Below are 72,089 nucleotides of genomic sequence, written 5' to 3'. Positions count from 1 at the left end.
TTAAGCACATTTGTTATACTTAGTACTACATAGCTGTCTAAGTAAAGGCTGTTGTCTCATTCTCACGGGGAATGATGAGCTTTTGTAAGTAGTGGAAAAATTAGGTTACTGTGTGTCTGTGTGTGTGAGTGAAAAAGAGAGAGAGAAAACAAGAGAATAGCCCAGAACTTTACTAACTCTAGAGCCACTAGCCACATGTGGCTATTGAGCACTTAAAAAGTGACTAGTCACAATGGAGATGTCCTCTAAATGGAAAATACTCACTGAACTGTAAAGACATAATGAAGAAAAAAAAAATATAACAACACTAAGGAAAAACAAAAACACTGCATTTCTACTGGACAGTACTGACCTAGGACTGTTCCTGGGGAGTGGGACTGGGGAAATTTTTTGATGAAGAGGACAGGGAATGGGGATTTCCACTTTTAATTATTTTTCAGAAAGCACTTAATTTAAAATTTTAAAAATCAGAGTAGGAATCCAAGCAAAATTTATCATTTAGTTAATATTATGTGTCAGTCTTAATGTCTTAGTTTTCACAAATGGTACCATGGTTATGTAAGCTGTTAACCAAAATAAAACCAAAAAAATCTGCTGAATACAGGAACTCTGTACTATCATTGCAATTTTTCTGCAAATCTCAAAGTATTTAAAAATAAAAACCTAAAAAAAACAACACTGAGGGAAACAAGCACTCTAACAAGATGTATCTTCTGCTTAGAGATTCTTACTTGGAGTCTCAAAGTACTTACTGTAAAGTAACTCACCTACCCACAGTTCCTTGTAAACACGTTTGCTTGAAACAAGGCAGCTAGGATTACTAAATATCATATTCCTTAGCTCCCACCTGAAATTCCATCAATTCAGAAAACTCCCTTCTCGCTTGGTGATTAGAAGCTGCCTGGCTGCTGCTTAGGTACCAGGGATTTTTGCTGGAGTAGGAGGCTTGCTCAGAGAAGAGGAAAGCTTCCACCTCTCCAAGGACTTCACTGAGGCCTGGGCAGCTAGAAGTTTTCAAAGCCCCTTCACTTGCTCCTTGCTCCCTCATCGGCTCCTTGCTTCAGCCCTCAGACTAAACCAACACTAAGGTCAAGAGGTTTTTGCTAAGATCTCATCGTGAACTTTGAGATTAAAAAAATGAATCAAAAATCAATATTATTAGTATAACAACCTTCACCTATATTTGTGCAGGTGTTACTACTTACTTAAAGGTTTCCAGAACAAGAACTAAACTCAGCATGCAAATGAGTAGGAATGGCAGGTAAAACTGGATAACAAAATTTAAAACAGATTTGATATAGATATATAGATACATGGCTATTTCAGAACTGGCCAAATGAAGATAATTTTAAACACTGCATTGGAGTGTAAAATACTTTCATTTTACATGAAGTAGGTTTAAAAAGCATGAAATGTAGAAATTACAAAGGACAACATGTCAGATTGTCATAAGGCATGTTGTTAAGTATAAAGCTGCAACAAAATATTTTCCAAAGGTGACCCACCGACAAAACAAGTATATTAAAAATAATGTGGGTATTTAAACAGACATTCTACTACCACAACCACACCTGCAGAGCTTAAATCATTTTTTAAAACATCACTACTTTCTCTGGAAAAAGAGTCACACCATAAGCAGAAGGAGCTTAACTAAGAATTATGAAAGAAAAATGCTACTATGTAAATGAGTGACCTTTATAATTACAGGCAATACAACTGAAAAAAAGATGTAGAGGATCTAAAATCTTGAAAGTCACATTTCTGATGCATTCTCTACTGCACAGCTTTTCCACTGAAAACTGGTTAAAATCTGAGCTCCCCTTAAGCTTGAGAAATCTCTAACCAAGTGTCCTAGCTGCCTCTCTCTCCTTTTCCCCTTTCCAGCTGAGTTCCAGAAAAGAATGATGAAAATCTTTAAAATTACAGATCTAGGGCATCTCTACTTATCTCTGGAAAGACTTTCTCAGTAGAAATCTGGAGAAAAAATTAATTTGTATTCAGTTCAAAAAAACTTATGTGAAAATTAAATTTAAATGGAAATAAGCATAAGGGGATGTTCCCAAATAAATGAATGACAAGTCAAACCGCTTGGAATTTCTGCCTTGGAAATTCTAACACTAAAAGTGATAGGCAGATAAAACATGGCAAGATCTTAAATTTTCAGTCTGAAAAGATCAGGGAGCCTCTTTGGGCTCAGAGATCTAGAAGAAAAATTTCTAAGGCACTTCTAAGAGAAAACCCACACAATCAATCTTTGTATGTTGTTTTTAATTAAGTTACCACTTGTCATCACCCAGACCCTTTGGGGGTTCCTTGATAGTTTGTTATCTTTCTGCCATCTTCCTCATTACAAATCAATGATTCAGAGTTGATCCTACCATGAAAACCAGGGTCCCAATCCCTGCTGGAACCACTCTTGACACGTCCAGAGTGATGCTGCACACTACCGCTGGCTGTGACCTGAGCTTATCCAAAGTCTTCATTTCTTTCTGTGAGGAGGAGGGTGGACAGGAAAACGTTGTGATCATACTTAAATCAATCTCTTTGTTACAAAAAAATGGAAAAAATGATTCAAACAGTTATAGAAGCACATAAAATGAAAAAGTGAAACTCTTGACTATTTGCCCCTGTGGAATAACCATATTAACTTTGGAATATGCTTCTGGAATATTTTACAGTAAAAGAAAAAAATAGAATTACCTATACTATTTTAGAATCTTTTTCTTTTTATTAGCAATATAGATTTCTCCTTTGATAAGTAACACAAGCTCTGTGAAACTAGGGATTTTCTCTGTTTCCTTCACTGCTATATTTCTAGGAACTAAAACACTGTCTGGCACAAGATCAGATCAGATCAGATCAGTTGGTCAGTCGTGTCTGACTCTTTGCGACCTCATGAATCGCAGCACGCCAGGCCTCCCTGTCCATCAACAACTCCAGGAGTTCACTCAGACTCACGTCCATCGAGTCAGTGATGCCATCCAGCCATCTCATCCTCTGTCGTCCCTTTCTCCTCCTGCCCCCAATCCCTCCCAGCAGCAGAGTCTTTGCCAATGAGTCAGCTCTTCGCATGAGGTGGCCAAAGTACTGGAGCTTCAGCTTTAGCATCATTCCTTCCAAAGAAATCCCAGGGCTGATCTCCTTCAGAATGGACTGGTTGGATCTCCTTGCAGTCCAAGGGACTCTCAAGAGTCTTCTCCAACACCACAGTTCAAAAGCATCAATTCTTCGGTGCTCAGCCTTCTTCACAGTCCAACTCTCACATCCATACATGACCACAGGAAAAACCATAGCCGTGACTAAATGAACCTTTGTTGGCAAAGTAATGTCTCTGCTTTTGAATATGCTATCTAGGTTGGTCATAACTTTCCTTCCAAGGAGTAAGCGTCTTTTAATTTCATGGCTGCAGTCACCATCAGTAGTGATTTTGGAGCCCAGAAAAATAAAGTCTGACACTGTTTCCACTGTTTCCACTGTTTCCCCATCTATTTCCAATGAAGCGGTGGGATCGGATGCCATGATCTTCATTTTCTGAATGTTGAGCTTTAAGCCAACTTTTTCACTCTCCACTTTCACTTTCATCAAGAGGCTTTTGAGTTCCTCTTCACTTTCTGCCATAAGGGTGGTGTCATCTGCATATCTGAGGTTATTGATATTTCTCCCAGCAATCTTGATTCCAGTTTGTGTTTCTTCTAGTCCAGTGTTTCTCATGATGTACTCTGCATAGAAGTTAAATAAGCAGGGTGACCATATACAGCCTTGATGTACTCCTTTTCCTATTTGGAACCAGTCTGTTGTTCCATGTCCAGTTCTAACTGTTGCTTCCTGACCTGCATATAAATTTCTCAAGAGGCAGATCAGGTGGTCTGGTATTCCCATCTCTTTCAGAATTTTCCACAGTTTATTGTGATCCACACAGGCAAAGGCTTTGGCATAGTCAATAAAGCAGAAATAGATGCTTTTCTGGAACTCTCTTGCTTTTTCCATGATCCAGCAGATGTTGGCAATTTGATCTCTGGTTCCTCTGCCTTTTCTAAAATCAGCTTGAACATCAGGAAGTTCATGGTTCACATATTGCTGAAGCCTGGCTAGGAGAATTTTGAGCATTACTTTACTAGCATGTGAGATGAATGCAATTATGTGGCATTGTTTGAGCATTCTTTGGCATTGCCTTTCTTTGGGATTGGAATGAAAACTGACCTTTTCCAGTCCTGTGGCCACTGCTGAGTTTTCCAAATTTGCTGGCATATTTTAGGTGTCAAAAAATGTTCACTGAATAAATGAATGAGATCCTCCTTCCTGTCAGATCAGTCAGAAGTTCCATGGGGTCAGAGATGTGTCTATTTGGTCTCTGTGATCCCAGCACCAGAGTACCTGCCACAAGGTAAGCACTTGTATCTGTTGAACTAGCAAAACAACTCAGTGATGAAACCACCTAATTTTTTTTAACTGTTCCAATGTGTTGGCAATACCATAATAATCAGCTATTCCCCAATTCATGGAAAAAGTCTCTCACAAACACTGTTGCAATAGTTGTTTATATATATATATACTTGTTTAAAGATTTTTTTAGGATAAGAATCCCTTTTGTGGTGCAGTCATTGACTTGGTATAAATACGTTCTGAAACTGATTCCCTCCAGAATTTCATAAATTAAAAACACTTAAGATTAATTTTCCAACTTGTTTAAAAGCCACTGCCTGGAACTCTGCAAAATGATCTCCAGTAGAAAAGGAATGCTTCCCAATCCTATCTGGATGCAGCCTGAACACTGTAACCAACAGGAGGCCTGCATCCTTGGTGACCAACAGCTCCTGCATGCAACACAGTAGCACTTTAGTCATCACCCGGAGAAGGCCGTTTTCAGGCAGGTCTCTACTGTTGATTCATTCAGCAGAAAAGAGAAAGAAGACAGGAGAGTAATAGACTTCCAGGGTGTGAGGTGGAAGAAGATGCTGAAAAACTAAGAGCTGGACAAGACCAGAAACAGAGGATTAAGAGTATTTTTGAGTTCCCCACAAGTGAAGGCACAGAGCTCTATCTGAACTCTCCAATGGAAAAGTTTTTCCAGGAATTTACCTTTCTACTTATTTAATTTTTTCACTGCAAAGATATTAAGTAAATCTCTATTATGTGTCAGAGTTGTGCCATAACTGGGGAGGAAAAGAACAGGCAAGATGGACCTACTCTCCACCATCTTGGCACTGAAGCTTAAGGACCATTGTCAAAGCATGAAGGGGTCTGACTCTGACAAATAAAGATGGCTAGAGACCCTCACCTACTTTGCACCAGGGAACAGAACTTGTGGCCCAGTCACTGCTCCTTCTTTTATGAAAAACACTGCTCCATTTCTCTCCATGAATGGAGAGGTCAGTTAGAGATCTTCCCCTTTGAGTACCCCCCAAGCAAAACTGGTCAACACACACTGAGCGTACTTCCTTTTTCTCCAGGATCATCTGCCACACCACAGGCCTTGCTGGGTCATCTTCCTAACTGAGGCCAAGGAGAGATGTGCATTGGCACTTACTGTTGGAGAGTCAACATTCAAAGAAGTATAAACCTTGAGGCTTTGAGGGAATCAAGACCATCTAGTCCTACTCCAGTAGTTTCCTAACCCATTCCATGGATCACCGAGCTCTTTGAGAATCACTGACTCCTTTAAACTTCCTGTGTTGAAAAAGAGTAATATATACACACATATATAATATGTGTAATATATACACATGTATCTCAGCACATAATTTCCCCTGTATTTTCAGGACTTTCATGGACACACCATGTAATTGAATATCTGGATTTCCAGAGATCCCATATTAAGAATTCTTACTCTCTGTAAAAGCCCACTGGAGCTCTAATGTCCCAGTTAGCAGTCTCTGAGTTGAGTGGATGGAACGCAGAGGCAATGTAATGCCTGTGTATTACCACACAGGTCCCAGCTCAATCCTCGAGTGAGCTAGTTATCTTTAAAATATGGAAAACCTCTGCTCGGTGGCCAAGCACAGAATTTCTCAAATCAGTCAGCTGAGCCATCTCATGTTTTCAAAGACAACACCAAGCCCCTAAATGAAGTGGTTGAATCTGGTGGCATTGAAAGGTGACAGCAGCCCAGAGGTTGTTAGGATTGCTGCCCCCTGTTGATGGAGCAGTAATACTCATATGGATCCTCCACTTCATATACATTTTCCTCATTGATATAGATGTCTTCCTCTGGGTGCATCCCCTCTGCTGCTGTATTTGCCTACCCTGAAGGAGAAAGGTTGGTCAAAGTGATGAGGCTGTGGAAATAAAGTATTGCAGTTAAGCATTTTCTGGACAACATGTAATAGAATGGAGAGAACGGGCTTTGCTGAAGAGTTAGCAACCAAGGCAGTATACGATCCTTGATCAGGTCCTGAATAGGAAGGGAAAACATAAAATAGCAATGAAATAATGTGGGGAATATTCTGTACAAATTCAAATTAATCTGAAATTTCTTAGGTATAAAGTGGAATTGTGTTATCTGCGAGAATATACTTATTCTGAGTAAGTACAGACTAAAGTGTTTATGTGAAGTGTCAAGATGTCTGAAACACCTATACAAATGGTTCAGAAAAAAACAAAATTGTATATGTAAAGAGAGAAACAAAGTAAATGTGACAAAATATCAAATAACATGCACAAATTGCATTGTTATTTAAATTATTATGTGGGTTTAAACAATTCCAAAAAGTAAAAGGAATGTGTTATGGATCCAGTGAGACTTGAGTTTGAATTCTACCTCTGTTGCTTACCACCCATATGATCTAGGCTAAGTCAGATTTGCCTTTTCCATTTATTCATTCAAAAACTATTTAGTGTGTTACACACTGAGCCCATGCATCAAGAGATGTAACAGTGAACAAAACACAAAAAGCTCCTGGAGGCTGTATATTAGTAAACTCAGGGTGTTAGGGTCCTCACCTATACAATGGGAATAAGTACTCTTCTCTCACAGGGCTGCTGTGAGGATTGCTGTAAGGCTGCAATCCTCAAATATTTATGAAGTGTGTATGAAGAATCAGGTGTGCACTAGGGGATACAGTTGTTAATGTGGCTGATAAGTTCCTAATTTTCTATGGAGTTTACATTTATAAGTAGAGATAAAACACTAAGCCAATAATTTCATAAAGAATGAACTAGTAGTAAATGTAAATGTAAATATTACCTATTGATGTTATAATATTTCAGGTTTCAGCTCTAATAAATACTGGTTATAGATCATATAGAGCCATGATGATTAGATGTTCTATTTGGTCTTATTTGACTTTTTTACTGCAGACTACTTTGTCTTCATAATTACAACATCTAGTGTGTGAGAATGCTAAATCACTTCAGTCGTGTCCAACTTTTTACGATCCTAGGGACTGTAGCCTTCCAGGCTCCTCTGTCCATGGGATTCTCCAAGCAAGAGTGGGTTGCCATGCCCTCTTCCAGGGGATCTTCCTGACCCACGGAGTGAACCTGCATCTCTTATGTCTCCTGCACTGGCAGGCAGGTTCTTCACCACTAGCACCACCTAGACTTAGTCTAAAATTATTAGTGGTTCAGATAGTATTCAGTGGACAGAATCATTTTTTTCTTAAAATATATTTCATTCTGCCCATGTCCCAAATGTCATAGTAACCCAGTAAAAGTTATATAACCTTTGTGTGTGTGTAGTGTAGTGTAATTAGGAATGGAGACTAATTCTGCAATATGAAAGACAAGCAGTTTTCAGCTCTGTTTGTACAATTACCTAGAAAGTTTCTTGAACAATAAAGGCTTCCCTGGTGGCTCAGATAGTAAAGAATCCACCTGCAATGCAAGAGACCTGAGTTTGATACCTGAGTCGGGAAGATCCCCTGGAGAAGGGAATTGACACCCACTCCAGTATTCCTTCCTGGAGAATTCCATGCACAGAGGAGCCCGGCGGGCTACAGTTCATGGGGTCACAAAGAGTTGGACACAACTGAGCAACTAACTCTTTCACTTTTTCACTATGATGAGATCTCATCCCCAAAGATTCTAAAGTATTTGCTCTGGGGTAGACAAATATGTTTAAGTGCCCTAGATGATTCTAACAGACAGAGTTCAGGAGAACCAGGCTGGGTTATGAAAAGCTCTGAGAGTAGATGCTGAGCTTCTCGTTCAATTCTGTAACCAACAGCCTCCTAGAACCTGGGTGGAGTAGGTGCTAAATCAGCTGTAGGGTCACTCAAGATCCCCACCTTATCCTACCCTACTCATGATTCTTACCTTGAATTTTGTATCTTCTCTTTTCTATCAGAATACCCTAAGTAGAAAGGCAAAGAAAAGTCCATTTAAAATGCTTTAATAAAATAAATGAGGTAAAAAACAAAACAGGCTAACGGGAGGCAAGATTGTTTAGGGAAATCTGGTCTACCAGTTAAGATTGAATTACATCAAACCACTGATGTGTGTCTTGGTTTATTACATAAACTGTGGTAGAAAGTAATAAAGATGTATTTTCATATTTAACAAATATAGGGAGTGCGTACTACATATCTGGTAGTATGTTAAGCACCAGGGACACAAAAAATGAATTATGAGCCCTGACATCATTAAGCTTGTCTTCCAGTGGGGAGGCACTTAAGAAAAAAAATTAAATAGAAAAAATAAAATAAGTTCAGACTGTGATGTGACAGAAGGAAAAGTACTGCAGCAAAATGGATTAACCTAGAGATTATCATACTGAGTGAAATAAGACAGAGAAAAACAAATATGGTATCATTTATATGCGAAAACTAAAAACATTACAAATAGCTTTACAAAACAGAAACAGACTCACAGACACAGAAAACAAAATTATGGTTGCCAAAGGGGAGAGGGGAGCAGAGATGAATTAGGAGTATGGAATGAACAGATACATACCACTAAGATGATCTTTAAGCTCAGTTCTGGAAGAAGAGAATGAGTCAGCCAAATGAAGAACCAGGGTGAGCATCTGGATCGAGTAAAGCCCTGGTAAAGATGGTGATAAGTGGCTGAGACTGAAAGCATGACTGGAATAAAAGAGTGGCACAAGATAAGATCTGAAATGGAGGCTGGGCTAGATACTATAGGACCCTAGAAGTCATAATCAGGAGCTTGGGTTTTATTCTAAGACATAAGAAATAATTGAAGGCCAGAAATATGATATAACTGGGTTTCAAGAAAATCACTTTGGTTGCTATGTGCAGAATGAACTAAAAGGAGGTATGAAAAAGAGACTGGGTAAGGCATGAACCGCCTCAGAGTAAGGTAGTGACAGAGAGGCACAGATCATGAATGGATTTTAGATATGTTTTGGGAAAAGTGCAGGAAGTGAAGCTGGATTGTGTGTAGTTGTGATTGTGTGTTAGGAGTGAAGAAGAAGAGAATTCAAGGAGGGCTTCTAGCTCAGGCAACTAGTTGGGTGGTAGTGAAACATTATGATGAAGACCCAGCGAGGGGAGGTACGGTTTTAAAAAGGTGGAATATAGACTCCAGAGTTCCTTTTAGGACACGGTAAGGTGGGAGACAAATCAGTGGAGATAACACCTGAACAGCTGTACAGTCAGTACCAACACCCTTGAGGGCTGAAGACAGAAACTAAGGATGACATTTAAGTCTATGGAAATATAGGTTATCATCATCCAGAGGGTATGGAGAGAGGAAAAACACCAGCTCTGGGGAATCTCAACACCTAAAGATCATGCTGAAGGAGAGAAAATTATAAAAATGACTGAAAAGGAGCGGCCAAAGTGAGAGTGGTGTTTCAGAAGTCAAGAGAAGGAAGACTTTTTTGGAATGAGTGAGGGTCAACTTAGTTGAATATTACTGAAAGATGGATGTACTGCAATGAAGACAGAGGTATCTATTGGGTTTATCAAAATGGAGATCACTGAGCTTGAACTAAAACTACTTCCATGGCAATTCAGGTGTAGAAGCTAAATGGGGCTGGGGGTGTTTGAAGAGTACAGAGGAATGAAATGTAGGAATAACTCATCTGAAATATGCCTGTGAAGAAGAGGAGAGAAACGGGAGTAGCTGGAGAGAAATGTGTGAACTAGATCTTATTTTTATGCTAATAAAAAAGCATAAATAGGAATGGAGAAAGAGATGATTCTGGAGAAAGCGATCAAAGGAAGAAAGAAGTCATGGCTATGGCAAAGTAGGTGAAACAGGCTTTTAATAATTCATCAGTGCAGCGAGAAGAGAGAGAGGTTTGAGCAGCAGTGAAATATGTGATGCTCATCTCAGACACTGCACTAGGAAGATACAAGATTGCTGCACATTTCTGAGTGCCAATTTATGGCTTTGATGTCATGATTAAGAACCTGTTACCCTCGTTGTGTGATTTTCTCTAGCAGCTTCTAGGGGAAAGACTGCAAATTGTACACAACTTTCCCATCTATTCTTCTAAGTAGTCATGTTTTGAGTTTTGGCAGTAATCATATGTGTGTACAAAACATGACTTCTATTCCTCATCAACCTCTTTCCACACCCTTTTAAACAAACCATAATGGTCCCTAATATCCAGGCTTTGGCAGAACTCAAAAAGTGGGTGTTATCATTGCTCCTTATCAACCTGTAGACTCCATATTTGTGTGGTCAATTCTCAAACTCCACTGCTACCTCTCCATAAACTTGGGTAAGTGGGAGTGAGTAGCTTCTTCCTCTGAGCAATTCATTTACCATTAAAGGCAGAATAACAAAAAGGTAAGCAGGATAGCCCTGGTTTCAAATCCTCTATCAATTAACAGTGTCACGTTGGACTAAAAGTTACTTAACTTTTCAACACAATGGCTCTCCAACTGGTAAATGAGAACAATATCAGTATCTTTCTCAACCGGGTAATTACGAGGGTTAATGCACATAAAGCACTTGGAAGCATAATGCACATAAGCCACACAGGATGAGCAGCTCATCCCAGTTTTCCCTGGACTGTCCCAGTTTTAGCACTGAAAACCCACATATTCAGACCCCCATCCCCTTCAGTCCTGGGAAATTTTGTAATAGTTTGTAATGCTACACACAGTTAATGTTTACAGATGAGTAAGAAAGGCTACTAAAATAATAGCAGTATAAGGCCTTGGCCTCTGCCCCAAAGAGAAGAGAGTATATTACAATTATTAAAGTATGTGAGGTTTTTGGAGTGATGGAAGTGTTTGGTCTTTGATTTTGGTGATGGTTTCCTAAGTGAAATTATCTACAAAAGTTCATTAAATTGGACACATTTTAAATATACAGTTTATCACATATAAATTATACTTTTTTTTTTAATAAACATAAGCAACTTAGAAGCAAAAAGTTTTTTGAGTGCCACAATGGAGGAAAATAACAAATACTGCAACCTTGACCATGACCCAGGGTTAAAGGAACCTGCTACCTATCTTTAAAGAACCACACTTAAGAAATAAATAAGATAGAAAATGCATAGAAAGAAGTGATTGTTGATTCATGAATTTAAAAGATTTATGTTTTTTACAAAATAAGAAAACAGGTACTAGAATCAACCTGCCTGACTCTGAATTCCAGCTTTGCCACTTACTGATTCTGAAACCTTCCGTAAACCTTGATAGTTTACCGTCTCTAAGTGTTACTCTCCTCTGCTGTAAAAAATGGGGATAACAGTACTACTTACCTTATAAGATGGTGACGATGATAAATATAAAAACATGCTTGTTACATAGTAAGCACTGAATAAAAACGAGCTATTATTAATCCTGTGGTTTGAAAGGACTAAAGAGTATTCATTCTAATCATTAAACCTAATAATTATAATACCTAGTTTTGGGTTGGTTCCTATATTAACAGCTCCTTATCATAGGGAGAAAGAAGCACCATCAAATAACTTTCATTTGAGAATTAAACCACCAGAGTTAAGAATCAGAGCCAGGAAAAAAAATTTGGGAGGTGGTCCTAAGATGGCAGAGGAATAGGACAGGGAGACCACTTTCTCCCCCACAAATTCATCAAAAGAACATTTGAATACTGAGCAAATTCCACAAAACTTCTGATTGCTGGCAGAGGACATCAAGCACCCAGAAAGGCAGCCCATTTTCTTTGGAAGGAGATTACGTGCCTAACGGCAACTCCCAGCAGAAAAGCAACCCAGATGCTCGCATTGGCCACAGCAAGCAGGTGCTGGACAGGGAAGCTCAGGCTGCATTGCTTTGGGTAAGGAATGGGCCTGAATGCCTTGAGGGCAATCTGAGGGATCTAGCTTGAGATAGCAAATCAGACTGTGGGATAGCTATCCTGCAAAAAGCCCTAACCTAAGACACCACCACTCAAGAACAAAGGACTGAGCAGTACTAGCCAGCTGTGGACTGGCCCATCCCCCACTGGAGACAAGCAGGCGAGGGCAGGCAGAGCCGGAAGAGGGCAATTGCGATCCCAGAGATGCATCCTCTACCAAACTGCAAGCAAGCTTCACTGCATTCCAAGACTTCTTGGGATTCTGGGTGGTTGACATCCACTGGGAGGGTCACAACCGGAGATCAGCTTCCCAGAAGACACAGATAGCATACCTGAGAAGGTGCAGCCTTTGTACATCCAGAAAACTGAGCGACTGGGACAGGGGAGGTGATAAGACGCAGCCTCCAATGGCGGGGCCGTGGCGGGGTGGGGTGGGAACTGAGCTCAACAAACACCTGGTCACCTGAGCTGCTCGGACCTGGGAAGGGCACAAAACGCAGGCCCAACCAAGTCTGAGCCTTTGTGGACTACCCGAGAACCTGAGTGGCTTAGACCTGGGAAGTGCTTGCAACCCAGGGCCTGCCACAGACAGTTCCCCACAGAGCAACCTAGAGCCCGAGCAGTGTAGACTGGAAAAGCACACACGCTGTGAGCAGGGGCAAACCCAGTGTGGCCGAGACACTGTGAGCACACCCCACACATGCCAGTGATATTTCTTTGCAGTGTTCCTCCCTCCCCACAGCACGACTGAACAAGTGAGCCTAAAAAAAGTGACCTCCACCGGCCCCTTGTGTCAGGGCAGAAATTAGACACTGAAGAGGCCAGCAAACAGAAGAAGCTAAAATAAACAGAGGGAACTGCTTTGGAAGTGACAGGTGCAATAGATTAAAACCCTGTAGTTAGCACCAACTGCTTAGGAGGGGGTCTATAAATCTTCAGAAGTATAAGCTGGATGAAGGAACTATCTGAAAATGAACTGACCCCACACTGTCCCCAACAGCTCCAGAGAAAGTCCTAGATATACTTTTTACTATTATCATTTTATAAATTTTCTTAATTTTTTTTTATTTTAAAGTCCTCTATTACTCCTTTAATTTTCATTTTTATAACCTACTATTACCTTGCAAAAAAAAAGACCCTATTTTTAAAGCAAACTTCATATACATGTATTTTATAATTTTTGTTACTGTTTTTTTTTTTTTTTAAATATTGTATTTTTGAGAATCTAACCTCTACTCTAGATTTCTAATCTTTGCTTTTTGGTATTTGTTATCAATTTTGTACCTTTAAGAATCCAATCTTCAGTACCTATTTTTTACTTGTGAGTGAGATTACTGGCCTGATCGCTCTCTCCCTCTTTTGACTCTCCTTTTTTTCCACCAGGTCACCTCTATCTCCTCCCTCCCCCTTCTCTTCTCTACCTAACTCTGTGAACCTCTGTGTTCCAGACTGTGGAGAACACTTAAGGAACTTATTACTGGCTGGATCTGTCTCTGTTTTTGATTCCCCCTTTTATCCTCCTGGCCACCTCTGTCTCCTACTCACTCTTCTCTTCTCTGTGTAACTCCATAACATCTCTGAGGGATCCAGACTGTGGAGAGCACATAGGAAATGATTACTGGCTAGCTTGCTCTCTCCCCTTTTGATTCCCCCTTTTCTCCTCCCAGTCACCTCTATCTCCCTCTTCCATCTTCTCTTCTCCATGTAACTCTGTGAACCTCTATGGTGTCCCTCACTGTGGAGAAACTTTTCATCATGAACCTAGACGTTTTATCATTGGTGCTGTATAGATGGAGGAGTCTTGAGGCTACTGTAAGAAAAAGACTGAAAACCAGAGGCAGGAGGCTTAGGTACAAATCCTGAGACACCAGAGAACTCCTGACTCCAGGGAACATTAATCAATAAGAGCTCATCAAAAGCCTCCATACCTAAACTGAAACCAAGCACCACCCAAGGGCCAACAGCTCCAGAGAAATACATACCAAACAAATTCTCTAGCAACACAGGAACATAGCCCTGAGCTTCAATATACAGGCTGCCCAAAGTCACACCAAACCCACTGACATCTCAAAACTCACTACAGGACACTTCATTACACTCCAGAGAGAAGAAATCCAGCTCCACTGACCAGAACACTGACACAAACTTCCCTAACCAGGAAACCTTGACAAGCCACCCATCCAACCCCACCCACAGTGAGGAACCTCCACAATAAAGAGGAACCACAAACTCCCAGTATATGCAAAGGCCACCCCAAACACACCAATATAAACAAGATGAAAAGCCAGAGAAATACTCAGCAGGTAAAGGAACAGGATAAATGCCCACCAAACTAAACAAAAGAGGAAGAGATAGGGCATCTACCTCATAAAGAATTCCAAATAATGATAGTGAAAATGATCCAAAATCTTGAAAACAAAATGGAATCACAGATAAATAGCCTTGAGACAAGGATTGAGAAGATGGAAGAAATGTTTAACAAGGAACTGGGAGTAATAAAAGAGTCAATATATAATGAATAATGCAATAAAAGATCAAAAGCCCTCTGGAGGGAACCAACAGTAGAATAATGGAGGCAGAGGATAGGATAAGTAAGGTAGAAGATAGAATGTTAAAATTAAATGAAACAGAGAGGAAAAAAGAAAAAAGAATTAAAAGAAATGAGGACAAACTCAGAGACCTCTGGGACAATGTTAAACACCCCAACATTCGAATCATAGGAGTCCCAGAAGAAGAAAACAAACAGAAAGACCATGAGAAAATACTTTAGGAGATAATAGTTGAAAACTTCCCTAAAATGGGGAAGGAAATAATCACCCAAGTCCAAAAACTCAGAGAGTTCAAAACAGGATAAACCCAAGGCAAAACACCCCAAGACACATATTAATCAAATTAACAAAGATCAAACACAAAGAACAAAAATTAAAAGCAGCAAGGGAAAAACAACAAATAACACAAAGGGGGTTCCCACAAGGATAACAGCTGATCTTTTGATAGAAACTCTTCAGGCCAGAAGGGAACGGCAGGACATACTTAAAGTGATGAAAGAGAAAAACCTACAGCCCAAATTACTGTACCCAGCAAGGATTTCATTCAAGTATGAAGGAGAAATCAAAAGCTTTACAGACAAGCAAAAGCTCAGAGAATTCAGCACCACCAAACCAGCTCTCCAACAAATGCTAAAGGATCTTCTCTAGACAGGAAACACAGAAAGGGTGTATAAACTCGAACCCAGAACAACAGATTAAATGGCATTGGGATCATACTTATCAATAATTACCTTAAATGAAAATGGGTTGAACGCCCCAACCAAAAGACAAAGACTGGCTGAATGGATACAAAAACAAAACCCCTATATATGTTGTCTACAAGAGACCCACCTCAAAACAAGGGACACATACAGACTGAAAGTGAAGGGCTGGAAAAAGATATTCCATGCAAATAGAGACCAAAAGAAAGCAGGAGTAGCAATACTTATATCAGATAAAATAGACTTTAAAATAAAGGCTGTGAAAAGAGACATAGAAGGACACCACATAATGGTCAAAGGATCAATCCAAGAAGATATAACAATTATATATGCACCCAATGTAGGAGCACCACAATATGTAAGACAAATGCTAACAAGTATGAAAGGGGAAATTAACACAAGAATAGTGGGAGACATTAATACCCCACTCACACCTATGGATAGATCAAATAAGCAGAAAATTAATAAGGAAACACAAACTTTAAATGATATAATGCACAAGTTAGACCTAACTGATATCTATAGGACATTTCACCCCAAAACAATGAATTTCACCCTTTTCTCAAGTGCACACGGAAACTTCTCCAGGATAGATCACATCCTGGGCCATAAGTCTAGCCTTGGTAAATTCAAAAACATTTAAACCATTCCAAACATCTTTTCTGACCACAGTGCAGTAAGATTAGATGTCAATTACAGGAGAAAAACTATTAAAAATTCCAACATATGGAGGCTGAACAACACACTGCTGAATAACCAACAAATCACAGAAGAAATAAAAATATGCATAGAAATGAATGAAAATGAAAACACAACAACCCCAAACCTATGGGACACTGTAAAAGCAGTGCTAAGGGGAAGGTTCCTAGCAATACAGGCATACCTCAAGAAACAATAAGAAGTCAAATAAATAACCTAACTCTACACCTAAAGCAACTAGAAAAGGAAGAACCCCAGGGTTAGTAGAAGGAAAGAAAACTTAAATATTAGGGCAGAAATAAATGCAAAAGAAACCATAGCAAAAATCAACAAAGCCAAAAGCTGGTTCCTTGAGAAGATAAATAAAGTTGACAAACCATTAGCCAGACGCATCAAGAAACAAAGGGAGAAAAATCAAATCAGCAAAATTAGAAATGGAAATGGAGAGATCACAACAGACAACACAGAAATACAAAGGATCATAAGAGACTACTATCAGCAACTATATGCCAATAAAATGGACATCTTGGAAGAAATGGACAAATTCTTAGAAAAGTACAACTTTCCAAAACTGACATTTCCAAAACTGAACCAGGAAGAAATAGAAAATCTTAACAGACCCATCACAAGCATGGAAATTGAAACTGTAATCAGAAATCTTCCAGCAAACAAAAACCCAGGGCCAGACGGCTTCACAGCTGAATTCTACCAAAAATTTAGAGAAGAGCTAACACCTATCCTACTCAAATTCTTCCAGAAAATTGCAGAGGAAGGTAAACTTCCAGACTCATTCTATGAGGCCACCATCACCCTAATACCAAAACCAGACAAAGATGCCACAAAAAAGAAAACTACAGGCCAATATTACTGATGAACATAGATGCAAAAATCCTTAACAAAATTCTAGCAAACAGAATCCAACAACATATTAAAAAGATCATACATCATGACCAAGTGGGCTTTACCCCAGGGATGCAAGGATTCTACAATATCCACAAATCAATCAACATAATACACCACATTAACAAATTGAAAGATAAAAACCATATGATTACCTCAATAGATGCAGAGAAAGCCTTTGACAAAATTCAACATCCCTTTGTGATAAAAACCCTCCAGAAAGCAGGAATAGAAGGAACATACCTCAACATAATAAAAGCTATATATGACAAACACACAGCAAACATTATCCTCAATGGTGAAAAATTGAAAGCATTTCCCCTAAAGTTAGGAACAAGACAAGGGTGCCCACTCTCACTACTACTATTTAACATAGTTTGGAAGTTTTGGCCAGAGCAATCAGAGCAGAAAAAGAAATAAAAGGAATCCAAATTGGAAAAGAAGAAGTAAAATTCTCACTGTTTGCAGATGATATGATCCTCTATGTAGAAAACCCTAAAGACTCCACCAGAAAATTACTAGAGCTAATAAATGAATCTAGTAAAGTTGCAGGATATAAAATCAACACACATAAATCCCTTGCATTCCTATACACTAACAATGATAAAACAGAGAAATTAAGGAGACAATTCCATTCACCATTACAACGAAAAGAGTAAATATTTAGGAATATAGCTACCTAAAGAAACAAAAGACCTACATATAGAAAACTATAAAACACTGATGAAATAAATCAAAGAGGACACAAATAGATGGGAAAATATACCATGTTCATGGATTGGAAGAATCAATATAGTGAAAATGAATATACTACCCAAAGCAATCTATAGATTCAATGCAATCCCTATCAAGCTACCAATGGTACTTTCATAGAACTAAAACAAATAATTTCACAATTTGTATGGAAATACAAAAAACCTCAAAAGCCAAAGCCATCTTGATAAAGAAGAATGGAACTGGAGGAATCAACCTGCCTGACTTCCGCCTCTACTACAAAGCTATAGTCATCAAGACAGTATTGTACTGGCACAAAGACAGAAATATAGATCAATGGAACAAAATAGAAAGCCCAGAGATAAATCCACGCACCTATGGACACCTTATCTTTGACAAAGGAGGCAAGAATATACCATGGAGAAAAGACAATCTCTTTAATAAGTGGTGCTGGGAACACTGGTCAACCACTTGTAAAAGAATGAAACTAGAACACTTTCTAACACCATACACAAAAATAAACTCAAAATGGATTAAAGATCTAAACATAAGACCAGAAAATATAAAACTCCTAGAGGAGAACATAGGCAAAACACTCTCTGACATAAATCATAGCAGGATTCTTTATGATGCACTCCCAGAGTATTGGAAATAAAAGCAAAAATAAACAAATGGGATCTAATTAAAATTAAAAGCTTTTGCACTGCAAAGGAAACTATAAGCAAGGTGAAAAGACAGCTTTCAGAATGGGAGAAAATAATAGCAAATGAAGCAACTGACAAAGAATTAATCTCAAAAATATACAAGCAACTCCTACAGCTCAATTCCAGAAAAATAAATGACCTAATTAAAAAATGAGCCAAAGAACTAAACAGACATTTCTCCAAAGAAGGCATACATATGGCTAACAAACACATGAAAAGATGCTCAACATCACTCATTATCAGAGAAATGCAAATCAAAACCACTATGAGGTACCATTTCACGCCAATCAGAATGGCTGTGATCCAAAAGTCTACAAGCAATAAATGCTGGAGAGGGTGTGGAGAAAAGGGAACCCTCTTACACTGTTGGTGGGAATGCAAACTAGTACAGCCACTATGGAGAACAGTGTGAAGATTCCTTTAAAAACTGGAAATACAAAACTGGAAATTGCGATATGATCAGCAATCCCACTGCTGGGCATACACACTGAAGAAACCAGAATTGAAAGAGACACATGTACCCCACTGTTCATGCCAGCACTGTTTATAATAGCCAGGACAGGGAAGCAACCTAGATGTCCATCAGCAGATGAATGGATAAGAAAGCTGTGGTACGTATATATGATGGAATAATACTCAGCCATTAAAAAGAATACATTTGAGTCAGTTCTAATGAGTTGGATGAAACTGGAGCCTATTATACAGAGTGAAGTAAACCAGAAAGAAAAACACCAATACAGTACACAAATGCATATATATGGAATTTAGAAAGATGGTAAAAATAATCCTATATGCGAGAAAGCAAAACAGACACAGTTGTATAGAACAGTCTTTTGGACTCTGTGGGAGAGGGTGAGGGTGGGATGATTTGTGAGAATGGCATTGAACTATGTATATTATCTTATGTGAAATGAATCACCAGTGCAGATTCGATGCATGATACAGGATGCTCGGGGCTGGTGCTGGGATGACCCAGAGGGATGGGATGGGGAGGAAGGTGTGAGGAGGGTTCAGGATGGGGACCACATGTGCACCTGTGGCAGATTCATGTCAATGTATGGCAAAACCACTACAATATTATGAAGTAATTAGCCTCCAATTAAAATAAATAATGGGCCAAAGAACTAAATAGACATTTCTCCAAAGAAGACATACAGATGGCTAACAAACACATGAAAAGTTGCTCAACATCACTCATTATCAGAGAAATGCAAATCAAAACCACTATGAGGTACCATTTCACACCAGTCAGAATGGCTGTGATCCAAAAGTCTACAAGCAATAAATGCTGGAGAGGGTCTAGAGAAAAGGGAACCCTCTTACACTGTTGGTGGGAATGCAAACTAGTACAGCCACTATGGAGAACAGTGTGGAGATTCCTTAAAAAACTGGAAATAGAACTGCCTTATGATCCAGCAATCCCACTGCTGGGCATGCACACTGAGGAAACCAGAAGGGAAAGAGACACGTGTACCCCAATGTTCATCGCAGCACTGTTTATAATAGCCATGCCAGATGTCCATCAGCAGATGGGAAGCAACCCAGATGTCCATCAGCAGATGAATGGATAAGAAAGTTGTGGTACATACACACAATGCAGTATTACTCAGCCATTAAAAAAGAATACATTTGAATCAGTTCTAATGAGGTGGATGAAACTGGAGCCCATTATACAGAGTGAAGTAAGCCAGAAAGAAAAACACCAATACAGTACAGTAACACATGTATATGGAATTTAGAAAGATGGTAACAATAACCCTGTGTACGAGACAGCAAAAGAGACACTGATGTATAGAACAGTCTTTTGGACTCTGTGGGAGAGGGAGAGGGTGGAATGATTTGCGAGAATGGCATTTAAACATGTATAATATCATATATGAAATGAGTCGCTAGTTCAGGTTCAATGCACGATACTGGATGCTTGGGGCTGGTGCACTGGGACGACCCAGAGGGATGGTATGGGGAGGGAGGAGGGAGGAGGGTTCAGGATGGGGAACACATGTATACCTGTGGCAGATTCATTTTGATATTTGGCAAAACCAATACAATATTGTAAAGTTTAAAAATAAAATTAAATTTAAAAAAAGATTTATAAAAAAAATAATAAAATAAAATAAATAAATTTATATTTAAAAAAAAACATCCAGCCCTCATGGACCACTTTGGTGTGAGTAGCTCTGAATGTCCCCCAAATTACTCAAGCATGAGTTATTTCAGGGTTTACTCAAAGTGAAATTAATCTCCAGTCTTTTAACTGTTCATGTAGAAATGCTTCTAAATGATTAAAATTATCCTTACATTTAGCCTTTGTCTAATTCTTCTGGGAAAACCAAAATTTAATTAAGTTGTGAAAAAGAAATATAACACAGGTATTGATTCAATATGAAAAAGAATTTTTATCCTTCCAAAACAATTCTAAAATTTTTATCCTTCCAAAATAATTCTAAAAATCAAAGTGGTTTGAGGACAATTTAGCATTTTGTAGAAACTGGTAACACTCTCAAACAATACTATTATATTTGCAAACTCTAATTTCTAAAAAAAAAAAGCCTCTTTTGCTACTCCCTCCTTCTCTTTTTTCCTTGTATTTATTTCTGCCCTGACTCATTCTAAAATTCAGAGCCTTCCAGTTGTCAATATAAGTACCTAGAACTGTGGCACTGAGGTAGCAAAAATATCATAAATTATATGGCTATTAATTTTCTTCTGGTGCCTTCATAGTCTACTCAATACCATTGCTTCTTCTAACTGCTAAAATACCATCCTGCTCCCAAAGAAGGCATTTAATGCCCTGTATTTCCAGAACCCTGAGAAACCAAATTTGTCTATAATGGAAAAATCACATTCACCTCCATTTTTCTATTGGATAAATAGAAACCTGTACACACCATGATTTGAAACCTTGAGGACCCTACGCAATATCACGTTTGGAGTCACTTTATTTAAAAAAAAAAGGGGGGGGGGGGACAATCATGAAATGCTTCCATGTTAAGTCCTCTAAGTCCCAGATTAGATGTCCTAATTCTAAGTTGTTTTCAGGTATTCTTGACAGCCTTGGTAACTGAGGTAGAAGTGTTTTTTCTATCTTGCCAATGAGAATTCTTGATGGAAAACAGGATTCATGAGGTCTAAAGAGAATGTACAATTCTAAGAAGTATGTTTCATGTTTTGAAGAGACCTCTACAATGATCAGAAAGTTTGAGCCAATTTAGTATAAAAAATTAGGACTCTGTGACAGAGGTTGACTTTACACAGTTGACCTAGTGTCACTCTACCCAGTGTCCCTGACTCAGAGGAATGCCTGGGAAACTGACTGAAAAATTCTGCAGCTGATTGACAGGACTCTTACATGGTATCTGGTCACTGTCTGCTATAGTCAAGGGCATAACACTTTAGAATCCGGATCCAGGACTCAGTGATAGTCATCAATAATGTAGACATAGTCTTCTGCTTGGATAGGCTTCAGAGCTGCATTTTTCAAAGCTCCAATACAAGTATCTTTCAATGGAATCACACTGTAGAAACAATAACATGAGTAAGAGAAAAGATCAATTCTCAGGTATGAGCAGCATATTTGTTTATATTCATTCAAGCCTGGGTATTTGCATTTCTCAGAGCCCCATTCAAACATCCTATGAAATGAATAGAAGCTTCCAGAATTGTGAATATGAAGTTACAGGAAATTATTTTTAATAAGGAGGTAGAAAGTCACACCTTTTGGTTTCAAAAATCTCACACTGGTCTCTTTCAAGACACTCGTGCAATAGAACACAAAAATTTATAATCTAAGAAGACAAATACCACACATCAAATTGAAGTATTAAACCAGGATACACAGTCTCAAAGATGGCCAGGAAATGGTTTGGCTGGTGTTTTTCTACCTGAGGACTATGACCCTTTAGTGAATGTTATTTAGTGGTATGTATCCTGTATTTAAGATAAATATATATATATAACAATACAAAATATCAGAGCATATCAGATGTAGTAAAATAGTATTGCTTCACCTAAGCATGTTCTAGATCCCAGAGTCAAAAATCACACCCTGCCTTAACAGTCAAAATTAGAAGGCCATGGGTTAGATGAGTTTTACAACATGAGTGCTCACACATCAAGTGTACACAAAGGTCATCTGTGGAGTTTTGATATCAAGGCTTTTTTAGAGGTTGTCTGTAGGCACTATTTTTATTGCCTAAGCCTGCTCAGAAAAGAAATGCACTGAATCAGAGCTGAGTGAGGAAATAACATCATGAGGAAATACACCTTTTTGTTTTGTTTTGTTTGCTTTTCTATATTATACAGCATCTTCTACAATAAATATTTTCTTTTCTATTTAGTTGATTAAAAACTGAAACTTTAAAAACGTAACATTGAAAAAACAAAAATAAAATAAAAGGATGTTATCATTCATGGTTTTCTGTCTGTAGGGAGTACTTTTTTTTTCCCCTCTTGGAAGACAGTCAAAAACACCTAAAAGTCTGGTTTTGGACTCTAAGAGACCTCTGTGTGATATGACCTTGGATGTCACTTAACATCTCTAAACCTGTTTTCTAATTAGTAAACTGAGAATAATACTACTGCCTGTCTCACAGGTTTATTGCTGTGAAGGGCATGTTTGCAATAATAAAATCCAGCATCTATGGAACACTTGCAATATGCTGGAGATTATTCAAGGCATATTTGGTGCACTGGCTCATGTGATTAACTCAGATGTAGGAAAGACTGGGTACAAACATCCAATGAAAGAGAACTAAGAACAATGGATGGCAGTTAAAGAGGGACGAATTCGGAATCAAAGAAAGACTTGGCTTAAAGCCCAAGCTGGACCAGATGAAGCAGTTTATTTTGCTGGAAGTAGGTAGTGGTTTCCTACCTTTACAGAGGCTTTGGGAAATGACTGCAGGGATGCATACAAAGAAGACTTAATTTTTGACTGGGTGAAGGGGTAAACTTGCAAAACTGTAAATTGAAATGCCTGTGAGGCCAGACAACTAATGTAAATGAACAGAGCACTCTGGGTATGGAATAATAGGGGATGGTGGGAACTGTGGGGAGCTGGAGGCATGTCCCTACCCCCTGCCTTTGCGGGTCTTCAGCCTGGAGGTATCTTCCTGCAGATTTTTGCAGAGCTGCCTTCTGCTTCTTTGAGGCTCACTCACATAGCCTACTGCCCTGCTCCAGTATTCCCCATGGTATTTCTCTGGAAGTTCTATGCTGCTGCTGCTGCTAAGTCACTTCAGTAGTGTCCGACTGCATGCGACCCCATAGACAGCAGCCCACTAGACTCCTCTGTCCCTGGGATTCTCCAGGCAAGAATACTGGAGTGGGTTGCCATTTCCTTCTCCAATGCATGAAAGTGAAAAGTAAGGGAAGTCGCCCAGTCGTGCCCGACTCTTAGCGACCCCATGGACTGCAGCCCACCAGGGTTCTCTGTCCATGGGACTTTCCAGCAAGAGTACCAGAGTGGGGTGCCATTGCCTTCTCCAGGAAATTCTATAAGGCCCTGCTTATTCATTTATATGTTTTCTGTCTGTTCTGCTCATCTTTTCGGAAAATAATATTCAATACACATGCAATAAACAAAGCACTGAATGAAAATCAAATAAAAAACTAAACAACCCATTCAAATGACCCCTGAAACAATATCTGCAATTTAGTTCTCTTGCTCTAAGAGATAAGGTTTGAGGTGTTATTTCTGTAGCAGTTATGACACAATTCCAGGGAAATATAGAGGTGCTTGGAGAAGGAAATGGCAACCCACTCCAGTATTCTTGCCTGGAGAATCCCAGGGAAGGAGGAGCCTGGTGGGATGCCTTCTATGGGATCGCACAGAGTCGGACACAACGAAGCGACTTAGCAGCAGCAGCAGCAGCAGCAGCAGCAGCATAGAGATGCTAAAATCATCACTGGAAAGTTTAACAGCAATGGAGGTGCTCTATATACTAGATTTTTCAGGATCCAGAGTATAAAATGGAGAACTTGGAAGGAAAAGAGGAGAGGGACAGAGAAATTTTCCTTATGTTTACTAGATTAAGAACATCAAAAAGCATTATTAACACAAACCATTTCAAACTTACCGTAGTAGCTCCGCCTTGCTCCCCAGGCAAAAATATCCTAAATTGAGGGGGAAATGAAGAGAAAATTAAACATGCAAGCCAAAGAGTTCATGAGATTTTTTTTCTAAACCAGTATATTATTACGATTATTACTTTAATATGAGCAAAATCAGTACAGCTCTCAGAGTCTAAAAAAAAAATAATTTAGAAGAAAGAATATTTTTAAAAAGGAGAAAACAAAATTAATCTGACCCTAACCTGATAATTCCAGGTAACTTCTCTTGAATCTCTAAGGAGCCAAGTAAGCCCCTTGGTATAGAGTATTTTGTGATTCGTAGGTTTAGTGTATTGACCTACATGCCCTAGCTTACTTTAATGCCATTATATTTCACTGAAAAAAAACCCCTGAATATTGCACTTCTCCCATAGAAGACAGGTTTTACACACACAACTGGTGGAAGGAGACCACGAGGTGCTGGATGACTGTCATTGAAACCCTTTGTTCTTCTCCTAGCTCTGAAATCATGTACCCTCCTAATGTCTCTTGTGCTTCTTCTATTAAGTGGGTGTTAAACCATCAACAGTTTTACCCCTGATAGGGATAAAATATTGTTATTGAGGGAATGGGAAAAGAACAAAATGGGAGGGAACAAATGTTGTACATTACAATGGCTTTTGGCTTCCAAATCTCAACTTTACACAACCAGTGCTTATTTCTCCATATTTAATTTCTCCTATGGAGAATTTAAATATCATGTTTATGGAATGATAAATTTAAGATAAATAAAAAATTTAAAAAAGATCAAGGCAAGAACCAAGAAGTTAGGTGAAAATAATATATTGAATATACAGCCACATGTATTTGCCACAAGAATACTCCTGTGGGCTCAAGAATATTTCTGAATATTTCAGTCCTGAGGTGACTTACTTCTCCTAATCCAGAATACCACAAACATGACCAACAATGCCAAAATAGTAACCAAGATTCCAATGTAGACTCCCATGTTGGTGCTTATCCATGTTTCCTGTGCCAGCACCACAACCTACGGAAACATCAGCAGATCAAACACAAAACAGAAAAATAAAACAATCTTTTTAGAGTTATAGGCAGAAAACATTTCAGAAAATAATATACCCAGATAAATTATTGTTTATTGGCCCCTGGCTACTTCTGGATCATGAGGGGTAAGACAAAATGATGTACAGTTATAGCCTTATGATGAAATTCTAAGACAACTCAAAATTCAAAATGTATTTGGGGGTGGTGGAAATGTTTACATCTTACATGTGGTGGTATTTAGAGAAGGGTACAGATTTGTTAATACTCAAATGGTATGCTTCAAATGAGTGTGCTTTATTATTATAAATTATACATACTGTAAAAAAAAAATAAGCTCTTTTCATAAATAATTCTCTTCAGTTCAGTTCAGTCCCTCAGTCCTGTCTGACCCTTTGCGACCCCATGAATCACAGCACGCCAGGTCTCCCTGTCCATCACCAACTCCCGGAGTTCACTCAGATTCAAATCCATCGAGTCAGTGATGCCATCCAGCCATCTCATTCTCTGTCGTTCCCTTCTCCTCCTACCCCAATCCCTCCCAGCATCAGAGTCTTTTCCAATGACTCAACTCTTCGCATGAAGTGGCCAGAGTACTGGAGTTTCAGCTTTAGCATCATTCCTTCCAAAGAAATCCCAGGGCTGATCTCCTTCAGAATGGACTGATTGGATCTCCTTGCAGTCCAAGGGACTCTCAAGAGTCTTCTCCAACACCACAGCTCAGAAGCATCAATTCTTCGGTGCTCAGCTTTCTTCACAATCCAACTCTCACATCCTTACATGACCACAGGAAAAACCATAGCCTTGACTAGACGGACCTTTGTTGGCAAAGTAATGTCTCTGCTTTTGAATATGCTATCTAGGTTGGTCATAGCTTTCCTTCCAAGGAGTAAGCACCTTTTAATTTCATGGCTGCAATCATCATCTACAGTGATTTTAGAGCCCAGAAAAATAAAGTCTGACACTGTTTCCACTGTTTCCCCATCTATTTCCCATGAAGAGATGGGACCAGATGCCATGATCTTCGTATTCTGAATGTTGAGCTTTAAGCCAACTTTTTCATTCTACTCCTTCACTTTCATCAAGAGGCTTTTGAGTTCCTCTTCACTATCTGCCATAAGGGTGGTATCATCTGCATATCTGAGGTTAATTATATTTCTCCCTGCAAGCTTGATTCCAGCTTGTGCTTCTTCCAGCCCAGCATTTCTCATAATGTACTCTGCATAGAAGTTCAGTAAGTAGGGTGACAATATACAGCCTTGATGTACTCCTTTTCCTATTTGGAACCAGTCTGTTGTTCCATGTCCAGTTCTAACTATTGCTTCCTGATCTGCATATAGGTTTCACAAGAGGCAGGTCAGGTGATCTGGTATTCCCATCTCTTTCAAAATTTTCCACAGTTTATTGTGATCCACACAGTCAAAGGCTTTGGCATAGTCAATAAAGCAGAAATAGATGTTTTTCTGGAACTCTCTTCCTTTTTCCATGATCCAGCAGATGTTGGCAATTTGATCTCTGGTTCCTCTGCCTTTCGAAAATCAGCTTGAACATCTGGAAGTTCACGGTTCATGTACTGCTAAAGCCTGGCTTGCAGAATTTTCAGCATTACTTTAATAGTGTGTGAGATGCATGCCATTGTGCGGTAGTTTGAGCATTCAATGGCATTACCTTTCTTTGGGATTGGAATGAAAACAGAATTTTCCAGTCCTGTGGCCACTGCTGAGTTTTCCAAATTTGCTGGCATATTGAGTGAAGCACTTTCACAGCATCATCTTCCAAGATTTGAAATAGCTCAAATGGAATTCCATCACCTCCACTAGCTTTGTTCCTAATGATGCTTCCTATGGTCCGCTTGACTTCACATTCCAGGATGTCTGGCTCTAGATGAGTGATCATACCAAAATGATTATCTTGGTCATGAAGATCTTTTTTGTACAGTTCTTCTGTGTATTCTTGCCACCTCTTCTTAATATCTTCTGCTTCTGTTAGGTCCATACCATTTCTGTTCTTTATCGAGCCCATTTTGCTTGAAATATTCCCTTGGTATCTCTAATTTTCTTGAAGAGATCTCTAGTCTTTCCCATTCTGTTGTTTTCCTCTATTTCTTTGCATTGATTGCTGAGGAAGGCTTTCATATCTCTCCTTGCTATTCTTTGGAACTCTGAATTCAGATGTTTATATCTTTCCTTTTCTCCTTTGCTCTTCACTTCTCTTCTTTTCACAGCTATTTGTAAGACCTCCCCAGACAGCCATTTTGCTTTTTTGCATTTCTTTTCCCTGCGATGGTCTTGATCCCTGTCTCCTGTACAATGTCACAAACCTCATTCCATAGTTCATCAGGCACTCTATCTATCAGATCTAGGCCCTTAAATCTATTTCTCACTTCCACTGTATAATCATAAGGGATTTGATTTAGGTCATACCTGAATGGTCTAGTGGTTTTCCCTTTCTTCAATTTAAGTCTGAATTTGGCAATAAGGAGTTCATGATCTGAGCCACAGTCAGCTCCCAGTCTTGTTTTTGCTTACTGTATACAGCCTCTCCATCTTGGCTGCAAAGAATATAATCAATCTGATTTCATTGTTGACTATCTGGTGATGTTCACGTGTAGAGTCTTCTCTTGTGTTGCCTCCTTTACATAGCTTAATTTTAAATCTAAAGATGTCCCACCAGGTAGGTATTTTAATAGAAAGGAAGTGAAAATCAGAGAAAAAGATTAAGTCTCAAGTCTCCTCCTACATAAGATTTTAATCTCTGGAGTCAGAATCCCAGATTAACTTTTATTTAGTTGCTCTGTGACCCTAGCAAGTTATTTAGCCTCTCCAAACCTCTTTTTCTGTCAAATGAAGATTAAATAGGGTTCTTGGGAAAGGTACTTCAGGTACCTCCTGATAAACACTCTGAGGAATACAGAGGAGGGTGACCTAGCCTCTGACCTGTCCTTGCCTAAACGGAAAGCAGTCAGTACCTTGGGAGGGAAAAGCTGTGTTATCACCTTACTTGTGGGAGGGAAAGCAGTTAGAAGGAACACAGGGTTACAGGAAGCAGTCTTTGCTTGCTTTTTAAAAAATATTATGTTACATAAAAACTGGAAGTTCATTTTAGAGTGTGCAGCTCAGGATAAAGAAAGGAAAACAAAAATCAACCATAATTTCAACATCCAGAAATAGTTACTATTACCATTTTTCATTACATACTCTTTTAGAATTTATCTTTCTAGTAGTTTTCTTAACAGACACAGTTACTGTATCCAATGTGTACTACAGTATATACATCATTTTACCTTGTATCTATAATCTATATATAATAAATATATATATTTTTTCATTTTTGGCAATGCTACATGGCTTGTGGGATCTTAGTTCCCTAATCAGCCATCAAACCTATACTTACTTCATTGGAGGCATGAAGTCTTAATCATTGGACTGTCAGGGAGGTCCCAATGCTATCTGAAAAGTTAGTTTTTTCATTTAACAATTGACACTGTCTTCTCATGGCAGTAAGTACACTGCAGTGACAACATTTTTAGTGGCAATAAATGGGCATGCTTAATTGATAAGTTATTAATCTCTTATTATTGAACATTTAGGTTGTTTATAACATTTTCATGATTATAAACAGCAGCAATGTATATCTTGTTTTATACATCTTTATATATATGTTCATTCTCCTCTTAAGATACAGCTCAAGAAGTTGACCTACTGGGTGGAAATATATGCTGCTTGGTTTCAAGATACCTGGGAGACACCTTGATATCTTCACGGTCAAGACACAAAAAGCCCACGATTGTGCTACCACCTATTGTGAACTTGCTTCTGTATTGCTTACATTATATAGGAGAGATTAATTGCTACTGAATATACCTGTCCTGCAGGTAACTGAGGTCAAAAACAATCTTCTCATTCAGAGTGTTTGTTTCTTTTTTTTAAACTATCACAAGTCTGACTGACATAACATTTACATGGTGGCAGTTCTGCTATTTAACAAACACAACAAATTCAGCTCATATCCATCAGATCAATCAGTACCCATATCATCAGAGTGATTAAAATCTTTCATATCATTCCTATGTGGTAGTGTTCTCATTGTCACTAAGTTATGCAACAGAAGGCCATTTGACGTCACATTAACCCCACTTTGCTTGAACTTGAATATCTCTTACAATGTCTATGCTGCAATTTCTCACTACTTGCAATCAAGATTACTCTCATACCTGAATCTGTTCATGTTTTTTTGCTTTTAAGAGTTATTTGCACATAGTGAAAGGAAAGTTGTTTCACCCAAAGGAGCCAAAAGTGAAAAATCTCACTGATAAATTCTTCTAACTTACACACAAAGATGAGGCTTTGATGTACATCATAAGACTATAATCCCTTGGATTTTTCCCAAGCTAACTGTGGGAAAAGTGCAAGAACAAATTAGATTACAAAGTTGTTAAAGACCTTAGGACCTTAATATGTCATCATATGGGGAGGATCATATATAGAAAGACTCAGCAGTGGCCTCAAAATTTCTCTATAAGAGGAAAATTGGATTGGAAAAGGATATTAGGGGGCCTATGTTTAAGGAACCACACTTTCACTGACATAATATTTTTGGTGGGGATGGCTCCCATTCCACTACATCAATTCAAGGCTTGTTATTTCTCTAACAATGATCTAAGTCTTTTTTGGTATGTAATGTTAAGTCACTATGCCTGAATAATTCACTCTTTTTTTCTTATTTTCTGGTCAGGGGAAATTCTGTCTTGGGTGTATATGTGTGTCTAGAGAAAAATATCACTTTTCAGGTATTTCTAACAAAGTAGTACATCTATATAGACTTTTTAAATTAATTAAAATATCCATGATATTAAAAGATGCTTACTCCTTGGACAAAAATTTATGACCAACCTAGATAGAATATTCAAAAGCAGAGACATTACTTTGCCAACAAAGTTCCGTCTAGTCAAGGCTATGGTTTTTCCAGTGGTCATGTATGGATTCGAGAGTTGGACTGTGAAGAAAGCTGAGCACCAAAGAATTGATGCTTTTGAACCTGTGGTGTTGGAGAAGACTCTTGAGAGTCCCTTGGACTGCAAAGAGATCCAATCAGTCCATTCTAAAGGAGATCAGCCCTGGGTGTTCTTTGGAAGGAATGATGCTTAAGCTGAAACTCCAGTACTTTGGCCACCTCATGCAAAAAGTTGACTCATTGGTAAAGACCCTGATGCTGGGAGGGATTGGGGGCAGGAAGAGAAGGGGACAGCAGGGGATGAGATGGCTGGATGGCATCATCGATTTGATGGACGTGAGTTTGAGTGAACTCCGGGAGTTGGTGATGGACAGGGAGGCCTGGCGTGCTGCGATTCATGGAGTCGCAAAGAGTCAGACACGACTGAGCGACTAATCTGATCTGATCTGACCCCTATTTAAGAGTCAAATTCTTTTCTTCCTTTATTTCTTAAATTAGAAAGAATCAATCTGTGGACTAGTCTGACAATAATAATCTCTAAATATAACTTGATTCCAGAAGAGACATATAAGTGAATCAGGCTAATAAAATAGGAAGGAATATGCTTAGCTTGATTGTTATGCCAGTGGGGATCTTGAGACGGTGTCACAGTGCCATTTCCATCTGCTCAACAAGAAAGAAAATTAATAAGAATTACAAAAAGATATTGAATTTTCCTGCAAGCACCAAATATATTCACACTGCCTTCTGGTAATGAAGGGAACATTGAATAATCATATGGCCTAATGCTGTAGGCATCCCAGGAATAATACCAAGTTAATAAAATTTATTACTTTAAGTAGTAAGGTTGTGTTTCTTAACCATTTTGTCATGGACCCTTTGAAAAGGAACCCTTTTTCTTTTCTCCCTATTGGGGAGAGGGAAATGCATGCTCACAGAAAATTTACTGACAATTTTAGACAAGTCAGAGTGACCCATTCTCAGAACTAGGTTAAAAATTACCACTTACAGATAAATAATCAATATTTTCATGGCAACTGAGAAACTTGCAATGAGTGCTCAGAGGTCATTACACATCCAAAGAGCAGAACCACTCTGTTCAAAATGAACATTACATTGATTTTACATTCAAAATGTGAATGAAATGCACTAAGATACCTCAAACAGGTGGCATCCAACTCCTACATTATATGCCAGTGTGCCCAGACACTGATCCAAACGTGCTTTAGAAAATATGTTACATCACTCCCAAGGCCAGTATACCTTATACTACCTAAACTCCCAATATAAAAGGATACTATGCCTTAAAGTTTTCAATGTCCAAATTTTAATAGTGTTTTGATATATCTCTTTTGTCCCACTGAACATATACTTTTGGCCCTTCTAAGCAACCATAGGTCAAATACAGGATTCTCTCTTTACTGAGTATCTATTACACACAAGCACTTTACATCCTTATACCCATTTTCTTAATCCGAAATTTTAGATGAGGTGCTGAAATGGTTGAAGTTTCCAACTCTACTGAAGGACAAGAGCCTCAGCTCATAACCACCGCACACACTATGTTCCCATCCAATGTAAATTCTGCAGGTCTCAGAGATTCCCGTCGTACTGACAGAGCTATAAAACCATCATTTTCTAATGGTAGTGAAAATGAAGTAACCATATTCCCCCCAAGTTTTCACACTTTACACTACTGTATCTACAATTTAAACATTCCAACACTACTTCTTCAAGAGACAAAGACAGTGTCTACAGTCTAGTCTCTGTGTACGATTTATGTTATAACCTTAAATCCTTAAGCTATAGAATGAGTGATGTTGTAAAAAAAAATAGCATGGACTTGAGTCTGATGAAACCTGACTTCAGTTCTGACATGTCACTTACCAATGTGACCTCGATCAATGTCCTTTACATACACATTACATATATATGCATGTAAATGTATGTATTTATATTTCTAGCTGGGGTAACCTTGAACTACAAGCTCTTGATAGCACCCGTCTCATAAAGTTATCACATTAGATGATGCATGTAAGGTGCTTAACACCATATTAAACAAATATCAGGTATCACAATTATGTTGCTATATAATAATAGGAGCAAAGGGGAAGGGACACCATGCAATGGGTTTTCCAAATAGCATGTCCATCATTCCTTACAAACATGTAGTGAGGAATGAAACAACTTGCCCATGGGCATGCAGCTTGAAACTCGGGCAGTTGAATTGGAAGCTGTTTGTCCAAAGTAGACAAATGTCCTCCTCAGTCTGGCAATGGCAAGAAATAAACCTGCCCTGAAAGAATTAAATGAGATAATGCACAACAATTTGCTGGCACATGCATCTGAAAAAGTAGGTGCAGACTCTATGAAAACCAAAATTCCTTCTGGACTAACATTCTTGGCTTTGTGAGGCTTTTACCCACTGAAATGTGACTCAGGCACTATGAGGATTTAGCTGAAGGGCCTCAGAGATGCTGCCAAGATGGCAGCAGTCACAGAAGTCGTGGGGACACAGCTGCTGCAATGTCTGTTCCATGCTGCCAAGTCTACTTGACCAGGTTTTAGTGACATATTTTAGAGAACAATTTCCCATTTTCCACTTTGATCTTCCTTTTAGCCTAAAAGTGTGGGGTGCAGTTGCCCCAACTGCTCTTACCTGTATTTTTATCTGCTTTCTCCTTGTTTCTGTGCCAAGAAACACTTCACACCAAGGATTCCACTTTCAAAACCAAATGTCACTATTAGCTAATTTCAAGTAAATTGGTCCCTCTCTGAGTCCCGCTGCATGTCCATTTTCAATTAAGAGCTTCCTTGAATGATTGACAAAGTAGGCCACTCTGGGTGTTTGCTACAGATTAGCAACTCCTGAGCATGATGAATCATAGGCACAAGTCTTAAAAAATCTGACCTTGTTTGGATGCTTTACAGGTACATGGACAAATAAGCCAGTTCTGCATTACAAAGGGGTTCACATGTGGCACTTTCCAAATTTACCACCATGGGTAACAGAGTTAGCTTGGAAAGATGACAATTCAATATCATGTTTCTCCATTATAGGAAAAACAAACTAATTTTACATCTCAAAAGAATATAGACTTTCCAAAATTAGGGAGAACTGGGAGACTTTTGGAGTGAAATAGCACAATCCTAGTCGGCCATGCCTCTTTGGCTCTGGTGTCCATGTCCTCAACCCAACTCAAAGTGTCCATGTGAAATGAAAGCTCGACAAGGCAGCAGGGGAGACTCCTGGCTGTGTGTAGTTTCTGGGGCTTAGAGGAAGCATAAACAGGCGACCAGTTCCATCTGGACCAGTTTGGATTTAATTGTTTTAAGGCTCTGTCCAGGGAAGTATGCCTAGAAATAAGTTTAAAGACAAGGCTGATTCATTTATTTAGAAAAGTGTGAATATGCATGTGGATGGCCCCAAATCATACTACCTGCCTATGTCACTCAAAATACATATTTCTGGACATTCTAAGTAACGGTCATAGTTGCCACTCTATCATTTATCTTGTAACTGTGTCACTAGATCTTTATCTCAAATAACGCTTGTAAGAATAAGTAGTATTTCCTCCATTTTCCAAAGGATAAAAACAGATTCAAAGAGGGTAATAAGACATTTGTTCAAGTTGCATAGCTGAGTGGAATAGCCATTGTTGGTATTCAAGTCATGCTTGTCTTATTTCAGAATATGTGCTCTGAACAATGTGCTAATATTTATCAAAATTTGAATGTTCCCAGATGTTCAGGAAAGAAACTGAAGTTACCTGTTGAACAAGAGTGCCATGGTGAGCTGGTTATGTTTGTTTCATACAGGGTAGTAGGCTGGCTTTCTGCTGTCTGAGTTGGAGAAGACAAAGAAGCTATAGGAATGACAAGAATGGAAAAGTGGTGTTCAATTAGTGGAGGAAAATTTACACCCGCAGCAGAAAGAACAAACAAAACTAAATCAGAAATTACCCTTTGACTCTTTCTTAGAAATGTATTAATATATGTCCTTGAGGTATTACCCTGATATGAAGGCATTTCATTATCATGAATAAATCTGGTCTAGATAATGATCTGAGAGCCTAACAACAGAATTATTTCACTTTTTATACTTCTTTTGTTGTTCAGTTGCTAAGTGGTGTCCTACTCTTTCCAGCCCCATAACTGCAGCATGCCATGCTTCCCTGTCCTTCTCTGTCTCCTGGAGTTTGCTCAAGCTCATGTCCATTGAGTCAGCAATACTGTCTACCCATCACATTCACTGCCACCCTCTTCTCCCTTTGCCTTCAATCTTTCCTGGCAGCAGGGTCTTTTCCAATGAGTCCGCTGTTTGCATAAGGTGGCCAAAGCTTTGGAGGTTCAGCTTTAGTATTAGTCCTGGGGTTGTCATAAGAATTAAGGGGCTTAATACGTATAAAGCAGTTAGCATGTTTCCTGACACAGGAAACAGAGTAAGCATTAACTTCACTGAAATCTTATCCTCAAGTTTTGGGTTAGGCTTCAAAATGGATTAAATGATCTCTGTTCAGATTTTTGTCATAATTCTATGTTAAACTGGGCCGAATGCACCATCCTTCTAAGATGTCCATGACCAGTGGTCTGGCTTTTTTTTTTTTTTTTTTTTGCTATTAATGATTCCTTTGAGAATCCAATAAAAACCATAGGTCCCTCTCACTCTGAAAATTCTTACAGATACAACAGATGAATATAAGAGGGCACAAGTGGTTCACAGTTTCCAAACTGTGAAGCCAGGTTTGGAAACCTATTAAGAATCCCTACCCTAGATTGTACACCTGCCTTAACACAGTGTCCTGAATGGTGCATATCCTTACTTTACAAACTTCTGTGCTTAGAAGTACTTTTGCTTACCTGGCTGGAGGTCCTCTGTGGGTGCTGGCATTGGAAGAGCAGAAGTAGAGGACCTCACTGTCACTGGAGCAGTGGTGACTGTCATGGTTGGAGTAGTGGTATTGATTGTTGTTGGCACAGCAGTGGTGGTGGTTGTTGGAGCAGTGGTGACCATTGTGGTTGAGTAGTGGTGGTAGTTGTCTTTCTTGTAGTGGTTCTTCTTGGAGTAGTATTAATGGTTGTCTTTCTCATAGTGGTGGTTGTTCTTGGAGTAGTGGAGGTGGTGGTGGTGGTTGTTGGAGTCGTGATGGTTGTTGCAGTCGTGGTGGTTATTGTTTTGGGAGTAGTAGTGGTGGTTGTTGGAGTAGTGGTAGTCATTCTTGGAGTAGTAGTAACAGTTGTCTTTGTTTTAGTGGTGGTTGTTCTTGGAGTAGTGCAGATGGTGGTGGTGGTTGTTGGAGTCACAGTGGTTGTTGTTTTGGGGGTAGTAGTGGTAGTTGTTAGAATAGTGGTAGTCATTCGTGGAGTAGTGGTAATGGTTGTCTTTCCTGTAGTGGTGGTTGTTCTTGGAGTAGTGGTGGTTGTAGTGGTTCTTGGAGTAGTAGTAATTGTTGTCTTTCTAGTAGTGGTGGTTGTTCTTGGAGTAGTGGAGGTGGTGGTAGTGGTTCTTGGAGTAGTGGTGGTAGTTGTCTTTTTTCTATTGGTTCTTCTTTGAGTAGTGGTGGTAGTTGTCTTTCTTCTATTGCTTCTTCTTCGAGTAGTGGTGGGAGTTGTCTTTCTTCTATTGCTTCTTCTTCGAGTAGTGATGGCAGTTGTCTTTCTTCTAGTGGTTCTTCTTGGAGTAGTGGTGGGAGTTGTCTTTCTTCTAGTGGTTCTTCTTCGAGTAGTGGTGGGAGTTGTCTTTCTTCTTTTGCTTCTTCTTCGAGTAGTGATGGCAGTTGTCTTTCTTCTAGTGGTTCTTCTGGGAGTAATGGTGGTAGTTGTCTTTCTTCTAGTGGTTCTTCTTGGAGTAGTGGTGGTAGTTGTCTTTCTTCTAGTGGTTCTTCTTGGAGTAGTGGTGGGAGTTGTCTTTCTTCTAGTGGTTCTTTTTTGAGTAGTGATGGCAGTTGTCTTTCTTCTAGTGGTTCTTCTGGGAGTAATGGTGGGAGTTGTCTTTCTTCTATTGCTTCTTTTTCGAGTAGTGGTGGGAGTTGTCTTTCTTCTAGTGGTTCTTCTTGGAGTACTGGTGGGAGTTGTCTTTCTTCTATTGCTTCTTCTTCGACTAGTGATGGCAGTTGTCTTTCTTCTAGTGGTTCTTCTGGGAGTAATGGTGGTAGTTGTCTTTCTTCTAGTGGTTCTTCTTGGAGTAGTGGTGGGAGTTGTCTTTCTTCTATTGCTTCTTCTTCGAGTACTGGTGGGAGTTGTCTTTCTTCTATTGCTTCTTCTTCGAGTAGTGATGGCAGTTGTCTGTCTTCTAGTGGTTCTTCTGGGAGTAATGGTGGTAGTTGTCTTTCTTCTAGTGGTTCTTCTTGAGTAGTGGTGGGAGTTGTCTTTCTTCTAGTGGTTCTTCTTGGAGTAGTGGTGGGAGTTGTCTTTCTTCTATTGCTTCTTCTTCGAGTAGTGGTGGCAGCTCTCTTTCTTCTATTGGTTCTTCTTGGAGTAGTGGTGGTAGTTGTCCTTCTTGTAGTGGTGGTTGTTCTTGGAGTAGTGGTGGTGGTTGTTGGAGTAGTGGTGGTAGGTGTTGTTGTAGTAGTAGTGGTGGTGGTCATTGTTGTTGTAGGTGGAGCTAGGAATCAACATGAAAGCAGGGATTCATCAAGCAGCAGGAAACAAGAGACTCATGCTGGGCCTGTGTACCAACACAACCAAGCAGACTGTCCCCAGGCAGAACTCAGGACTTATCTCCCATGAACTCCAAGTTATTGTCATGGGTCAACTAGAATATTTGACTGAGGAGGGAGTGAAGACATGGTCACAACAAGACAACAGCAGCATTTAAAGGATGATATTTCGGGAGATATTGCTATTCAAAAATGACACATGGGATTTGTGTTGAAGAACTTTGTAAAGTGCTTATTTAACTTATATGCAGAGTACATCATGAGAAATGCTGGACTGGAAGAAGCACAAGTTGGAATCAAAATTGCCGGGAGAAATAACAATAACCTCAGATATGCAGATGACACCAACCTTATGGCAGATAGTGAAGAGGAACTAAAAAGCCTCTTGATGAAGGTGAAAGAGGAGAGTGAAAAAGTTGGCTTAAAACTCAATATTCAGAAAACGAAGATCATGTCATCTGGTCCCATCACTTCATGGGAAATAGATGGGGAAACAGTGGAAACAGTGTCAGACTTTATTTTTGGGGGCTCCAAAATCACTACACATGGTGACTGCAGCCATGAAATTACTCCTTGGAAGGAAAGTTATGACCAACCTAGACAGCATATTCAAAAGCAGAGACATTACTTTGCCAACAAAGGTCCATCTAGTCAAGGATATGGTTTTTCCAGTGGTCATGTATGGATGTGAGAGTTGGTCTGTGAAGAACGCTGAGCACCGAAGAATTGATGCTTTTGAACTGTGGTGTTGAAGAAGATTCTTGAGAATCCCTTGGACTGCAAGAAGATCCAACCAGTCCATTCTGAAGGAGATCAGCCCTGGGATTTCTTTGGAAGGAATGATGCTAAAGCTGAAACTCCAGTACTTTGGCCACCTCATGTGAAGAGCTGACTCATTGGAAAAGACTCTGCTGCTGGGAGGGATTGGGGGCAGGAGGAGAAGGGGACAACAGAGGGTGAGATGGCTGGATGGCATCACTGACTGAATGGATGTGAGTCGGAGTGAACTCCAGGAGTTGGTGATGGACAGGGAGGCCTGGTGTGTTGCGATTCATGGGGTCACAAAGAGTCGGACACAACTGAGTGACTGAACTGAATTAAACTTAACTTTGTAAAGACTAGTCATACATATCAGATTTACATATCTTCATAAACATCTGTGAAGGAGGGAAAAGTGTCTAGAGCCTGAAGCTGTCTTTGTCCTCTTAGCAGTACATGACTAGAACCCAAATAGTAGTTTCCAAGAACCAGACTATTGACCAAATAATAGCATTTGCTTCTGTCAGTTCTAAGGGTACCCTCCCAACATATCTGCATCCTAAATGTGGATTAACTCACATCATTAACATACGCTGGATAACACAGATGCCATATGCCACCCGGGAAGCCCTGAAAACAGTCATAGTATATACATGAATGGATGGGGCTGTGTTCTAATAAACCTTTATTCATTAAAAAAAAAAAAAAAACTGTTGGTGAGCTTATTTTATAATCTGATCTGGTCTTATGGCTACAGTTTGCTGACCTGGGTCTAACAGTGTAGTTAAAGATTTTGAAGAACAGTGCAGTCTCAATCCCCTCCCTTCAGTTTGAAACGAAACTTAAGAAAAAGAGGAAGCAAGTAAAACATCTGATCAAAGGAGTATAACAAGGAGGAAATTTAATCAGCTTGTTCCATTAATGTGTCTTGCTAAGGAGTAAATATTTCCTAAGAAACTAGGACACTAAGGCTAGGAAAAACTGCTGAGGAAGAGCCCTAAGAGAGGTTGAAAGTAAGCTCTTTCTGTGAAAGGTGCAAGAAAACTCAAATAAAGTATTGGGTTGGAGGCAGAGAGTCACTTTGGCTCAGTTATGAACCCATTTCCCACTGGACAGAGCAGTGACTTTGCAAATACTCATCTATTAAAGAATTTATAAGCACTATAAATGTCCCCTATTAATTTCTTTCTTCCTCCAGACCAATCATATAATTTCACAACTCCAAAAATAATCTCTTCTCCACACACAGCCTCCTGCCACATGTGTATAGCACCAGCTTCTTTTGGCTTTCTTAAATTGTCTCCTAGATGTTTTCCCAGAGTCAGCTGTTTTCTGCATCAGAATTGACCTGATCTTACTTGCCTTCATCAAATAAGCCAAGTGTCTTTGATGAAGTTAGGAAAAGTTATGAAATTAAATATCAAGTTAATTTAAACTAAAAGAGACCTAGCTTATAAAGGCTCTGAATATTGGCTTCTGTTTTCATTCAAAAGTTTAGTGGGAGAATACTTACTATGAAAGAGCACCAGAAACCAGGAAATCCTTTAGAACCTGCTCCTTTCACCAAGTGGTAAGAAAAATTAAAATATCTACATCAAGATAGAAAAACATAACCTTCCCAGACTTTTGGATTTCACAAAATTCTTAAAAGCCAAAAGTGAACAGTTGTTGAGATGAAAATGTTCTCATATTGCAATAAGGTGATTTTAACTATTTTTTCTCTTTTTTGTTATAATTGTTCTATTTTATTGTTAGTTATTCTTAATCTCTTACTGTGCCTAATTTCTAAGTTAAAATTTATCGTTGGTATATAAGCAAAGAGTCGTACATGACTGAGCGACTGAACTGACTGACTGACTGTAGGCATATTCCATATTATAGTCATCAATTCTCTTAACAAGTTTACCTCCAACTCACTACTAATACAAAAAAGAAAAAAAAAAGTTGCAATAAAGAACCTCATACATGTCAAACATGGACTTTGAAAGTTTCTTAGGGGTAGGTATCCAGACAAGGTACTGTTAAACTATAGGCTAGTCACACACTTAACTTCAACAGGTTCTTAAGCTCTCTCCAGAACAACTGCACTGTTTTACTTCTATCTGCTGTGCTTCAGAGTTCTGTTTGCCCACAACCTTGCTAACAATATGATCCCTCTAGAATTTTTGCTATGCTGATATATGTAATGTGCTACTGTGTTCCCTTTGGATTTCTCTGACTTCTGTTGACTTTAATCATCTCTTCACTTATTGGTAACATAAGTGAACATATTAAACTTATGTTTTCCCTTCAGTGAATTGACTTATCTTTGCCCATTATTCTAATTGCTCCTTTTCTCTCTCTCAAAGTGTGTGTGTTATGTGATCTCTGAACATTAAAGTAATTCCTTTTGCTCTGTTATCTCTCTGCCAGCCTTGTCCATTGAATACTTCATTGAACTGAAATCCTTAATAATGATCTATTAAAACCTAGTGAACGTGATGGAATGCCAGTTGAGCTATTTCAAATTCTAAAAGATGATGCTGTGAAAGGACTGCACTCAATATGTCAGCAAATTTGGAGAACTCAGCAGTGGCCACAGGACTGGAAAAGGTCAGTTTTCATTCCAATCCCAAAGAAAGGCAATGCCAAAGAATGCTCAAACTACTACATAATTGCACTCATCTCACACACTAGTAAAGTAATGCTCAAAATTGTCCAAGCCAGCCTTCAGCAATATGTGAACCATGAACTTCCAGATGTTCAAGCTGGTTTTAGAAAAGGCAGAGAAACCAGAGATCAAATTGCCAGCATCTGCTGGATCATGGAAAAAGAAAGAGAGTTCCAGAAAAACATCTATTTCTGCTGTATTGACTATGCCAAAGCCTTTGACTGTGTTGATCACAATAAACTATGGAAAATTCTTAATGAGATGGAATTCCAGACCACCTGACCTGCTTCTTGAGAAACCTGTATGCAGGTCAGGAAACAACAGTTAGAACTGGACATAAAACAACAGACTGGTTCCAAATAGGAAAAGGAGTACATCAAGGCTGTATATTGTCACCCTGTTTATTTAACTTATATGCAGATAAATCATGAGAAGTGCTGGACTGGAGGAAGCACAAGCTGGAATCAAGATTGCCGGGAGAAATATCAATGACCTCAGATATGCAGACGACACCACCCTTAGGGCAGATAGTGAAGAGGAACTAAAGAGCCTCTCTTGAAAAAAGTGAAAGAGGAGAGTGAAAAAGTTGGCTTAAAGCTCAACATTCAGAAAACGAAGATCATGGCATCCGCTCCCATCACTTGATGGCAGATAGATGGGGAAACAGTGGAAACAGTGGCTGACTTTATTTTTGGAGCCTCCAAAATCACTGCAGATGGTGATTGCAGCCATGAAATTAAAAGATGCTTGCTCCGCGGAAGGAAAGTTATTACAAACCTAGATAGCATATTAAAAAGTAGAGACATTACTTGTCAACAAAGGTCCATCTAGTCAAGGCTATGGCTTTCCAGTAGTCATTTATGGATGTGAGAGTCGGAATATTGAGAAAGCTGAGCGCTGAAGAATTGATGATTTTGAACTGTGGTATTGGACAAGACTCTTGAGAGTCCCTTGGACTGCAAGGAGATCAAACCAGTCCATCCTAAAGGAGATCAGTCCTGAATATTCATTGGAAGGACTGATGCTGCAGCGGAAACTCCAGTACTTTGGCCACCTGATGCAAAGAGCTGACTCATTTGAAAAGACCTTGATGCTGGGAAAGATTGAAGGCAGGAGGGGAAGGGGACGACAGAGGATGAGATGGTTGGATGGCATCACCGACTCATTGGACATGCGTTTGTGTAAACTCCTGGCATTGGTGATGGACAGGGAGGCCTGGCATACTGTAGTCCATGGGGTTGCAAGGGGTCGGACACGACTGAGAGACTGAACTGAATTGAATTGAATGATTTTCCTATTGGTTTTTCTAGCAAAGACGCTTTGAGAAGAGTTATTCTTTGTGAGAACTCAAAAGGAGAAAGTTTAGTGCATATGACAGCACAGAGACAATTTGAAAATGGACTCTGACAGAAGAAGAGGACTAAATTTTTATCATTGTCATTGTGGATGGTTACTGAACTGGCTCTTTCCCTGTCAATAGATCTACCCCCACTCTAATATAAAAGGTCTTTTTAACAGGGTCCAAGTATTTTAAGAGATTTCTAGCTAGGAAAGAGAAAAGGAAGAGGAAGAAGTGAAACTTCTCGAGCTGCATTGCTAAAGAAGGCTTATTCTTTCAGACTCTTTGCTGTTAAATTATTACTTAAAGTTATCTTCTATAATTTAAACAAATAAGAAATAAATTCCCAGATGCCACCTTTATTACTGAATCAGAATCTCCAGGAGCAGACCCCAGGAATCTGTATTCTAATGAGTGCCCAGTTGATCTAACTCAAGAATCCCCAACCTTTGGCACCAGGGACCAGTTTCCTGGAAGACAATTTTTCTGTGGAGGAGGGGCAGGGGATGGTTTAGGCAATAATGAAAGCAATGGTTTAGGTGGCAATACAATTCATGGGGAGCAATAGGGAGCAGCAAATGAAACTTGCTGCCAATCACCTCCTGCTGGGTGGCCAGTTTCCTAACAGGACTCCTACTGGTGCCAGTGCAAGGTCCAGAGGTTGGGGATCCCAATCTAACTCATTGTCTCCTAGGCTTCAGGCATCGGCATAACCTTTGCCAAACTCACATTGTCCTTTTGCCATTATTCACTCAAGTTGTTCTAGGTTAACTAAAATCGTAGTCATCCTAAATAATATCCATTAAATCATAGTTTTAATGCATTGTTTTCTAAAAATGTAATTAAAACACATAACTATTTTAAAAATCCATCGTGAACTAGCTGAAGGCAGCACCTACTCCACTCTACTGATTCAAAGGTGTAAGTTTGGGAAGACTGGGTCAGCTGCTTCCAGGTCCATGTGATTCAAACTTTGGAGTCAAACTTTGGCCCTCTTATTCCAGGACCCACCTTCCTAGGCCTGGGCATCCTCACACAGTCCTATGGAAAGGACCACACTTCCAGGACTCTACCCTGTCTTTCCCTATGTACCCTCTCCTGTCATGCCAATCAAACTGGATTTTTACTTCTGAACTTAGGACAGTATCACCTAAAGCATGTTAATATATACTCTGCAGGTTTAACCCTTGATAGCAAAAGTGCTTTCTATTCCAAGAATGGGTTTCTCCTCAAACAGATACATTCATACAGCCCTTTGCATCAGCATCTGAAATGGTACATGATTCTCCAGCTTCATTTCTTTTCAATCTTCCTCAGTCACTCTGCCTCAGCCACACTAGAACACACCTCACTTTCTCCCTCTTAATATACAAGCTCTTCCTACCTCAGTACGTTTGCACTTGCTGGATTTCTTCCACATGTCTGCCATCTACACATTCCTTGGGTTTCAACTCAAACTCCCCACTTTCCCAGAGGCAGCTCCTAACCAATCCAGCTAAAGCTACACCAATTCTCCACATCCCCATGCCCTCCATGTATCCTCTATCACAGCAGTTTTTAACCAAGGGTGATATTTCCTCTAAGGGAGACATCGGTAATGTCTACAGACTTTTGCAGTTGTCACTACCTAGGGCTTGGTGTGGGGTAGGGGGGGAAACAAGTGCCCTGTAGCGAACAGAGGCCATGTATGCTGATAAACAATCGTATGATGCATAGTACAGTCCCCTCCTACAATGCATTATCTGGACCCAAATGCCATGTTTGAGAAGTTCAGCTCTATCAGTGTATTATGTTTTTTGCTTCTCATCATCAGCACTAGAACTGATGGTGTCGGGGTTTCTTTCCTACTGAACAGAGTTCCTAGGGAACTGGAGTTCACGGTTGTTCTCCACTTCACCTCAGCACCTAGAGGAGTGCCAGGCACCTTGACTCTCAAATCTGGTCCCATTTATCCTTGTCCTGAGAGCCCACAGCAAGTTGAGGATGACTGACCTCAAGTAAATGATGAGGATAAGAAAATATGTCACTTTAGAAAATGAAAACAAAAATGTGTTCAATTAATGAGTGTGCATACAAATGAAACTCATGATTGGGAGTTCTTCATGCTTTCATGTACTCACAAAATTATCTTCATAGCCATCAGTGAAAGATTGGTTCCTCTACTTTTAAAAATGTGCAAAATTTCTAAGTCCAAATATATGGTTTTAATTATGTTGTTGTTGCTTATTCACTAAGTTGTGTCTGACTCTTTTGTGACCCCAGGAACTGTAACCCACTAGGCTCCTGTCCATGGGATTTCTCAGGCAAGAATACTAAAGTGGGTTTGCCATTTCCTTCTCCAGAGGATCTTCCCAACTCAGGGATCGAACACACATTTCTTCCATTGGCAGATGGATTCTTTTACTACTGAGCCATCAGGATAGCCCTAGTTTTAATTATACCAGGATCCCAGTATCATAAGCAGATTGTAGAAATGTAATCTCGATGATCTCAAAAGACAAAAACGAAGGTCAATACATCCTGTATTATTGGCATATCCACAGAAAATAATTTAATATTAACTAAATACCTTGCCTTCCTTCCTTCTAACCCATTCTTCCTCTTGCGTGTGTGTGCTCAGTCAGTGAGTTGTGTTCAACTCTTTACAACTCCATGGACTGTAGCCCACCAGGCTCCTCTGTCCATGGGATTTCCCAGGCAAGAATACAGCAGGTTGCCATTTCCTACTACAGGGGATCTTAACAACCCAGGGATGAAACCTGTGTCTCTTGAGTCTCATGCATTGGCAGGCAGATTCTTCACCACTAACACCACCTGAAAAGCCCATTCTTCCCCTCAGGAATCAAAAAAATTTTCTAGACTGTGATAGCCAAATTACCCATTATCAACTTTTCTAAAACAGATACATTTTTTCATAAAAATAACAAGGGACCATATAGCAAGAGACCTCTGAATGCAATACCACAGAAATTATATACTGACCCTTGATGATAGATCTCCTATCACTACAAACTACACACACACAGACACAATCTGAATTTCTGTAGTGTTTTTTTTTTTTTACTTCTATTTTTCTCCCAAATAACATGTCACTAGAATTACTACTACACCAATGTATGTGTAGAAATATTTCTAATAGGTTTAAAAAAAAAATCAGGACAACATTGTAAATCAACTATACTTCATTTAAAAATATATTAAAAATTAGGCATAAAGAATGACCTACTCTAATGTCCATGGGGTCGTGAAGAGTCAGATACAACTGAGTGACCTCATTTTCACTTTTCACTTTCATACACTGGAGAAGGAAATGGCAACGACTCCAGTGTTCTTGCTTGGAGAATCCCAGGGATGGGGAAGCCTGGTGAGCTGCCATCTATGGGGTCACACAGAGTCGGACACGACTGAAGCGACTTAGCAGCAGCAGCAGCAGCTCTCTAATGTCATCTAACATTCGTGGTAAGACTTAGAATTAGAGTTCAGGGGCAGTCTCTAATTCTGTGTACCACCTGCTTTCTACTAGTAAACACTGTTTAGCAATCTTCTTTGACCATATAACCTTTATTCAGAGGTCCTGTTTTAATTGCCAAGAATTTAACAAAAGTGTCAAAAAACATTGCCTTCAAAAACAAGCATCCAGCCCTCGTGGACCACTTTGGTGTGAGGACCTCTGAATGCCCCCCAAATTACTCAAGCATGAGTTATTTCAGGGTTTACTCAAAGTGAAATTAATCTCCAGTCTTTTAACTGTTCATGTAGAAATGCTTCTAAATGATTAAAATTATCCTTACATTTAGTCTTTGTCTAATTCTTCTGGGAAAACCAAAATGTAATTGAGTTGTGAAAAACAAATATAACACAGGTATTGATTCAGTATGAAAAAGACCTTTTATTCTTCCAAAACAATTTTAAAAATCAAAGTGGTTTGAGGACAATTTAGCATTTTGTAGAAACTGGTAACACTATCAAACAATACTATTATATTTGCAAACTCTATTTTCTAAAACAGAAAGCCTCTTTGCTACTCCTTCCCTCTCTTTTTTCCTTGTATTTTTTTATTTCTGCCCTGCCTGGTTCTAAAAATCAGAGCCTGCCAGTTGTCAACATAAGCACCTAGAACTGTGGCACTGATGTAGCAAAAATATCATAAATTATATGGCAATTTATTTTCTTCTCCTGGTGTCTTCATGGTCTACTCGATACCATTGCTTCTGCTAACTGCTACAATACCATCCTCCTCCCAAAGAAAGCATTTAGTTCCTTGTATTTCCAGAACCCTGAGAAACCAAATTTGTCTATAATGGCAAAATTACACTCACTGCCATTTTTCTTTCTTTTTTTTTTATTTTTTTTAACTTTACAATATTGTATTGGTTTTGCCATTTATCAACATGAATCCACCACAGGTATATAGTGTTCCCCATCCTGAACCCTCATCCCTCCTCCCTCCCCTTACCATCCCTCCGGGTCGTCCCAGTGCACCAGCCTCAAGCATCCAGTACCGTGCATCGAATCTGGACTGGCGACTCGTTTCATATATATTATACATGTTTCAATGCCATTCTCACAAATCATCCCACCCTCGCCCTCTCCCACAGAGTAAAAGACTGTTCTGTACATCAGTGTCTCTTTTGCTGTCTCGTATACAGGGTTACTGTTACCATCTTTCTAAATTCCATATATATGCATTAGTATACTGTATTGGTGTTTTTCTTTCTGGCTTACTTCACTCTGTATAATTGGCTCCAGTTTCATCTACCTCATTAGAACTGATTCAAATGTATTCTTTTTAATGGCTGAGTAATACTCCATTGTGTATATGTACCACTGCTTTCTTATCCATTCATCTGCTGATGGACATCTAGGTTGCTTCCATGTCCTGGCTATTATAAACAGTGCTGTGATCAACACTGGGGTACACGTGTCTCTTTCAGTTCTGATTTCCTTAGTGTGTATACCCAGCAGTGGGATTGCTGGGTCATAAGGCAGTTCTATTTCCAGTTTTTTAGGAATCTCCACACTGTTCTCCATAGTGTCTGTACTAGTTTGCATTCCCACCAACAGTGTAAGAGGGTTCCCTTTTCTCTAGACCCTCTCCAGCATTTATTGCTTGTAGACTTTTGGTCGCAGGCATTCTGACTGCTCACTGCCATTTTTCTATTGGGTAAATAAAAACCTGTACACACCATGATTTGAAACCTTGGGGACCCTAAGCAATATCACATTTGGAGTCAGTTGATTTAATAAAAAAAAAAAAAAAAAGGACAATCATGAAGTGCTTGCATGTTAAGTCCTTAAAGTCCCAGACTAGATGTCCTGATTCTAAGCTGTATTCAGGTATTCTTTGACAGCCTTGGTAACTAAGGGAGAAGTGGTTTTTTTTTCTATCTTCCCAATGAGAATTCTTGATGGAAAACAGGATTCATGAGGTCTAAAGAGAATGTACAATTCTAAGAAGTATGTTTCATGTTTTGAAGAGACCTCTGCAATGATCAGAAAGTTTGAACCAATTTAATATAAAAAATTAGGACTCTGTGACAGAGGTTGACTTTACACAGTTGAGCTAGCATCACTCTATCCAGTGTCCCTTACTCAGAGGAATGCCATGGGAAACTGACTGAAAAATTCTTCAGCTGATTCAGAGGACTCTGACACGGTGTCTGGTCGCTGTCTGCTACAGTCAAGGCATAGCACTTTAGAATCTGGATCCAGGACTTAGTGATAGTCATCAATAATGCAGACATTGTCTTCTGCTTGGATAGGCTTCAGAGCTGCATTTTTCAAAGCTCCAATGCGAGAATCTTTCAATGGAATCACACTGTAGAAACAATAACATGAGTAAGAGAAAAGAAGATCACTTCTCAAGTATGAGCAGCATATTTGTTTATATTCCTTCAAGCTTGGGTATTTGCATTTCTCAGAGCCCCATTCAAACATCCTATGAAATGAATAGAAGCTTCCAGAATTGTGAATATGAAGTTGAAGGAAATTATTTTTAATAAGGAGATAGAAAGTCACACCTTTTGGTTTCAAAAACTCACACTGGTCTCTTTCAAGACACTCATGCAATAGAACACAAAAATTTATAATCTAAGAAGGCAAATACCACACATCAAATTGAAGTATTAAACCAGGATGCACAATCTCAAAGATGGCCAGAAAATGGTTTGGCTGGTGTTTTTCTACCTGAGGACTGTGACCCTTTAGCGATGTTATTTAGTGGTATGTATCCTGTATTTAAGATAAATATATATAAGTATACAAAATATCAGAGCATATCAGATGTAGTAAAATACAATTGCTTCACCTAAGCGTGTTCTAGATCACAGAGTCAAAAATCACACCCTGCCTTAACAGTCAAAATTAGAAAGCCATGGGATAGATGAGTTTTATACCATGAATGCTCACACATCAAGTGTACACAAAGTTCATTTGTGGGGTTTTGATATCAATGCTTTTGTAGAAGTTGTCCATAGACACTATTTTTGTTACCCAAGCATGCCAAGAAATGAAATGAAATGCAATGAATCATTACTCTGCTCTGATCTTTAAATAGATTAGTCATACATGTGTGGAAACAGGTTAGGTATCAGAGCTCAAAATGAGTCAATGTGATATAGCTGCCTCCAAAAACAACATCATGAGGAAATACACCTTTTGTTTTTGTTTTGTTTGCTTTCCTATATTATACAGCATCTTCTACAACAAATATTTTCTTTTCTAACTAGGTGATTGAAAACTGAAACTTTAAAGAAGTAAACATTGAAACAACAAAAATGAACTAAAAGATGTTATCATTCCTGCTTTTCTATCTGTGGGGGGTACTTTTGTTTGTTTTTTTTTTTTCCCCACTCTTGGAAGCTGACAGTCAAAAACTCCTAAAAGTCTGGTTATGGACTCTAAGAGACCTCCTGTGTGATGTGACCTTGGACATCACTTAACATTTCTAAACCTGTTTTCTAATTAATAAACTGAGAATACTACTACTGCCTGTCTCACAGGTTTATTGTTGTGAAGGGCATGTCTGCAATAATAAAATCCAGCATGTATGGAACACTTGCAATATGCTGGAGATTATTCAAGGCGTATTTTGTGGACTGGCTCATGTGATTAACTCAGATGTAGGAAAGACTGGGTACAAACATCCAATGAAAGAGAACTAAGAATAATGGATGGCAGTTAAAGAGGGATGGATTTGGAACAAAGAAAGACTTGGCTTAAAGCCCAAGCTGGACCAGATGAAGCAGTTTATTTTGCTGGAAGTAGGTACTAGTTTCTGACCTTTACAGATGTTTGGGGAAATGACTGCAGGGATGCATGCAAAGAAGATTTAATTTTTTATTGGGTGAAGGGGTAAATTTGCAAAAACTGTAAATTGAAATGCCTGTGAGGCCAGACAACTAATGTAAATGAACACAGCAGTCTGGGTATGGAATAATAGGGGATGGTGGGAACCGTGGGGAGCTGGAGGCATGTCCCTACCCACTGCCTTTGCGGGTCTTCAGCCTGGAGGTATCTTCCTGCAGATTTTTGCAGAGCTGCCTTCTACTTCTTTGGGGCTCACTCACATAGCCTACTGCCCTGCTCCAGTATTCCCCATGGTATTTCTCTGGAAGTTCTATGCTGCTGCTGCTGCTAAGTCACTTCAGTAGTGTCCGACTGCATGCGACCCCATAGACAGCAGCCCACTAGACTCCTCTGTCCCTGGGATTCTCCAGGCAAGAATACTGGAGTGGGTTGCCATTTCCTTCTCCAATGCATGAAAGTGAAAAGTAAGGGAAGTCACCCAGTCGTGCCCGACTCTTAGCGACCCCATGGACTGCAGCCCACCAGGGTTCTCTGTCCATGGGACTTTCCAGGCAAGAGTACCAGAGTGGGGTGCCATTGCCTTCTCCAGGAAATTCTATAAGGCCCTGCTTATTCATTTATATGTTTTCTGTCTGTTCTGCTCATCTTTTCGGAATATAATAGAGATTCAATAGACATGCAATAAACAAAGCACTGAATGAAATCAAATAACAAACCCATTCAAACGATCCCTGAAACAATATCTGCAATTTAGTTCTCTTACTCTAAGAGATAAGGTTTGAGGTGTCATTTCTTTAGCAGTTATGACACAATTCCAGAGAAATATAGAGATGCGTGGAGAAGGAAATAGCAAACCACTCCAGTATTCTTGCCTAGAGAATCCCAGGGAAGGAGGAGCCTGGTGGGCTGCCATCTATGGGGTCGCACAGAGTCGGACACGACTGAAGCAACTTAGAAGCAGCAGCAGCAGCAGCGTGGAGATACTAAAATCATCACTGGAAGGTTGAACAGCAATGGAGGTGCTCTATATACTAGATTTTTCAGGATCCAGAGTATAAAATGGAGAACTCGGAAGGAAAAGAGGAGAGGGACAGAGAAATTTTCCTTATGTTTACTAGAGTAAGAACATCAAAAGGCATTATTAACACAAACCATTTCAAACTTACCGTAGTAGCTCCACCTTGCTCCCCAGGCAAAAATATCCTAAATTGAGGGGGAAATGAAGAGAAAATTAAACATGCAAGCCAAAGAGTTCATGAGATTTTTTTTCCAAACCAGTATATTATTATGATTATTACTTTAATGTGAGCAAAAGCAGTACAGCTCTGAGTCCAAAAAAAAAATTAATTTGAAAGAAAGAATATTTTTAAAAAGAAGCAGAAAAAAAATCAATCTGGACCCTAACCTGATAACTCCAGGTAACTTCTCTTGAATCTCTAGGGGCCATGTAAGCCCCTTGGTATAGAGTATCTTGTGATTTGTAGGTTTAGTGTATTGACCTACATGCCCTAGCTTACTTTAATGCCATTATATTTCACTGAAAAAAACCCTGAATATTGCGCTTCTCCCATAGAAGACAGGTTTTACACACACATACACACACAACTGGTGGAAGGAGACCAGGAGGCATGGATGACTGTTATGTGAAACACTTTGTTCTTCTCCTAGCTCTGAAATCATGTACCCTCCTAATGTCTCTTGTGCTTCTTCTATTAAGTGGGTGTTATAAAACCATCAAAAGTTTTACTCCCAATAGGGATAAAAAATTGTTATTGAGGGAATGGGAAAAGAACAAAATGGGAGGGAACAAATGTTGTATATTATAGTTGCTTTTGACTTACAAATCTCAACTTTACACAACCAGTGCTTATTTCTTCATGTTTATGGAACAATAAATTTAAGATAAATAAAAAAGAACAAGGTAAGAACCAAAGAAGTTACATGAAACTGATATCTTATGGAATGTACAGCTACACGCAGTTGATTCAAGAATACTCCTGTGGGCTCAAGAATATTTCTGAATATTTCAGTCCTGAGGTGACTTACTTCTCCTAATCCAGAATACCACAAACATGACCAACAATGCCAAAATAGTAACTGAGATTCCAATGTAGACTCCCTTGTTGGTGCTCATCCATGTTTCTTGTGCCAGCGCTGCAATCTACAGAAACATCAGCAGATCAAACACAAAACAGAAAAATAAAGCAATCTTGTTAGCATTATAGGCAGAAAACATTTCAGAAAATAATATACCCAGACTAATCCTTATTTATTGGCCCCTGGCTAGTTCTGGATCATGAGGGGTAAGACCAAATGATGTAAAGTTATAGCTTTATGATGAAATTCTAAGACAACTCAAAATTCAAAATGTATTTCGGGGTGGTGGAAATGTTTACATCTTACTTGCGGTGGTATTTAGAGAAGGGTACAGATATGTTAAAGCTCAAACTGTATGCTTCAAAAGAGTGTACTTTATTATTATAATTTATATATATTTTTAAAATAATAAGCTCTTTTCATAAATAATCCTCTTATGATACTAATCAAAAACAATTTTGTTCCTATATAAGTTGCCATGGAGGTGCTATTTGAATGTGTTCAGTTACTGAAACTGGCCATTAATTAAAACACTTTTTTGAACTAGAATTCAAGATTCTATATCTTTATAAATGGGCATGTAAGTAGCTGCTCAGATTCATGGCTCTGCTTAACAATTAAAATGCTGTGCAATTGGGAAAAAAAATTCCTAGTGTGACAGATCATCACTTCCTAAAGTAAACCCAAAATATACCAGGCCATCATGCTTGCCTCCTTTACATAGCTTAATTCTAATTCTAAAGATGTCCTACCAGGTAGGTATTTTAACAGAAATGAAGTGAAAATCAGAGAAAAAGATTAAGTCTCAAGTCTCCTCCTGCATAAGAGTTTAATCTCTGGAGTCAGAATCCCAGATTAACTTTTATTTAGTTGCTCTGTGACCCTAGCAAGTTATTTAGCCTCTCCAAACCTCTTTTTCTGTCAAATGAAGATTAAATAGGGTTCTTGGGAAAGGTACTTCAGGTACCTCCTGATAAACACTCTGAGGAATACAGAGGAGGGTGACCTAGCCTCTGACCTGTCCTTGCCTAAATGGAAAACAGTCAGTGCCTTGGGAGGGAAAAGCTGTGTTATCACCTTACTTGTAGTGGGGAAAGCAGTTAGAAGGAACACAGGGTTACAGGAAGCAGTCTTTGCCTGCTTTATAAAAAATATTATGTTACATAAAAACTGAAAGTTCATTTTAGAGTGTGCAGCTCAGGATAAAGAAAGGAAAACAAAAATCAACCATAATTTCAGCATCCAGAAATAGTTACTATTACCATTTTTCTGTACATACTCTTAGAATTTTATCTTTCTAGTAGTTTTCTTAACAGACACAGTTACCGTATCCAATGTATACTACAGTATATACATCATTTTATCTTGTATCTATAACCTATATATAATAAATTTTTTTTTTTTCATTTTTGGCAATGCTACTTGGCATGTGGGATCTTAGTTCCCTAATCAGCCATCGAACCTGTACTTACTTCATTGGAGGCATGAAGTCTTAATCATTGGACTGTCAGGGAAGTCCCAATGCTATCTGAAAAGCTAGTTTTTTCATTTAACAATTGACACTGTCTTCTCATGGCAGTAAGTACACTGCAGTGACAGCATTTTTAGTGGCAATAAATGGGCATGCTTAGTTGATAAATTATTAATCTCTTATTATTGAACATTGAGGTTGTTTATAACATTTTCATGATTATAAACAGCAGCAATGTATATCTTGTTTTATACATCTTTATGTATATGTTCATTCTCCTCTTAAGATACAGCTCAAGAAGTTGACCTACTGGGTGGATATATATGCTGCTTGGTTTCAAGATACTTGGGAGACACTTCATCTCTTCACGGTCAAGACACAAAAATCCCACGATTGTGTTACCACCTCTTGTGAACTTGCTTCTGTATTGCTTACATTATATAGAAGAGATTAATTGCTACTGAATATACCTGTCCTGCAGGTAACTGAGGTCAAAAACAATCTTCTCAGAGTGTTTGTTTCTTTTTTTAAAACTAGCATAAGTCTGACTGACATGACATTTACATGGTGGCAGTTCTGCTATTTAACAAGCACAACAAATTCAGCCCATGTTCATCAGATCAATCAGTACCCATATCATTAGAGTGATTAAAATCTTTCATATCATTCCTACGTGGTAGTGTTCTCATTGTCACTAAGTTATGCAACATAAGGCTGTTTGACGTCACATTAACCCCACTTTGCTTGAACTTGAATATCTCTTACAATGTCCATGCTGCAATTTCTCACCACTTGCAATCAAGATTACTCTCATACCTGAGTCTGTTCATGTTTTTTGCTTCTAAAAGTTATTTGCACATAGTGAAAGGAAAGTTGTTTCACCCAAGGGAGCCAAAAGTAAAAATCTCACTGATAAATTCTTCTAACTTACACACAAAGATAAGGCTTTGATGAACATCATAAGACTATAGTCCCTTGGATTTTTCCAAAGCTACTTGTGGGAAATTACACAAATTACACAAATCATAGAATCACAAAGTTGTTGAAGACCTTAGGACCTTAATATGTCATCATATGGGGAGGATTATATATAGAAAGACTCAGCAGTGGCCTCAAAATTTCTCTATAGGAGGAAAATTAGATTGGAAAAGGATATCAGGGGGCCTATGTTTAAGGAACCATACTTTCATTGACATAATATTTTTGATGGGGATGGCCCCCATTCCACTACATCAATTCAAGGCATGTTATTTCTCTAACAATGATCTAAGTCTTTCTTGTTATATAATGTTAAGTTACTATGCCTGAATTAATTCACTCTTTTTTTCTTATCTTATGGTCAGGAGAAATTCTGTCTTGGCTGTATATGTGTTCCTAGAGAAAAATATCACTTTTCAGGTGTTTCTAACAAAGTAGTGCATCTATATAGACTTGTAAAATTAATTAAACTATCCCTATTTAAGAGTCAAATTGTTTCTTCCTTTATTTTTTTAAATTATAAAGAATCAATCTGTGGTCTAGTCTGACAATAATAATCTCTAAATGTAACTTGATTCCAGAAGAGACATATAAGTGAATCAGGCTAATAAAATAGGAAGGAATATGCTTACAGTTTGATTGTTATGCCAATGGGGATCTGTAAACTGGGTCACAGTGCCATTTGCATCTGCTCAACAAGAAAGAAAATTAATAAGAATTACAAAAAGATATTGAACTTTCCTGAAAGCACCAAATATATTCACACTGCCTTCTGGTAATGAAGGGAACATTGAATAATCATATGGCCTAATGCTGTAGGCATCCCAGGAATAAGACCAAGTTAGTAAAATTTATTAATTTAAGTAGTAATGTCGTGTTTCTTAACCATTTTGTCATGGACCCTTTGAAAATGAACCTTTTTTTCTCCCTATGGAGGGGGAAAAAAATTCATGCTCACAGAAAATTTACTGACAATTTTAGACAAGTCAGAGTGACCCATTCTCAGAACTAGGTTAAAAATTACCACTTACAGATAAATAATCAGTATTTTTATGGCAGCTCAGAAACTTGCAATGAGTGCTCAGAAGTCATTACACATCCAAAGAGCAGAACCACTCCGTTCAAAATGAACATTACATTGGTTTTACATTCAAAATGTGAGTGAAATGCACTAAGATACCTCAAACAGGTGGCATCCAACTCCTACATTATATGCCAGTGTGCCCAGACACTGATCCAAATGTGCTTTAGAAAATATGTTACATCACTCCCAAGGCCAGTATACCTTATACTACCTAAACTCCCAATATAAAAGGATACTATGCCTTAAAGTTTTCGATGTCCAAATTTTAATAATGTTTTGAAACATCTCTTTTGTCCCACAGAACATATACTGTTGGCCCTTCTAAGCAACTATAGGTCAAATGCAGGATTCTCTCTTTACTGAGTATCTATTATATACAAGCACTTTACATCCTTATACCAATTTTCTTAATCCGAAATTTTAGATGAGGTGCTGAAATGGTTGAAGTTTCCAACTCTACTAAAGGACAACAGCCTCAGCTCATAACCACCGCACACACTATGTTCCCATCCAATGTAAATTCTGCAGGTCTCAGAGATTCCTGTACTACTGACAGAGCTATAAAACCATCATTTTCTAATGGTAGTGAAAATAACCATATCCCCCTAAATTTTCACAGTTTACATTACTGTATCTACAATTTAAACATTCCGACACTACTTCTTCAAGAGACAAAGACAGTGTCTACAGTCTAGTCTCTGTATAATTTATGTTATAACCTTAAATCCTTAAGCTATAGAATGAGTGATGTTACAAAAAAATAGCATGGACTTGAGTTAGATGAAACTTGACTTCAGTGCTGACATGTCACTTACCAATGTGACCTCGATCAATGTCCTTTACATACACATTACATACATATGCATGTAAATGTATGTATTTATATTTCTAGCTGGGGTAACCTTGAACTACAAGCTCTTGATAGCACCCGTCTCATAAAGTTATCACATTAGATGATGCATGTAAGGTGCTTAACACCATATTAAACAAATATCAGGTATCACAATTATGTTGCTATATAACAATAGGAGCAAAGGGGAAGGGACACCATGCAATGGATTTTCCAAATAGCACGTCCTTCATTCCTTACAAACATGTAGTGAGGAATGAAACAACTTGCCCATGGGCGTGCAGCTTGAAACTGCCGTTGGCGGAGAGTTGAACTGAAAGCTGTTTGTCTCCAAAGTAGAACTAAATGTCCTCCTCAGTCTGGCAATGGCAAGAAATAAACCTGCCCAAAAGAATTAAATGAGATAATGCACAACAACTTGCTGGCACGTGCATCTGAAAAGGTAGGTGCAGGCCCTGTGAAAATCAAAATTCCTTCTAGACTAACATTCTTGGCTTTGTGAGGCTTTAACCCACGGAAGTGTGACTCAGGCACTGTGAGGACTTGGCTGAAGGGCCTCAGAGATGCTGCCAAGACGGCAGCAGTCACAGAAGTCGTAGGGACACAGCTGCTGCAATGTCTGTTCCATGCTGCCAAGTCTACTTGACCAGGTTTTAGTGACATATTTTAGAGAACAATTTTCCATTTTCTACTTTGATCTTCCTTTTAGCCTAAAAGTGTGGGGTGCAGTTGCCCCAACTGCTCTTACCTGTATTTTTATCTGCTTTCTCCTTGTTTCTGTGCCAAGAAACACTTCACACCAAGGATTCCACTTTCAAAACCAAATGTCACTATTAGCTAATTTCAAGTAAATTGGTCCCTCTCTGAGTCCCGCCGCATGTCCATTTTCAATTAAGAGCTTCCTTGAATGATTGGCAAAGTAGGCCACTCTGGGTGTTTGCTACAGATTAGCAACTCCTGAGCATGACGAATCATAGGCACAAGTCTTACAAAATCTGACCTTGTTTGGATGCTTCACAGGCACATGGACAAATAAGCCAGTTCTGCACTACAAAGGGGTTCACATGTGGCACTCTCCAAATATACCACCATGGGTAACAGAGTTAGCTCAGAGAGATGACAATTCAATATCATCTTTCTCCATTATAGGAAAAACAAACTAATCTTACATCTCAAAAGAATATAGACTTTCCCAAACAAGGGAAAACTTGGAGTCTTTGGGAGTGGAATAGCACAATCCTTGTGGGACCTGCCTCTTTGGCTCTGGTGTCCATGTCCTCAACCCAACTCAAAGTGTCCATGTGAAATGAAAGCTCGACAAGGCAGCAGGGAAGCCTCCTGAATCTGTGTAGTGTCTGGGGCTTAGAGGAAGCATAAACAGGTGACCAGTTCAGTCTGGACCAGTTTGGATTTAATTGTTTTAAGGCTCTGTCCAGGAAAGTATGCCTAGAAATAAGTTTAAAGACAAGGCTGATTCATTTTATTTAGAAGAATGTGGATATATATGTGGATGATGCCAAGTCATACAAGCTGCCTGTGTCACTCAAATGTACGTATTTCTGGACATTCTAAGTAACAGTCATAGTTCCAACTCCATCACTTACCTTGTAACTGTGTCCCCAGATCTTTATCTCAAATAACGCTTGTAAGAATAAGTAATATTTCCTCCATTTTCCAAAGGATAAAAACAGATTCAAAGAGGGTAATAAGACATTTGTTCAAGTTGCATAGCTAACTGGAATAGCCATTGTTGGGATTCAAGTCACGCTTGTTTTATTTCAGAATATGTGCTCTGAACAATGTGCTAATATTTATCAAAATTTGAATGCTCCCAGGTGTTCAGGAAAGAAACTGAAGTTACCTGCTGGACAAGAGTGCCATGGTGAGCTGGTTATGTTTCTTTCATACAGGGTAGTAGGCTGGCTTTCTGCTGTCTGAGTTGGAGAAGACAAAGAAGCTATAGGAATGACAAGAATGGAAAAGTAGTGTTCAATTAGTGGAGGAAAATTTACACCCCCAGCAGAAAGAACAAACAAAACTAAATCAGAAATTACCCTTTGACTCTTTCTTAGAAATATATTAATAGATGTCCTTATGGTAGTTACCTGCTATGTAAGCATTTCATTATCATGAATAAATCTGATCTAGATAATGATCTGAGAGCTAAACAATAGAATTATTTCACTTTTTATACTTCTTTTGTTGTTCAGCTGCTAAGTCGTGTCCGACTCTTTGCAACCCCATGACTGCAGCATGCCATGCTTCCCTGTCCTTCTCTGTCTCCTGGAGTTTGCTCAAGCTCATGTCCATTGAGTCAGCAATACTGTCTACTCATCTCATTCACTGCCACCCTCTTCTCCTTTTGCCTTCCATCTTTCCCAGCCGCAGGGTCTTTTCCAATGAGTCAGCTGTTTGCATAAGGTGGCCAAAGCATTGGAGCTTCAACTTTAGCATCAGTCCTGGGGTTGTCATTAGAATTAAGAGGCTTAGTATTATAAAGTCGTTAGCATGTTTCCTGACACAGGATACAGAGTAAGCATTAACTTCACCGAAATCGTATCCTCAAGTGTTGGATTACACTTCAAAATGGATTAAATGATCTCTATTCAGAGCTCCTTGTAAGATAGAATCTCATTCACTTGGCCCTGTTCTGGCACTCTTATTTTTTCCTCATAATTCTATGTTAAACAGGGCTGAATGGACCATCCTTCTTATATGTCCATGACCAGTGGTCTGGCTTTTTTTTTTTTTTTTTTTTCCTTGCTATTAACGATTCCTTTGATAATCTAGTAAAAACCATAGGTCCCTCTCACTCTGAAAATGCTTACAGATACACAAGATGAATATAAGAGGGTGCAATTGTTCACAGATTCTGTGAAGCCAGGTTTGGAAACCTATTAAGAATCCCTACCCTAGATTGTCCATATGCCTTAACACAGTGCCCTGGATGGTGCATATCCTGACTTTGAAAACTTCTGCACTTACAAGTACTTTTGCTTACCTGGCTGGAGGTCCTTTGTAGGTGCTGGCATTGGAAGAGCAGAAGTAGAGGACCTCGCTGTCACTGGAGCAGTGGTGACTGTCATGGTTGGAGTAGTGGTGTTGATTGTTGTTGGCACAGCAGTGGTGGTGGTTGTTGGAGCAGTGGTGACCATTGTGGTTGAAATAGTGGTGGTGGTGGTTGTTGGAGTTGTGGTGATGGTTGTTTTGGGGGTAGTAGTGGTGATTGTTGTAATAGTGGTAGTCGTTGTTGGAGTAGTAGTAATGGTTGTCTTTCTAGTAGTGGTGGTTGTTCTTGGAATAGTGGTGGTGGTGGTAGTGGTTCTTGGAGTAGTGGTGGTAGTAGTCCTTCTTGTAGTGGTGGCTGTTCTTGGAGTAGTGGTGGTAGTTCTCTTTCTTCTATTGGTTCTTCTTGGAGTAGTGGTAGTAGTTGTCCTTCTTGTAGTGGCTGTTCTTGGAGTAGTGGTGGTAGTTGTCCTTCTTGTAGTGGTGGTTGTTCTTGGAGTAGTGGTGGTGGTTGTTGGAGTAGTGGTGGTCGTTGTCGTTGTAGGTGGAGCTAGAAATCAACATGAAAGCAGGGATTCATCAAGCAGCAGGAAACAAGAGACTCGTGCTGGGCCTGTGCACCAACACAACCACGGAGACTGTCCCCAGGCAGAACTCCGCACTTATCTCCCATGAACTCCAAGTTCTTGTCATGGGTCAACTAGAATCTGTGACTGAGGAGGGAGTGAAGACATGGTCACAACAAGGCAACAGCGGCATTTAAAGGATGGTATTGTGGGAGGTGTTGCTATTCAAAAATGACACATGGGATTTGTGTTGAAGCAGTTTGTAAAGACTAGTCATACATATCAGATTTACATATCTTCATAAGCATCTGTGAGGGAGGGGAAAGTGTCTAGAGCCTGAAGCTGTCTTTGTCCTCTCAGCAGTACATGACTAGAGCCCAAATAGTAGTTCCCAAGAACCAGACTATTGACCAAATAAATAGCATTCACTTCTGTCAGTTCGGGTACCCTCCTAACATATCTGCATCCTAAATGTGGATTAATTCACATCATTAACATATGCTGGATAACAGAGATGCCATATGCCACCAGGGAAGCCCTCAAAACAGTCATAGATAGTATATACATGAATGGATGAGGCTGTGTTCTAATAAACCTTTATTCATTAAAAAAAAAAAAAAAAAAACTGTTGGTGAGCTTATCTTATAATCTGATCTGGTCCTATGGCTACAGTTTGCCTACCTGGGTCTAACAGTGTAGTTAAAGATTTTGAAGAACAGTGCAGTCTCAATCCCCTCCCTTCAGTTTGATGTGAAACTTAAGAAAAAGAGGAAGCAAGAAAAACAACTGATCAAAGGAGTATAACAAGGAGGAGATTTAATCAGCTTGTTCCACTAATGTGTCTTGCTCAGGAGTAAATATTTCCAAAGGAAGAAGCTAGGACACAAAGGCTAGGAAAAGCTGCTGGGGAAGAGCCCTAAGAGAGGTTGAAAGTAAGCTCATTCTGTGAAAAGTGCAAGAAAACTCAAAGTATTGGGTTGGAGGCAGAGAGTCACTTTGGCTCAGTTATGAACCCGTTTCCCACTGGACAGAGCAGTGACTTTGCAAATACTCATCTATTAAAGAATTTATAAGCACTCTACATGTCCCCTATTAATTTCTTTCTTCCTCCAGACCAATCATATAATTTCACAACTCCAAAAATAATCTCTTCTCCACACACAGCCTCCTGCCACATGTATATAGCACCAGCATCTTTTGGCTTTCTTAAATTGTCTCCTAGATGTTTTCCCAGAGTCAGCTGTTTTCTGCATCAGAATTGACCTGATTTTACTTGCCTTCATCAAATAAGCTAAGTATCTTTGATGAAGTTAGGAAAAGTTATGAAATTTAAATATCAAGTTAATTTAAACTAAAAGAGACCTAACTTATAAAGGCTCTGAATATTGGGCTCTGTTTTCATTAGAAACTTTAGTGGGAAATTACTTACTATGAAAGAGCACCAGAAACCAGGAAATCCTTTAGAACCTGCTCCTTTCACCAAGTGGTAAGAAAAATTAAAATATCTACATCAAGATAGAAAAACATAAACTTCCCAGACTTTTGGATTTCACAAAATTCTTAAAAGCCACAAGTGAACAGTTATTGAGATGAAAATGTTCTCATATTGCAATAAGGTGATTTTAATTATTTTTTCTCTTTTTTTGTTATAATTGTTCTATTTTATTATTAGTTATTCTTAATCTCTTACTGTGCCTAATTTCTAAGTTAAAATTTATTGTTGGTATATAAGTAACGAGTCATACATGACTGAGCGACTGAACTGACAAGCATAGGAAAAAACATGCACAGGGTTTGGTACTCTGTGCAGTTTCAGCTATCCACTGGAGGAGACACTCTTGGAATCAACCCCCATGGAAATAAAAGCAAAAATAAACAAATGGGACCTAATTAAAATTAAAAGCTTCTGCACTACAAAGGAAACTATAAGCAAGGTGAAAAGACAGCCTTCAGAATGGGAGAAATAATAGCAAACGAAACAACTGACAAAGAATGAATCTCAAAAATATGCAAGCAACTTCTGCAGCTCAATTCCAGGAAAATAAATGACCCAACCAAAAAATGGGCCAAAGAACTAAACAGACATTTCTCCAAAGAAGACATACAGATGGCTAACAAACACATGAAAAGATGCTCAACATCACTCATTATCAGAGAAATGCAAATCAAAACTACAATGAGGTACCATTTCACACCAGTCAGAATGGCTGCTATCCACAAGTCTACAAGCAATAAATGCTGGAGAGGGTGTGGAGAAAAGGGAACCCTCTTACACTGTTGGTGGGAATGCAAACTAGTACAGTCACTATGGAGGACAGTGTGGAGATTCCTTTAAAAACTGGAAACAGACCTGCCATATGACCCAGCAATCCCACTGCTGGGCATATACACTGAGGAAACCAGAATTGAAAGAGACACATGTATGCCAATATTCATTGCAGCTCTGTTTATAATAGCCAGGACATGGAAGCAACCCAGATGTCCACCAGCAGTCAAATGGATAAGAAAGCAATTTTAACTTTTAAACAAGCAATTTAGTGATCTGATGTGAGTGAAAGTGAAACTCACTCACTTGTGTGCAACTCTTTGAGACGCCACGGACTACAGAGTTCATGGAATTCTCCAGGCCATAATACTGGACTGGGTAGCCATTCCCTTCTCTAGGGGATCTTCCCAACTCAGGGATTGAACCCAGGTCTCCCACATTGCAGGCTGATTCTTTACCAGCTGAGCCATGATATGGTGTGAATTGTGCTTCAAAAAATCCAAGGGTAGAGGGAGGGGATGAAACTATATAGACTCTTTCAATGTATATGCTACAAAACTGAGTTGACAGTTGTCTAAACCAAATGATACATCTATTTGACAGGACCTTATATTACCTGTTTTATATGTGTGAAACTCTCTATGAGTCTTAAAATGTTAGGAAAGAACATTTGAAAATCCTCCAAAGAAATGACCTCAGAGAAAAGGTCAGATTATCAAGAAGCAGAAATTCAGCTCCAAAAAAATACTCACTATATCTCAGTGTGGAACAGTGAATGCTTTTTCATGAACCAACTAGTATTCCTGAAGCACTGCTTCAGGAGACAGTTTGCTGACTGGAAAGATGCTCTAGCCTACTGTCTTGAATCAAGGTTAGTCTTAACACTTCACTCTACACAAATACAAGATATTCAGTTGAAGAGTTATTAGAAAACAAGATCATGGGAAACTTTTCTTTCCCGACTAAAGGAAAAGAAAGTTAATATCAAACAGAAAACTCTATCTCTCGGAACCCACAGGAAGTGATCAAAGAAGTAGGAAGATAAGCTCACCTGAATTGATCCTCAACTCTAGGGTGGTTTTTATGTCATTGAACCACCCTCTCACCTCAATTCGGCAACAATACAAGCCACTGTCAGACGCGGCAGCGTTGTTTATGGTCAAAGACACATCCCTTCCACGAATATTGCCATTTAGCTGGTAACGTCCATCCCTCCGATAGGTGACTCTGTATCCATCGGTCCAGATGATGTTAGTTCCGCAATTCAGCCAAGGACATGACCCTCGGCCCCAACACATGCTTGTGACTTCTCCATTATAGTAGCAGGGTAGAGTGACACTCTGACCAACCACTCCAGTCACTCGATGGTAAGAGGTTACACCATCTGTAAATAAAGAGAAACAAGAGCATGAGGTCTCAAAATATTAACTTTAATTTTATTTTCATTTTGTTCTTTATATAGTTTATGCTGTTTGAAATTATCTAACTATATCTTGAGTTTGTAAATTTAATATATGCTTTTCTGGTAAACATATTCTTTAGCAGTATTATTATTAACCAGATATATTTGAGGATGAAACATCATACAAATGTCTTTCTGTATTCAGGATTACTTCCTAACAGGACAGGTTTATGAGAGAAAGTATCAGGACAAAGGGCAGAAATATGTTCAGTCTTTTGGTGAATATGATTCAAATTCCTCTCCAAAAGGTTTGAAACAAAGGATACTCCAGTAACGCATCAGTGTGTATGCATTTTATCCTGTGTTTGACAGGTATCTGCTTATTAAATGTTAATACATACAGGTGGCTTTTCCTCTCCCCTAGATTCAGTCACTGTCTCAGTTGAAATCTGATTTTAAAACTGTTGCATTTAAAATTTTGATTTTCAATTTTATTAACATTTTTTAAATGGCTATGCAAAAAACTTCACCTCACAAATCTTCTCTAAGTTAAAGAAAAAACAGCTAATACCCTACTTACAGCATCATTGGCAAGAAGGCAGAGGCTAATAAACTCTTTAGAAATCAGTTTTTGGAAAAAAGGGTTTATAATACTCTCAGAAGGAACTGAGACTTATAATGGGCTTTGTTGTTTTTGTTTAGTTGCTTAGTTGTATTGGACTCTTTGCCACCCCATGGACTGTAGCCCGCCAGACTCCTCTGTTCATGGAATTTCACAGGCAGGAATACTGGAATGGGTTGCCATTTCCTTCTCCAGGGAATCGTCCCGACTCTGGGATCAAACCCATGTCTCCTGCATTGGTAGGTGGATTCTTTACCACTGAGCCACCTGGGAAGCCCATCCTGGAATTTAGGATCGATTAAAAAAATTCAAGCAGGGATCCCTTCTTGTGAGTTGATGACTGTCCTGCAATGGAGCACTGTCCAGATGGCCAGGTGAAACCAAAAAATTGGACAATATTCAATCAAATGTTAAACTTTACCTCTTAAAAACAAACAGGCAGGAAAACTGTCTCCTGCAGCAGTGGTTTAAAAAACTGTATTGCCAAATGAAGTCTGAAGGTCCTTAAAAAAATCTGAGATTCAACAACCAGTCATAATTAGAACTGGGCTGTAAATCTGGGAAATGCTATGGGAATAAAACACTCATTGTTATATAAAATAAGTCTAGTTTTTATTACCAAAATTCTGATTATCTTCAATTTTGCTTAATATCATTTTTGAATTATAAAGGTAATTCATGCTGATTATAGAAATTTGTTACAGAATATAATTTAAAAATATACTTTTCCTCATATTCCTACCTCTAGAGATTTTTTTAATTTAGGATTATGTCTGTTCCTAAAAATTTCCCCTATCTCATATAATGTTAAAATATGAGATAAATTATTTTGTTTATTAAAAATTAAATGTTTTGATTATTGATTAAAAAAAATTCTGGCCACTTGGCACCACATGTGGGATCTTAGTTCCCCAACCAGAGATAGAACTCATGCTTCCTGCAGTGGAAACACAAAGTTTTAACCACTGGAAAACCAGGGAAGTTAAAATACTTTCTTTTTAAAAGAAACAGTTACACATGGTTAAAAAAAAATCAAAAAGTACAAAATAGTACAATAAAGGACTGGTCTCCTTCCCACCCATCACCATTGCTTCTTCCCACCCTCATCCAGGGTTACTCTTTCTTACATACACTTGAGTAGTTCATGTATACACAACCATCTACCTACTATTTTTTTTTTAATTTAAACACCAAAGGCAGCATAAGCTGTACTGTACTGCAGCATGCCTTATTCACCTACCCATAGATTTTTTCATTCTTAGAACTTAAGCTTGATCCCATTACCTTCAACAAAGCCCCCCTCCACCATGCCCACACACCCCCTACACACCCGCTACGTCCTTGGGGTTCCAAAGCACAATCCACCTATTCACTTACCTAGCAGGAATAGGAGGCCCAGGATGGCTACCCAAGGATGCATGATGCTATTGACCTGAAGGAAAGAGAAAGCAGACTGCTTGATGTGGCCCTCAATCAGATGGTATCAGAACAAGTCTTAATCTCAGATTGCAACTTCTCCCTTTCACCCTTACAGGGTGAATCACATAAGCCTGCCTGCAGGAAGCAGGAAGTGAAGTGAAGTCACTCAGTCGTGTCGGACCCTTTGCGACCCCATGGACAATAGCCTACCAGACTCCGCCGTCCATGCGATTTTCCAGGCAAGAATATTGGAGTGGGCTGCCATTTCCTTCTCCAGGAGATTTTCCCAACCCAGGGATCGAACCTGGTCTCCTGCATTGCAGGCAGACTCTTTCCCAGGAAGCAGGAGCACATTTGCAAATGCTTCAGCTGTCTGTCTGCTCCAGGTGACTGAGAGCTCTGCCCCTTCCAACAGACAGGCAAAGCTGTCCTCTGAAACAGTGCCTACTTACCCAGCTCCTTTCCTACACCTAGAGTCCAAACTGACTCTAGGTGCTGACAGAGGACATGAGGGAGCAAACACGAAGGAAATGAGAGGAAGGCTTAGCAGGGAAAGCCAGAGCAAAGGCTAGACTTCCCATGGCAAAAGTACACTTATCCTTAGCCTTGAAGAGGAGTCACCTGGCTTTCTGGTGAGAGGAGGGTACTTCTTCCTTTGTGGTCAGAATGGCTAGTCCCCAGCCTTAGTCAAATTATCAAATGTCCCCTGAGCTAAGAACTGAGAGTTGTGAGTTTCACTTATGGCTCAGGAGACTGCCTCTCAGATAGCTCTGAGGAACCACGCCCAAGAGGGGTGGAGAGATAAGCTTATATGTGATTTTGGAGAAGTATAATCAAACATCTCAGTAGAAGGTCCCCACTAGGTACAAGAAACAAATACCTCAATTAATGCCTTTAGCATTTTTCTAAGTACAGATGATGAAACTTGCAGTCATAAAATTTTCTCCTGTAAACATCTAACTATCTAAAGGTTGTTTTACTAGTTTCCCCAGAGCACAGAGTACTTCATTTTGGATCACTGCACTGAATTCCTTTCAGGGTATATTGAGTATCAGTGACTACAATGGCTAGTGACTTAATTCTTACAGAACCAGATGGCTAGGGACACTCCTTAGCTGGCAGTGCCCCCTCATGGTTATAAATTCAATCATGATTTAGGAGGCAGTTCATGACCACTTTATCTCATAGTGCAGTTCAGTTCAGTTCAGTCACTCAGTCGTGTCTGACTCTTTGCGACCCCATGAATTGCAGCCCGCCAGGCCTCCCTGTCCATCACCAACTCCTGGAGTTCACTCAAACTCACATACATCGAGTCAGTGATGCCATTCAGCCATCTCATCCTCTGTCGTCCCCTTCTCCTCCTGCCCCCAATCCCTCCCAGTATCAGAGTCTTTTCTAATGAGTCAACTCTTCGTATGAGGTGGCCAAAGTACTGGAGTTTCAGCTTTAGCATCATTCCTTCCAAACAACCCCCCGGGCTGATTTCCTTCAGAATGGACTGGTTGGATCTCCTTGCAGTCCAAGGGACTCTCAAGAGTCTTTTCCAACACCACAGTTCAAAAGCATCAATTCTTTGGTGCTCAGCTTTCTTCACAGTCCAACATTCACATCCATACATGACCACTGGAAAAACCATAATCTTGACTAGACAGACCTTTGTTGGCAAAGTAATGTCTCTGCTTTTGAATATGCTATCTAGCTTGGTCATAACTTATACCTTTTTCTCAGTCAGGCCTGTATTTTGATGATCTTCAGTGTGCTCTTACTGGACTAGGCACTGCTAATAGTAGCCAAAAGTCTTTGGACCACATGTCTTTCAAATCTGTTTTGGTCCAAGCAAAATACCCTGTGTTGCTTCTTCCCATATTTAGAGCTACACTATTACAGTCATGAGTTCATAAATAAATATATACATGTATAGCTCTTAAATAAATATATATGTTCAAGTTGCCTAGTCATCATTTTCATCAGAGGCTTAGTCACACATTTAGTAATGCAAGAAATCACTATCTTGTAAAATAGGCCAAATACAAGAAACTGCTGCTGCTGCTAAGTTGCTTCAGTTGTGTCCAACTCTGTGTGACCCCATAGATGTCAGCCCACTAGGCTCTCCTGCCCCTGGGATTCTCCAGGCAAGAACACTGGAGTGGGTTGCCATTTCCTTCTGCAATGCATGAAAGTGAAAAAGTGAAAGTGAAGTCGCTCAGTTGTGTCCGACTCTTAGTGACCCAATGGACTGAAGCCCACCAGGCTCCTCTATCCATGGGATTTTCCAGGCAAGAGTACTGGATTGGGGTGCCATTGCCTTCTTTGAGTAATATAGCTAGTAGCATTAATAGGGTCATAAGTAAACATTTAGGCCAAGAGTTTCAGTTAGGTGTGATCCAGTATACCAGCTCATCTGACTCAATCTGTCCTGTACAAATCACTGTCTTAAAGGTAATGAAATACTTGTATTGTTCACAAGGCATCCAGCTTAATTCCCTAGTGTTATTAGGCTGATAATCATTAATTTAACTCTTCCCAATGTAAGGGAGCTTTTAAACTTAAATGATTTAAATAATCTGGTGGGAGTCATATAAATCCACCCTGTAACTGAAGGAGGATCCCTCCTAATAATCAGGAAGTTATATTTGCTGACTGAAATTTTGTTTGTTATTACTGAGCTTGAGTAACTTTAAAAGAATGTTCATATTATAGAGAAAGCACTATTGACTGGCCAAGTGAGGGAGTCTAATCTAATAATATCAACATCTGCTCAAACAGAATTATAGCTTTCTTCTGGAATAAATTTCCTAAGAGTCATCCAATTAGACCAGTGGAGAGGAGAAATCCACCATGGTAACCCAGAAGTACTAGATGTAGGTAACTGATCATAAGCCTAACAATTAGATTAATTTTTAAACTCTGTGTAAGACTTACACCATGATAAAAAAAAATATGGACTTATGAAACAGTCCAAGAAATTATCAAAAATAATTATAATATATAATTACATCCATACTTTTATAATTATATAATATGATATTATTATCTAATGTAACTATTATGCTGAAAGTACTGTAACTAATCATACAGATCAGATTGGGATTCGGATGTGGTCTTCTCTTTGTCTTGATGGGAGTGTAGTTTCTCCTCTGTTTGAACTTTGTTTTAAGGTGAGTTTAAGTGATTGCCACCATGAAATTAAAAGATGCTTACTCCTTGGAAGGAAAATTATGACCAGCCTATACAGCATATACAAAAGCAAAGACATTACTTAGCCAACAAGGTCCATCTAGTCAAGGCTATGGCTTTTCCAGTAGTCGTGTATGGATGTGAGAGTTGGACTGTGAATAAGGCTGAGCACTGAAGAATTTATGCTTTTGAACTGTTGTGTTGGAGAAGATTCTTGAGAGTCCCTTGGACTGCAAAGAGATCCAACCAATCCATTCTAAAGGAGATCAGTCCTGGGTGTTCTTTGGAAAGAATGATGCTAAAGCTGAAACTCCAGTACTTTGGCCACCTCATGCGAAGAGTTGACTCATTGGAAAAGACTCTGATGCTGGGAGGAATAGAGGGCAAGAGGAGAAGGGGACGACAGAGGATGAGATGGCTGGATGGCATCACTGACTCGATGGATGTGAGTTTGAGTGAACTCTGGGAGTTGGTGATGGACAGTGAGGCCTGGCGTGCTGCAATTTATGGGGTCGCAAAGAGTCAGACACGACTGAGCAGCTGAACTGAATTGAACTGAAGAGCTCCATTGCAAGAACTCTTTCTAAGTGGAAAATACAAAACCAAAAGTCAATTTCTTTCGTTTGTTCTGTGCATGAGCTAATCAAGCAAGTCTGACAAGTGTCCTTTCATGTAGGTTGGAGACAGTCCTTAAATGATGCCTTTCCAAATGCATAATCTTCTGGTTATAGGCCATGAGGCATCTGATATTCATCCAAAGATAGATTACAGTGATAGGCTTCAGAGACAAACTTAGAGTGTCCTTTTAATAATTCAATTAAACTTTACAATAATGTAACCTAACAACAGGGGTCTATCTCAGAAGTGAGTCTTGGGCAGTAAATACAGACCTAAATGAACAATACTAGAATTTAATATCTGTATATGTAATTTTTCTCTCTAAAATTATGTGACTTCTATCAAATATAATCAAATAAAGAGTAATTTGTTTACAAAAATAAGTCTGCTTTCAGTAAACTTGGCCTGATTACTTATATAAGTGTAACTGAACATACAATCCTTTTAAAAATTGGTTCAGGTGGAACTTTTTATAAAGAATCTCAGATTGAATTTTTAAAAGGCTTCTTTCTCAAGGTGAGAAAAGTCATCCGAAGGGCATGTCATCAGATCCCACGTGTGATACCTAAAGATCTGAATTAATTTCTCTCTTCTCAGAGTTCCAAAGTGTCTTCAGATTCCTGCAGCTGTCAGCAGGTGGACTTTCTTATTTACTTGATAAGTCTGCTAGCAGCCTCAGATCAGATCAGATCAGATCAGTCTCTCAGTCGTGTCCAACTCTTTGCGACTCCATGAATCGCAGCACTCCAGGCCTCCCTGTCCATCACCAACTCCTGGAGTTCACTCAGACTCACGTCCACCGAGTCAGTGATGCCATCCAGCCATCTCATCCTCTGTCGTCCCCTTCTCCTCTTGCACCCAATCCCTCCCAACATCAGAGTCTTTTCCAATGAGTCAACTCTTCGCATGAGGGGGCCAAAGTACTGGAGTTTCAGCTTTAGCATCATTCCTTCCAAAGAAATCCCAGGGCTGATCTCCTTCAGAATGGACTGGTTGGATCTCCTTGCAGTCCAAGGGACTCTCAAGAGTCTTCTCCAACACCACAGTTCAAAAGCGTCAATTCTTCAGCGCTCAGCCTTCTTCACAGTCCAACTCTCACATCCGTACGTGACTACAGGAAAAACCATAGCCTTGACTAGACGAACCTTTGTAGACAAAGTAATGTCTCTGCTTTTGAATATGCAGAGACATATTCAAAAGGTTGGTCATAACTTTCCTTCCAAGGAGTAAGTGTTTACAATTTTGGAGGGATCAGGTAGAAAGAAAAGAGACATGTTTCAGTTTTGCTTACAAAGTATCACAACCAAATTGCTGTAAGTTATAATTAGTTTAAGGGGAAAGGTTTCCTTATATCTGGAAAACAGATTAAAAAGCAGTAATATTTCAGACCAGAAAAACCATAAAATCTATAACCATGTTCATCAGTTCACTCAGTCCTACATAACTAATTCTTGATCTTTTGTTAACAGTTTTATAAAGCTTTTAAAAGCCTGCTGCTGCTGCTGCTGCTAAGTCACTTCAGTTGTGTCCGACTCTGTGACCCCATAGACGGCAGCCCACCAGGCTCCCCTGTCCCTGGGATTCTCCAGGCAAGAACACTGGAGTGGGTTGCCATTTCCTTCTCCAGTGCAGAAGAGTGAAAAGTGAAAGTGAAGTCGCTCACTCGTGTCCGACTCCAGTCCCACTTGTCAAAAATTCTTTCTGTGAATTTTCTTGAAAATGAAGCATTTTTGCAAAGGCATCAGGATCAAACAATAACTGTCTATGAACAACAAAGCTTTTTAAAGACATGGTTAAAGATCCGATTGAGATGCAATTGACAAAGAAACTACTGCTATGACAGAACATTTTAATAATCAGAATAAAGTCTGATAACATTTTACTATGACATATCAGAGTCTTAGGAATTCCAATAATTTCTAGAGTATCTAAAACATTTCCCCTAATAATATAGCGTAAGGATGTTTATCACCATCCCTTGAAATGCTTCCCATGCAGTTTAACATAGGATATAAGCCTAGTTAGTTTAAAATTTTTATCTTTGATAAAGAGAGAAAACAATTCCCTTAGGTGTTTCAGGACCTTTTGGAAAATCTCAAAGTAAGCTAAAGGTCAAATGAACTTCAAGAAGAATTTGATCTCTGGCAAGTTTGCCAAAAATATCAAAAGGCTTTAAAAAAAACACTTGGTCAGGTGGCATTACAGGTCACTATGAAACGATACTTATACTTAACCAAGAAACAATAAAATATTTCAAAGGCAAATACAGAAAGTTATAAAAATTACTTAAAATACAAGGAAAATTCACAATCTGTTACAAAAATCAGATCAATATTCTTAAGAAAACTCTCCCCTCTTAATAGAGAGAAACCAAAGTCAGGTTTTGTACTATTTTATCTTTAATATTGAAATTCATTTGCCCAATTAAATTAATTCTAACCTTAGTTCTGCCCAAACATAGAATCCTTTCTAAAGTTTCTTTTTTCCTCTCAAACCTGCAGTTTTCTATACTTACAACAATCTGTCTCTTCTTTCCTATTTAGAAATAATTAGCATCAGAACAAAATTATTTTCTTTTTCCTTAATAAAATGCATTTTTATTTCTTATATCTTCTTCTTGTGAAGTTGCTCAGTCGTGTCCGACTCTTTGCAACCCCATGGACTGTAGCCTACCAGGCTCCTCCGTCCATGGAATTTTCCAGGCAAGAGTACTGGAGTGCATTGCCATTTCCTTCTCCAGGGGATCTTCCCCACCCAGGGATTGAACCCAGGTCTCCTGTATTACAGGCAGATGCTTTACTATCTGAGCCACCAGGGAAGCCCCTCTTCTTCCTACGTGCATACAAAGATGTTTTTCATATTAACTTTATAGGCTAATTACTTAGAATTATCAATTTTTAAAAAGTATTTATTTGACAGCATTGTGTCTTCATTGGGGCATGCAGGATCTTTAGTTGCAGCATACAAACTCTTAGTTGGGGCACATGGGGTCTAGTTCCCTGACCAGGGATCAAACCCAGGCCCCCACATTGAAACCACAGAGTCTTAATCACTGAACCACCAGAGAAGTCCTGAATTATCAAATTTCAAAAAACTTAATTTCTTGTGAAAACTGAGAAGCAAGCAATTACATACTGTGTTTTACATTAGCATCCCATAGATTGGCAAACTTGAAATGCTATTTATAAAAACTCAACATGAAAAAACTAAGATCGTTGAAAATTGGGAAAGGAGTACATCAAGGCTGTATATTGTCACCCTGCTTATTTAACTTACATGCAGAGTACATCATGTGAAATACTGGT

The 72,089-nt window shown here is 39.1% G+C and overlaps 1 protein-coding gene across 3 annotated transcripts; it reads right to left on the bottom strand.

Annotated features, from left to right (window-relative positions):
• Positions 1 to 47,412: 47,412 nt before the first annotated feature.
• LOC113895106 (hepatitis A virus cellular receptor 1-like) lies at positions 47,413 to 65,770 on the bottom strand. Of its 3 annotated transcripts, none has more exons than XM_027545842.1 (9): positions 65,611 to 65,765; positions 64,948 to 65,002; positions 62,598 to 62,930; positions 58,710 to 59,264; positions 57,570 to 57,665; positions 54,407 to 54,462; positions 51,275 to 51,389; positions 50,395 to 50,431; positions 47,413 to 47,738 (listed from the first exon to the last, which is right to left on the bottom strand). In XM_027545842.1, the coding sequence occupies exons 2-9, from the start codon at positions 64,988 to 64,990 to the stop codon at positions 47,636 to 47,638; spliced, it is 1,338 nt and encodes a 445-aa protein (XP_027401643.1). In that variant the 5' UTR covers positions 64,991 to 65,002; positions 65,611 to 65,765; the 3' UTR covers positions 47,413 to 47,635. The 3 variants fall into 3 exon arrangements, with proteins under 3 accessions (XP_027401643.1, XP_027401644.1, XP_027401645.1); XM_027545843.1 differs by lacking the exon at positions 65,611 to 65,765 and adding an exon at positions 65,442 to 65,586; XM_027545844.1 differs by lacking the exons at positions 47,413 to 47,738; positions 50,395 to 50,431; positions 51,275 to 51,389; positions 54,407 to 54,462 and adding an exon at positions 54,513 to 56,089 and having other exon boundaries at positions 65,611 to 65,770.
• Between the last annotated feature and the right edge of the window lie 6,319 nt (positions 65,771 to 72,089).

This window comes from Bos indicus x Bos taurus, chromosome 7 (assembly GCF_003369695.1).
Source record: "Bos indicus x Bos taurus breed Angus x Brahman F1 hybrid chromosome 7, Bos_hybrid_MaternalHap_v2.0, whole genome shotgun sequence".
Classification (NCBI taxonomy): Eukaryota; Metazoa; Chordata; class Mammalia; order Artiodactyla; family Bovidae; genus Bos; species Bos indicus x Bos taurus.
Note: the sequence above shows the minus strand (reverse complement) of the source record. Positions and strands in the feature narration are given on the sequence as shown.

Excerpts from the sequence above, each read along its gene's own strand:
- LOC113895106 (XM_027545842.1), bottom strand. The coding sequence starts at position 64,990 with ATGCATCCTTGGGTAGCCATCCTGGGCCTCCTATTCCTGCTAG. Across the intron at positions 62,931-64,947 it reads GGGCCTCCTATTCCTGCTAG|ATGGTGTAACCTCTTACCAT; the intron begins GTAAGTGAATAG and ends CTTTATTTACAG. Across the intron at positions 54,463-57,569 it reads ATGGCACTCTTGTCCAGCAG|ATGCAAATGGCACTGTGACC; the intron begins GTAACTTCAGTT and ends CTTGTTGAGCAG.